This window comes from Trifolium pratense, linkage group LG5, assembly GCF_020283565.1.
Source record: "Trifolium pratense cultivar HEN17-A07 linkage group LG5, ARS_RC_1.1, whole genome shotgun sequence".
Taxonomy (NCBI): domain Eukaryota; kingdom Viridiplantae; phylum Streptophyta; class Magnoliopsida; order Fabales; family Fabaceae; genus Trifolium; species Trifolium pratense.
In genome coordinates, this window is record NC_060063.1 from 44,811,525 (window position 1) to 44,870,589 (window position 59,065).

Consider the following 59,065-nt stretch of genomic DNA (forward strand, 5'->3'; position numbering starts at 1 on the left):
GACATCAAACATCTCAAAGTAAGACGAGAGGTTTGAACATTAGAAGAAGATTTTGAGATGTATAATATGCACGTCCCTGCATGTGTGGATGATTTGATATTGAAGGTTGATCAACTACTGATGGTTGATTCTCTTATGTCCCCTTGCAAGAGTTATGGACTACTATGGTATCTTCAGACCATAGTTCAGGATGAAACCGATGGGATTTAGATTGATGTCAGAATTAATGTTGAAACATCTTCTCCAACATATGCTCCTTCAGCCAAGGAAGCTGGTTCTACTCAGGGTGGAGTACAAGGTCAAACAACTGACCTAATCTGGAATGACTTTTTTGTAAGAATAACTGTCATGAGTGGATGTTATCTGTTGGTGCCATATATGTGCAGAAGAATGATGTCAGATCTAATGTCCTACCTTGTGTGAGAAGGTAATCCTATCTGGCAAATGATAAATACTTTAATGGGTGCTAAGTATCTGTATATCCTTTGTTGAAGTTATGCATAAAACTGATATATTTGTCTGAAGAGCTGTGCAATTATGTAGTCTGAACTTTATTGTTCGGAGAGTATATTTCTCTTCATGGTATTCAGGTGTTTTGAAAAACCTGGATGATCTGCATTGATGGTACTCTATTGGGAGCTTCTTGAAGAATGTTTATGCACAATGAGTCATTTTGAATGATGATTTATGAACCAATGTAATTGGGTTCCAAAATCAGAAGCTGATGTCCCAAATGATGTTGTAACATCATATTTACTAATGGTGTTCTGTGGAAGGTGCTTGAGACTTTGCATGGGAGTGCTCAAGTTGTGTGGTCAGAAGACGTGTTTCTGACTATGTGAATCAGAATGTGGAGGTTCTGATCTTATTTTAATAGTATGCTCTAACAATGCATGACTATTTATTCCACTAGTATCAACAACTACTAGTGAATGTAAGGGCAGAAGAATATTGTCAAATACTGAGGTTTGATAATTGTCTTTGATTTTCTTCTGTTGCAAGTCACTCTAGAAAATGGTTGATAATCAGGATCTTAGTCAAGCTTTTAAGCAAACTAAGATGTTTTGGATTTTGTGAGTGACTTTACACCTTGTATGCATGACATCCTGCCTATTCAAAAGGTCATGATACATAGTGTGGTTCTGCTAGGACATTGATCAGATGTGTCCTTGTTAAGTGAAGAGGTCAGAATGCTTGGATGTATTCTCAAGAAGTGAGAATATCTGACTCAGAATCAACTCTACTGAGGGAGTTAGTGTTGCCTTTCAACATGAAAGCATGAAGTCTTTCACATGTTTTCATTTAGTGCTCAAGTTTTCATCTTCAGTTGGAGCCCTGATTATCTATGACACGTAGGGTCTTGTGTTTATCTGTGGATTGCCTTGGTACATATATATTGTCTTGAGTGTTGTACAAGCTTGTGGAGATCTTATGCCTCATATGAGAATATGATGTCAGACAACATGTTGTGACATTATGAAATTATTAACAAGGCATGGTTGATTCTAGTCATGTAAAGCTGAATAACTATATCAGTTATTCACATATCTATCGAGTGGTTAAATGGTTGAGTCTGGGAGAATTTAGTTTTCTCTACAGATTATTTTTTTGGAAGGACTTTCCAAGAGTCTTCATTATTGAGAGATGTCACAAATGTGATATTCAGATGTCTTGGTATGTGTCACTAAGTCTAAGTGAAAGGAGAACACTTTGAATCAAGTGGAAGACAGTATGTTTGAAGATGTGTTGATCAATGCAAGTAAAAGAAGACAATGTCTGACTGAATGTTAGAACATTATTCGAGACATGTTTCCTGTAAGATCAACAAGGAATTGAAATGGACAGTTTGATCAACCACGTGTCAGAAGGGAATGCATAAAAGTTCTGTGAATACTTTGAATCCATCTGAATCTACTTCTATTTTGCTTGGTCAACAAAATGTGCATCATCTAGGAAACCTATTTCTAAATCCATTATTCAGGTTAATCTTATCTCTCAAAAGGTCCTAGAAAAGTCTATCTATGTTTGTTGATGATGTTAATAAACCTACCAAACTTGTTTTGATAATCTCATTGATTCAGTTGTCACCCCTAATGTTGAATTAAATGTTGTTACCTCTGTTAAAGGTTTTTGTCAGTTCAAATGTTGTGGGTAGTGTTGAAACATCTGTGAGATCTGTCTCTGAAATTGTAATTCTAGATAAACCAAGATCCCTTAAAACCATAGGTCAGTCTAGTATGAATGTTGTGGTTGTTGATGACATTTTTTTTGAAATTTTTTCATGTGTCATCTTTCAAAGTTGTTGATTCTGTCACTTTGTTATTCCCCACTAAAGTTGTGGTTGTGTCCCCCAAAGAAACCTAACCTGAGTTTGATGTCACATCAGATGTTGAAACATCTTGGACCAACCTGTTCGTGGTGTTGAAACTTGTTCTACAATTCCCCAAACTGATGCTAATATGGTTCTGAGAGTCTTAAACTTGATGGTGGTTTGGAGCATTGAAGTTTAGACTGTGGTGAAAGAAACTGATCTTGATGATCTTCCACGTGACCAAGTTATTGCTCAAAGTATGACTGAAAAAAGAACTAGTCATGCTATGATTGTTTGTGTGGATGTGCATTCTGTTGAGAAGTACTATACGTGTTCAGATGTGTTGTGATCAGATGCGATAATGCTCGGATATGTGATACTTAAATGTGATTATGTGACAGTTTCAGATCTGCTTCTGAAACCTCTAGCTTTATGCTCTCATGAGATATGTTATGCTATGATGTCACCCATGTTGTCTACACATCCTGATCTGATTTTTGAGAATTTATTTTTCTCTGATGTGTGAGAATTTATTTTCTTCAGTATATGGGAGTTTATTTCTCCCTTTGTACTTTAAAGGAAAAAGAAGCTATGAGAAGTATTACTAGTTCCTGACATTATTATCTCTGCTGGTGTGAATGTTGTTGATTCCACAAACACAATTATAGATGTTCTTGTTGCTGATGTATCTCAGACAAAAGATGCTATTGGTTCTGTTGTTGATAAATCAAAACAGACTGTTCCTGAAAAGGATGTTGTGACAGACGTTGACACATCTGTGGACCAACCTAAGGCTGATGTTACTATTAACCTGTTCAAGAAACTGCTGTGGTGAAAGATGTTGGGACATCTGTTGACCCATCTGACTCATCTGATGAATAAACAGGGTCTGATGAAGAGAATTCTACTGAGGTTGAAGAAGGGTCTCTCAGTCTAAAGAAAGGCATCAAACTGTGCCACTTAATGAAGAAGTGGTTGAAGAACATGTATGAGGTTATTGTGCTTGCTAGTAAGGAGAGATAAAGTCTGAACAGAAAGGAAGCACCTTCAAGTAACTCTGAGTATAATGTTGAGGAGGATGTACCAGACATCACACCCTCTGCCTCAAAGAAAAAGTCTGGTGGGAAAAAGATCCCTCAGAATGTGCTTGTTGCTCTCTGTGGCAATGTTTCCTTTCATCGTGCTTCCTTTGCACAAAGATGGGATCATGTGTACAAGGGGAGTTTCTGTTAGATGGATGCTGCATGCCCTGATTGGAAGACCACGTGCTTTGATACCATGCTGAAAGAACCTGTGCTAGAAGCTGTGTTACCATATGTTGCAACATCTTTGCTAACATGTGACGTATTTTGTGATTGCTCCTATTCGCTCTGATACCACGCTGGATAAACATGTTAAAACATCTTTGCTAACATGCGCTATGTGTTGTGCTATCATATGTTGAAACATCTTTGTTGTCAATGCTCTGATACCATACCGGAGGAACCTGTGCTATCTGATGTGCTACTAGATGGTGAAATATCTTGGTCATCATGTTGAAAATTTTGTGCTGATGAAGTGTGATCTGTTTTAGGCTATTTGATGATGACTCCACTGCTGATTTATATCTGATGAGGTATGTATCCCATGGTGTTGTCTTCGTTTGTAGTAGCTCTGTGCACTATGTTCCTGGATATCTCTACTATTGTACTCTTTGATTAATGCATGAAGACCCTATTTTGTCTAAACTTCTGACTAAAAAGGGAAGTAGTTTAGTATTTGGTAGGCATGATATGTTTTGCTGCTAATGTCTATTGTGCTACCTGATGTTGAAACATATGCATGCTCTCTTAGTAGTTGGATGTGTTCTACTATATGATGTGGTGTCTGATGCTTAGACATCTGCTAATCTGAGTGGTGTAGTATTGAATCTGTGTTGCTGTATGCTTATGTGCTGATATGGATGATAAAATTGAGGGGAGTAAGAATTGTTTTCTGATGATCATTCTGATAAGCATGTGTCAATGTATTTGGAGGGAGTAAAATTAATTTTTGCTCTGATTCTGATTTTGAGGGGAAGTAGCATAATGCAGTAAGTGGTTACTATTCTGTTGTGCAAAGCTCTATTTGTTTGCTCTTGATGATGTCCTGCCATATGTTGGAACATCCTGGATGCATGAGAACTTATTTTTCTCAGTTATGTGAGAATTTACTCTTCTCAACTGCTACTTTGTGGTTTGCTTAAGGAGTTGTGATCTGTGATGTGTTTTGTGTGCGGTAGCAGTATGTGATGTACGGTATCTGATGATTATATGATGTGGAGCATAATGTTGAGGACATTTGCCTTTTCTGTTGGTACGTGATGTAATGCTTCTGCTATTTCAAGACTATGGATTGCTAGATACTAATATATGGATCTGTTATGCTCTGATATTCTGCACTATGGATTTTTGTGATGTTCATTACTATTGCTCTTAATGCACGAAGTTTTTGTTTGGCATATTTTGTGGCTAAAAAGGGGGAGTAGTATGTTTGTGTTTTTCTGCTACTTTATAATGTTGTAGCCTGTCCATGAAGAAGTAGTAGTGTGTGCAGTGACATGCATGAATTCAGGGGGAGTAAGAACCAGTTTTTCTGATGGCCTGATGAGATGCATAAGCTGGTGTATTCAGGGGGAGCAAAAATATGTTTTTCTCTGATCTGATATTAAGGGGGAGTAATGCAATATCAAGTTCTTTGCCTATGTGTGCTTAATGTATGGATGTTATGATGCGCTACAAATTGTTGAAACATCTTGATGCTGATGTGGGAATTTATTTTTCCCAAGTGTGCTTGTGAGAGTTTATTTCTCTCTACTGAAGGATGAAGCTAAGTTGGTTATGATTCCGCTGCTGTGTATGCCTCTGATGGTTTATGGTAAAGTTTATTTCTTTACCCTGTGCGTTATTTTCATTTGAGGAAATCTTTTGGAAGTAACATAGAAGATGTTCTACCTTCCTTCATATTTGTGTGCTCACGTTGACTTGAAGGATTGTATGGTTTTTAAATCTCTCTGTGCTTATTAATGGGCTGAAGTTGTTTTAGCCAAAAATTGCCAAAGGGGGAGATTGTTGGATATTTGTGTGTTGGCCTCATTTTGCTAAAACAAATATACAAGCAAGATGTTGGACCAAATGTTTCAACATGTTAGGTACAAAAGATGTTGGACCAAATGTTGTAACATGTTTGGGTACGACAGTCAGATTGCCCAAATCTCGCGCATTTATTACACGTATCTGCTATATATGGAAATCCACTCTACAAACGTGTATATCAAGATTTGATCTGATCAAGACGTTATTAGTGCAGATATGTTCTTATCAAGACTTAATGGAATGATTCAACACATTGTTTATTTCCTAAAGAGGATCAACTATTTTAGGAAAGTTTTTATTAAGGTCTGATTTGCTTAGCTGGACGTGACTCAAAGACCAGCTGTGTTCTGAAGCTTATCTTGGAAGATCAGGAGCGTGCTAGCTCTGTCTATATAAAGAAGACTCAAGGCCAAGATTTTAAAAAACCGAAACCATTGTTTATCAAAGATGTAGTCTTTAGGGTTTCGTGTCTTTAAGCCACTCTCTAGGAGAGTTGGTGTAAGTGAACCACTCGGGTTGTGAGATGGTCACTATGTCCTCACTCAGAAACCTTTAGGTAATGAGTAGAGTATTGTAATATCTCCGAAGCTTTTAAGCAAGGAGATAGTGTTTGTGAGCCTCTCACGTATTGATTTGATACTTGAGTAGGACTGTGTTTTATTGAGTTGTAATGTTTTAAGGTTACTCCTAAGCTTTGAAGTACGGAGTTAACTGTGTGTGATTTACTCAAAGCTTTTAAGCAAGAGTAAAATATGTCACGGTGATTGTCGCCACATTTTATTCAACATTTTATAAACAACACAGGTTGTGTTGAGTGAGTGGAAGTGAGATGGGATCTCATGTCTAGGAGTTCCTAGGCAGAAGTTACATGAGTAGTGTCGAGGTCATAAGGCGTAAACCTAGGATTTGCTGGAGGTCTTAGTGTAAGACGTAAACCGAGGGTTTGCTGGAGGTCTTAGTGTAAGACGTAAATTCAAAGGGTTTGCTGGAGGTCTTAGTGACTAGATCTATTAGTGGATTTCCTTCCTGGATTGGTATCCCCCAGAGTAGGCAGGTTGGCTGAACTGGGTTAACAATTTCATGTGCAGTTTATTTACTTGTTGATTTTATTATGTTTCGTAAGATGTTACAACATTAAGTATGACATTCTCTTTAAATTGAATGTTGGAACATCTGATAAAACATTATTTCTCAGTATCCGTTTTAATGTTACATGCCTTGCCGTGTTATTCATGTCAGACCAGATGTCTCGACATTCTATAAAACATCTGGTTCTGCTATACCAGAATTTCAAAAAGTTTGTGTGATTATTGATACAAAAAATATGATAGTGACATAGAAGGTAGTAATAGGTTTTAGTAGGTTAAGTGTAATGATGAAAGTAGAGTTTTTGTGTTGGGAAAAACAGTTTTTGTGTTGGTTTAGAGTGTACTTGGATAAAGGCTAAGATGGATAGGACATGAATCAATCAATTGTCATAAAAAAACTTTTTAAAAACCATTGATAGTTTAACAAAACCAAGAACTTGGATAAGTGGTATTAATAGTTAATACATTGTATAAAAGTCAGAAAGAAAGTGAAGGTCTATGGTACAAAAAATAGAAGGTTAACTTGCATCCATTTATTCATTCATATTCATTAATTCATAGTATGTTAAGGTGTATTAGGGTAAAGTTGGACATAAATTTCGATGAGATGTATTGGTGTTGAAGATTGAAGAAAAGATGAGATTTAAAAAGTTGTTAACAAAGAAATGATTAATAGATGAAAGTTATTTAAAAAAAATTTATTAGATTGTAGTCTGGGAATAACAAAGTTAGATTTTTAAAAAAGTGATTCAAAGACAAATCTTTTGTTAGATAGGAAACAGGTGGTTATAATGTTAGTGTATTTGTAAATTGACATGTCAATTGATAAGGATGTTAATATTGTCACAAAATATTATCTACTGAATTTTGAGAGTAATGTTTTACTCAATACACTAACATTATAACCTGAGAATATGCCATGAACAAAATAATTGTAATAACAATAGATGAATCATTTTATAATATGTCATGAACAGAAGCATTGTAATAACAACAGAACTATAGAAGTTATCCAAGTTAGATGATTCAACACATAGATAATATTACATAATTAATAATTTCAAGGGAGTTTCATAGTAAAGGTTCTTCAACATAAAATAGCAGATGCAGAAGTTGAAATGAAGTCAGCAAAATATTGTCTGATAATTCAAAATGAGATCCATATTAAACTTGGACAGCAAGGATTCGAGGACATTAATTTGTCATTCAATTGTATCAAAAAAGTGAATGACATATGGAATTGGAATTGTGTCCATCATAAGTAGTTCATTCAAGTTTGATATGCTTGGCGTTCTTTGTGGATGAACGCTTCGTTGTTGTCAAAGGCGGAGATGCAATGTCGTCAACTTGAATTGCTGCAGAAAGACGCTTAGCAGGTGTAGAGTTTGAAGTAATGTCAAATTCATTGTCTCCGCAAGCCGAAAGAGATTGCTGTTAAGATGGATTCGCGAAACAGAAATTACAATGGATTAATCAATGTAATAAGTAATTAGAAATGAATAAATAGATAGCAGGGATAAGTGAAAAGCGTACCGAAACAAATGCCAAAGAATCAGAGCATTCAGTGTTCTCCTTTTGAGAATTAGTTCCATCTTTGAGTTCAATTTCAACAGATTGTGAAGGCTAACACAAAAGGAAAAACAATAAATATCAATTGTAAAACTTAAAAGTATATTGAGAAGAAGAAAAATATAAGCGGGAACGAACATGTTTTAAATTCATGTGAAGCTTGATGTTAGCAATAAGTGTTGGATCATTGGTCATTTGATTAATGGAAGCTTGACGATAATAAGTTTGGTACTTGACTTTATATGCAAACTCTAAGTTGAGTAGCTTGTCAAGGTCAATAGGATAGATTTTGGGATCGTCCTCACCAACCTGCTCACAATAGTTAAAAAAATCATGAATAGAAGTGATCTTCCGATATTAAGAAAGTAGATAGGTAAATTTGAGCGCTATCAATGAAAGATACCTTCTTCATTTTCTCCCTTAGTTCCTCAGCAGTTGTACCAATAATACCATGACATTCACTATCCCAAAAAACAAAATCAGCCTTATGTCCTTCGGATTCAACTTGAATAACAACTTTGTACCTAACACGGTAAAAATATAACAAAGCGTGATTAATGCGCATATACTATAAGAGGCACAAACGTTGAGATGAATAAAATAACCATACCTAGCAATTGGAAGTTTGACATTTTCACCACATGAGCATGTATAATTCTCACCCATAGACCTTGAGGACTTTGTGCATTTGGAACAACTCTCATAGTACCAACCAAATTGATTAGGATTGAATTTTTTGGTTGTTCCAACAGTAATGCAATATGAGTCCTGAAAAAAACAAAATAAAATTTTTTGCTGACGAAATGTGATTATATATGTTAAAAGATAATATTAAATTTAAAATAAGGTGTAACTAAATAACAACCTTTTGAGAGAGTTTCATTTGAGCAATAGTTTTGACCTGAGACATATTTGAGAAGTGGTCATCTTTGCCTAATTGAGATGAAGACGAAACCTGAGTAAAGTCTTGAGTAGCAGCTTGAGAGTTTTCAATGTCTTTAAATCTAATACAAAAGTAATAAGCATGATCATAGTAAACAATGGGAACATGTTGTTAAATATTTAAGCACCGCAAAGTTGTAACTTACAAAGACTTAAAGTTGGCAACATCTGGGTGGTTATGATTGATTAAAAGCTGTGATCCTGACCAATTGTTACAAAAGGTTGGCCTCCCATTATCTAAAATGAAGTTAAATTATTGGAAAAAAGTTTAATTAGTAAGTGTATTTCTATTAATGTTAAGTAGACAAATTGATAATGGAGATTGAGGAATATTATAAACCTCCTAGTTTACACTGAGCATGTGTTAGGATTAAAAAGATTGGACCCTTTTCTTTGCGACCAGAAATGAAGTTTTGTAATTGAGTAGAAAAAGCTTCCCACAAAGTAACATCAACCATGTCTCCACTAAAAAACATGATATTACAAATAAGATATGTTAGTTTCTCAGCATACAATAACTAAAATGTTTGTTGTTATAATAAACAAACTTTATTTGCCTTTACCTTTCATTAGCCAAGATTAAATTTGTGCAAGGTTTTTTTCCAGAAGCTGCGGTCTGAGTTTTGACAACTTCATGAAGAACGCCAATGATCTCTGAAAAGGACATGAAAAAACATGACTTCAACACCACAACAGTGCAATCCAAAAAAATATTATACTAAAGGTTGAAGAACCTACCATACAAAATATTGATTTTAAACTTTCCATCCTGAACTTCCTTAAAACTTTTGAAGCGAAAATGATGAGGAGGAATGTTAGTGATAGAGTCATCTTTCATGAACTTGGTACCGGATCCAAACACAACTTTGTATGGACTATCACAGGTTTTAAAACCTGCATCATTATCATAAACATGACAGTTATGCAAAACATAGACATTATTGTAGACAACAAATTCCTTCCAATGTTCAAATTCCTTATGGCGAGTTATAGCTTGAACACGATCACCCTAAAAACACATAAAACCAAAGGATAATATGTTAGTATCTGGAACTGATATATATGCAACTTAGACAAAAGTTTAAGCAATGTTAACCTTTGAATCAGCAATAACCATTTCAACATGTGGAAAACCATTGGTGCCTATAACAGTCCAAGTGTCAACCACTCTTACAGCTATTTTCCAAATCTCCCTATCTTTGGTGAGATCCTTGATGAAATCAAACTCTCTTGACATGATGTGACCTACAAAATGAAAAGTAACTCATTTTAAGCTCAACCATGTTAGATGCAGTTTTTAACAATGAATGAAAAAGAGATCCATGTTTAAGATATATTTTAAAAGGTCATGGTAACAACAACAACAACATGAAAATCAAACATAGTTGACTATACAACTTCAAAAAAGACAACAACATGAAAACAGAAATGAACACAAAGAGTTGTTGTTAACATAGAATGAACACATAGAACACGAAAATCTAAATGGAGTTGTTGTTGTTGACAATTTTTTGTTTGATAACATGCAAAGCTAAATGGAAAAAAAAAATGTGAGAACTCACTCGCAATAACAAATGCAAATCGGAGTTTTTTTATGAAGATGAAAACTCAAAATGTGAGAAGAGGATATGGAGATGGTGAACTTACCTCAACACACTCTTGCTAGCTTGCTAATGTGAAGGGAAAAGGTGATATGATTGGTCAGAAAGAAGTACAAAGAGAAGAGGGAAAAGAAGGTAGCATTAAATGCAAATGCCACGTGTATTATTTTGCCAATGTTGGAAGGTCAGGGGCATGTAAGTAATTTCGATGGTATTTTCTTTGTTGGATAGAAGTAGATTCATTTAAAATATGTGTTTTTTAATTAGCAAATATATTAATTATATCACTCAACCATAAGTATGAGAAATACAAATGGAGAGAAATAGTACAAAACTAGTGCAATAATGCAGTAGTAACACCAATTACAAACACCAATACCTATTGAGATTCTAAAATCTGAAACCCCTATAATACCATGGCACCGAACACTAATCCTTACAACAATAACACATCATCCAACACCGAAACAAAATCTAGCAACCTAGTTAAACAAAACCTAGAACCAAACCCCGAGACCACACGGTGTCATAAAAGGTGACTTATTATCATATGTTGAGATTTTTAGCTCCTTTATTTTCATATGTTGAGATTTTGGTTCCAATTCATATTTTTACTCTAAAATTGTTATTTTTAATGTCATAAAAGGTGATTTATTATCTGCAACATTAAATCTAAGATGAAATATAATATTTGAGACCAAGATTCATATTTTTTTTCGGAATTAAAAGTCGCTACTTTTACGCAAAAAAATGACTTTGGACTAAAATTGCAACAAATGTGAATTGGTTATTATTATGAGTTTTTGCTATTTTGAATTGTCATGTTTTGATTTTCTTATTGATATTATTTTTGCGTAAGTTTTTTTATGGAATCAGGCTGACGATGTATCAAGCACTCATCCTGTAGAATCTGAATATTTTGTGAAAGAAAAGAACGTATCCCCATTCTGATATTTATAATGCCTTATATATGACAATGTTATTGAAGTGGTTGAGAGTGTCAAAGAGAAAGTAGGGAGAGTGTGAGCGAAGGTTGGAGAGAAAGTAGGGAGTAGTGGGCGAAAGAGCGATTTAGCTCCGGCTTAGACTTGTTAGGCGTCCCACGTGCTCCTCATGGGCCCATCGTAATCATAGTGGATCAGACCCTTTCCAAATTTTGGGTTTCATCAGGTTTATGAGTTTCTCAAACTCACTTATAAAGTGTTCAATCTCCATTTTTTTAAGTAATGTCACTACTATAAATCACCTTTTTAGAGTTGGAATTTAGCGTCAGATCCCGACACTGACGCTAGTAGAGTCGGATTAGAGTCGGCCAAGCCCACACTAGTTGATTTATTTTATTTTTTAGAAAATTTTACATTCTCTTGATTGAAAAACACACATTGCTTCGGTCTATCCGACTCTATATATTTTTAAAATAACAAAATATGAATTTATGTAACTCAACCCTAATTCCTCATTTGACCAAAAATAAACTCTTATCCATCACATATTCACATCTCTCTCGTTTGTCGATATGCCTCCACTCTTCATCACAAAAGCTCTAGAGCCGGAGAACCAACACACACCATCATGTCTACAAGAATCTCAACCCCGCCTCTACAGCCTCGTACCTCAACACCCCATATGTTTCGCTCATCTCCGACCTCGCCTAGCCACCACCATCAACCAAATCGCTACATCAGTCTATCAATTCGTCTTATTCTTCTGATTCCGATTCAAATATCCCATTATTGGTTAGTAAACTCTATTGCTAGTGTTTTAGTGAAAAATGTGAATTTGGGTTTTTGATAATGTGTTGATAATTTACTATGGTTGCTAGTGTGAACTCTGTTTATTGTTCCAACTTCTATAAATATTTTGCTAAATTTTGGCCCTCTTAAATTTTATATTATGAGTTAAGCTTCGTTGGCTCGTTTAGTTTGCTTTAAAATGGAAAAAAAAAAATAACGGTTGGACAACAAATATTTTACTCTATTATTTGGCAAACAATAATTGTTCTTTTTTTTCTATGGTTTCAATTGTGTCAATTTTGCAAGTATAATACTATTATGCTAAAAAGTGATTCATGCCACTCAACATGTTTGTTATGTTAATGCATATGATTTCTTACTTTTTAGAGCATGGCCGTGTAATCGTTTAAACTATGCTATTTTGTAGTATCATAGTGACTATTACCTAAAATATGTTTATGTTGATATATTATGCCTTTTTGGGGCCAAATTTGATGTGTACTTCTTGTTTGTTAGTATTAGGCGCAACATTGGGGTTGTTGGATATGCCTTGAAATCTCAGTTACAAGAAGTCAGAAAAATCTTTGTTGAATCTTTTTGCATCTTTGATGTTTTGAAGATTTTTTGGGAAAAAAAAATATATTTTCTTGGAAGATACTTTGACTTGGATTTGTTTTATTTTAAAACAGATTTGTTACTAATTTTTTGGCATATTATTTTTCTATAAATAGGGAGTGCTTTATTCATAGAAAAATTGAGAGAGAGAGAGAGAGAAAGGGAGCAACAATGTAGAGGCAAGGATTAGGGTTTGCCACCACACAAGGGCTAGGGTTTTAGAGAGGAAATAAAGTTTTCTCTTGGTATAACTCTAGGGTGGGAGAACTATCTTTGTGGTACACCTTGGGAAACACTTATCAAATTGAGTCTCTTGGCCACGGGAAGAAATTCGGGATTTGGGTAGAATTAGGATTAATTCTTGTAACCCAATTGAGAATTTCTTTGTAAAGTTACTCTTTGATATAGTGGAACGGAGGGGCTGCTCTCTCCCCCAGACTAGGTCATTATTGGACCGAACTGGGTAAACAAATTATCGTGTTCTTTCTTCTCCTTTATCTTGTTTATCGGTTATTATTATTGCTTATTCCGCTTGTTATTTGGTTGCCGTTCTATTGCTCCACACATCAAGTTATTCATTGGTATGATTGTAAGACGAATTCACAACAGGGGTAAAAATATTTGTAGGTTAGCGTCGACTACACCGACGCTACCCTAATTTGTTGACTTTTTGAAGTTGACTTTAGAGTCGGCCCATCCGAGGCTATATCAATTTGTTGACTTTTTTGGTGATCACATAATTAGCGTTGGATAGCAATAGAGTCGGACTTAGACTCGGTTAAAACCGACTCTAATATAGAGTCGGATGCCTCCGGCCGACGCTATGGATTAGCTTCAAGGGTTTTAGCCGCAACCCCGACTCCGACGCTAATCCGACTCTAAATGGCTGTTAGCGTCGGTGTTTGGCCTGTTATAGTGGACTTTCATCCGACACTAAATGCTGCTTTTCTAGTAGTGTGTAAGACTCAACCCACTCACATTTACCGCAACAAAAGATGAAATTAAATTCCAGCATCGAATTTTGCCACTTGTTGGACAAAGTATATTATTCTTATCAAATTCAAACTAACTAAAAATGAGCAGTTTGGATATAATTTTAGCTTTAAACAAAATCTTAAAACTAGTATGAGTGTATGAGCACTAAATGTTCTCTCGAATCTAAGATAGGACAAGAGTTAATTAGAACTTTGCATGTGACAGTCAATTGGACAAATTATTATATTATAGAACTAAAAGGTTTTTTATTTTATTTTATCAAATGTTAGGAATATCACAATCTGTATTTTCAACCTTCAACGCCCCTTGAAGTCAAGTGGTACGGTTGCGTCTTTATTTTCAAATAGAGGTTGGTTCCTAGCATACTAAATGCCAAAAACTATGGCTGCTATATAGGATAGAACTATGATTAAATTTTCATTATTATTATTATTTTGTCAAATAGCTTAATAACTAAAAATTTAAGACTTGAAGTGAATAAGTCGAACATCCTTACAATGTAAAAAATTAACATAACATTAGAAAAGGTCATATTCTCTTTGTGCATGTCAGCCTCAATTGCTTAGCAAATCACCGCTTAGACCCTTCAACCATCCATTTTTTTTACTAATGTAGGCTTCAAAATTTAGTGTGTGTTTAGTTCAGCGGTGGCTAGAATTGAGTTTGGTAGAATTGAGTTTGACAGAATTGATTTTAGTTAAAAGTGAGTTGGTCAGAATTGATTTATGTTTGGATACATTATTTAAAAGTGATTCTCAATCTTTAATATTGTTTGGTTTTTTTTTTTTTTTTTTTTTTTTTTTTTTTTGATAAGCCTTTAATATTGTTTGGTAATTTGAAATTAAAATTACTTTTAGACGTGGAAATTACCATAAGGGTATAATATGCAATACCAAGATACTCCTATACCTGTTTAATATTTTGAGTTTATCTAATTAATTAAAATAAATTTAAAAAACAAACAAGAATTCTCTAGAACCATTAATCAAAAATATAAAAAGAATTCTCTAGATCCCAATGTAAAGATGAAGAAGACTATTCCGATGCTAAGATGAAGAAAATTGTTCTCAGTCTCAAAAATTCTATTGCAAAATTTCATCTCCTTCATTCTCAATAAAATATGTCACCAACTACCCAAATCTCTTTTTACTCAAAAAAATAAAATAAATACTTGCACAAAAAAAAAACACAAATCTCTCATCGCACAAACCACCGTCAAACAGATCAAGATTCGCCGTCATGCAAGCAACGATTTTTCACCCAAACTCTACGCTCCTTGTTCTCTTGTTTGACTTCTTCCTCTTTGAAACAACAACCATGGACACTCATCTTGAACAACAAACATGGCGGACACTAAAAAAGGGTAATATGGGAATATGAGCCTTGGGAAACAAAAACTAAAGTTCAGAATCGATTCTAGGAAACGCAGAAGCTCCGAATCTTAGCTTCAGCTCAACGTGAGTTTGAGAGAGAATCAATTTTGATTGAATCCAAGCCAAACATGAAATTTCATAGTCAAACCACGTTTGACCGTGTGAAACGCGCGTCTGGGTCGTTGTAACGCCAAACCAAACAGATACTTAGAAATTAGGATCTTTCACAATTTTTAAAAAGATAAAAGGTGGAGGAGCATTTGAGATTATTTATTTTTGTTTAAATCACTATTGAGAAAGCATTTCGCTAAGCAAATTACAAAGTACTTTTAACTTAACTAATGTAACAAATCTTGAAAACATTATAAAAATTATTCTAAAAATAGATAAACAAATTAAAAAAAAGCTATGTCTCGCGAAAATTATTATCCCGACAGCATCACGACTAGAGACATGGTATTGCATTCAACTCTCTAATATATCAAACCACACATGTATTAGAAATGGCCGGGTGGCCCGTAATTGACTCTCCAACGTGTTTGTTTGACACTAGCTTAATAGTTATCTTTGACATAATCCTTTTTTATTTGTCGTATGAGAAAAGGTCAAAAAACAGCAAACACCAAGGTGGAACTTCTCTCGGTCAAAGAAAAACTAGGGTGGCTACGTGAATTTACATAGTGTTTAAGCGTTTGTTTGAATTTAGAGATGAATTAGAAATGGCTCAATCAAATTTTAAGATAGAATGAATACCAAAAAAAAAAGAAATTAAGATAGAATTAGAAGTGATTATAATTAATCTCAATTTGTCCTTTGTTGATCACCGCTACTTGTGATCCCACCAACTAATAATATCATTTTTTTTTTGGTACATAACTAATATAATTAATAATAATAATAATAATTAACAATAATAATAATAATAATAATAATAATAATAATAATAATAATAATAATAATAATAATAATAATAATAATAATAATAATAGTGCAAACAGCGCATTCATTATTATTGACCATATTACAATTTTTTTTATAAGAGCATATTACCAAATTATTGACATTGAGCATAGTACCAAATACTAATAATTATGCAACGAATATATTTTATATACTACGAAGTACGAAATAATCAACATAAAAAAGTTAATATAAGATGCACTCCATTTGTATTAGAATATGTAGTTAATTAGTGAATCAAGAGAATATATTATTTTCTATGACCAACTTGTTTTTTTTTTTCTATGACCAAGTTGTTAGTCTGCTGTTATTAAAAATAAAACAAAGTTCTTATCTATCCAATTTATATCAACGTACTATAAATAATAATCATCCCCCATTGTTAAAAGACACGAGCTTTTCTTTCATTTGTCAAATATATACATTTAAGAATCAAAGATGACTTCATTGGAGACAGATATTATCAACACGGGCAAAAAGCTGATCAAAGGAACTGTGGTTTTGAGACCAAAGAACTCTAATGTTGTTGGTGATACGGTTACTCCTTCCATTTTAGACATTTCTTCTGTAGCTCTCAAGTTGATTAGTGCTTCCAAAGCTGATGGTAATATAACTTCTCCATCTAACCATGTCCGTCTTTGTTTGGAAAAATACATAAGCTAACTTATACTTATAAGCTCTTTTGGCTAAAAAAGATCTATTTGATAACAGTTTTTCAAAAAAAGTTATAGCTTATTTTATTAGTTTATACCTTATTTTTTAAACGCTATTTCAAGTAGTTTATAAGGTTATAGCTTATAGCTTATTAGTTTTTCTTTCAATTTTATCCATGCAATCTTACTTCGAAAAATAAAATATTAATTAAACATATCATTTTTATATCATTTCATACTTATAATCAAGTTCAACCGCAAATTTTTCCAAATACTACATATATATTCAATAAGTTACTTTTTTCGCTATAAGTTGAAAGTTAGCTTATACTGTAGTTTATTCGCTATATCCACTTATTCATTAATTAAAAGGTGAAATTTTAATCAATGGGCTACTAAAAAAAAAAGTGTAATAGTAACTTTGATGTAGAATATTTGTTATGAATGATCGGTTATCATTTCACTTTGATATAACTCGTGCCACAATATGAGAAAGGATCCTTTCAATTTTTTTTTTCAATTTTCCTCAATTTTTACATCTCAATCATCGATCAATTTTAGTCCATTTCTTTTAAATTTAAATATTGTTTTATATTTACAATTCAATGGTCCAAATACCAACATTATTTCCTCAATTTTTTTCCAACTTGAGACCATCCTTTCTTCCACAATATAGATGACAAATATTATGTAGGTAAAAAGAAAATTTTAGTTTGAACTTTTTTAAAATTAAACCAAGATATTAGACTCAAATAATTAGCTTCCTTTAGACAAAATCTTTTGGAAGAATTCGAGTTCAATTGCTGGTGAGAACAATTTTTAGCGAGACATTACTTATCTCGCAGTCGAACTTGAATTACCGACCTCGAAAATTAGAGGGTTAATATAAAAAAGAATTAATTAGAAAACTAATTAATGGGCCGGTAACTATTTGTGGATCATCATTAGTAAAATTGATAATCTAATTTTTAACATTTTTACAGGAAGTGGTAAAGGAAAAGTTGGAAAGCAAACATTTTTGGAAGGCCAAAAATCTCCTTTCAATATTGAATTTGAATGGAACCGTCATTCCATGGGAAATCCAGGAGCTTTTTATATCGAAAATTTCATGCAACATGAATTCTTTCTTGTAAGCTTGACCCTTGAAGATGATCTTCACCAAGAAACCATCAACTTTGTTTGCAATTCATGGATTTATAATACTGAAAAGTACCAAACTGACCGCATCTTCTTTGCCAACCAGGTAAGAATATAAACTCTATGCAACCTTTAGTTTGATATTTGAACAATAAATGTTAATAATTTGTTATTAAAAATGTTAGTTGAACTAAGAAATTTTGTTGGAACCACATGATGTCAGAACCACTTGATGCCAGAACTGACCTCCGAATCACATTAAACTGGTGGTGAAAGCAAAAAATAAATAAAAATATGAAACTTTGAGTAGTCAACCAAATGATGAAACATATATCATTCCTATGTAGATTTTCAAATATTTCAACTATATATATGAGTACCCTTTTCCAAAAACTTGACACCATCTCAATTTAACGTGGAAACAATTATTGGTCAGATTTTACTTATTTTGTGGTCGAACTCTGGATTACCGGAATGGATCCCACTTCTTCTAGGAATCAGAGGATTAATACCAAAAAAAACTTGACACCATCAATGCTTAAAATTATGTAGGCATACCTTCCAAGTGAAACACCGGCTCCATTAGTGTATTACAGACAAGAAGAATTGAACAGTTTAAGAGGAGATGGAACTGGAGAGCGCAAGGAATGGGAAAGAATATATGATTATGATGTCTACAATGATTTGGGTGCGCCAGATACAAATGCTGCCTTGGCTCGTCCAACTCTTGGAGGGTCAAGCACATTGCCTTACCCTCGAAGGGGAAGAACCGGCAGAAAGCCAACTCTAAAAGGTGAGGATACTATTGTTTGCTCTGTTTGTGATTTTAAAGATTTTAGTGTTGTTGCTAAAACATATTTTGTTATTATATATATGAACAGATCCAGCGTCTGAAAGTCGAAGTAAATTTGTTTACATTCCAAGAGATGAATCACTTAATCCACTGAAAGCGTCGCACTCTGTTATTAAAACACTCAATTTAGTATCTCAAAATGACACACCTCGATTAAGAGCTCTAGTTACATTCGAAGAAAATGAACAACCAGAGTTTAACACCTTTGACGACGTGCTCTTGCTTTACAATGGTGAAGCACCAAATGATTTTCCAATACCAAAAGTGATTCAAGGTATATTACTCACAATTTCTTTTATCTTTTTTTGACCAGGGATCAAACCCTAAACCCCGGCCCCCTGTATATATAATGTAATGTCTGTGCCAACTGAGTTAATATACAAAATAAGATAAAGAGAGAGTTCACTAATCTTTTGAAAATTTCTTATTATACGCAGCAAGTCATACTGCATGGATGAGTGATGAGGAATTTACAAGGGAGATGATTGCTGGTGTGAATCCAAACGTCATTAAAAAACTTTCGGTAATTAAACTTAATTGTTCAATACTTTTAAGCATGCACAAATGAAATGTAAAAAAAAATAAAAATAAAGAATTCTATATATAAAATTTTATAATTAACCTCATTTGCTTACTATATTTAATGTAGGAATTTCCACCAAAGTGCAAAGTAGATAGCCAACTCTATGGTGATAATACCACCACAATAACCAAGGAACACTTGGAACCATACATGGATGGGGTCAATATAGAACAGGTAAACTCGAGTTCAATGTTTTATCGGAACAGTTCCTGACTAGACTTTACTTACATGTTCCCCTGAGAACCAGAGGGTTAACACAAAAAAAATATGAATTTAACCACGAATGGCTAAATTGTATTTTGTCTAACAGGCTATCCAAAGCAATAGACTCTACATACTTGATCACCATGATGCAATCTTTCCATATTTGAGGAAAATAAATGAAACTGGTGCAAAGGCCTATGCTTCAAGGACCATTATCTTTTTGCAAGATGATGGAACTTTGAAGCCATTGGCCATTGAGCTAAGTAAGCCACATCCTCAAGGTGATAGTTTTGGTCCTGTTAGTACTGTTTACTCTCCTGCAAGTGAAGGTGTTGAAGCTTCTATTTGGCTCCTTGCCAAGGCTTATGTTCTTGTAAATGATGCCAATTATCACCAACTTGTTAGTCATTGGTATGAATTTCATTGATCATTTTTATATAGTCAAATACTATATTTGTTCAATCTATGAGTAATTATCTACATGTGTGACAGGTTGAACACTCATGCTACTGTTGAACCATTCATCATAGCAACTAATAGACATCTTAGTGTGGTTCACCCTATTCATAAACTATTACTTCCACATTATCGTAACACGATGAACATAAATGCCAATGCACGAAATATCTTGATCAACGCAGACGGTATTGTAGAATCAACATTCTTATTGGGAGGTTATTCAATGCAATTGTCTGCTGATGCTTACAAGGATTGGGTTTTCACTGAGCAAGGACTGCCTAATGATCTAATCAAAAGGTAACCATATGAAATATTACATCTTGGTCTTAATTTAAATTTGTAACCTTAGAACTACTAGAAACTCTACCTAACTTCTATAATATTTTTTGTATGTTATATAGAGGAGTGGCTGTTGAGGATCCAGCTTCACCACACGGCATTCGTCTTTTGATAGAGGATTATCCTTATGCTTCTGATGGACTAGAGATATGGGCTGCTATTAAGTCATGGATTGGCGAATATGTGAATTTCTACTACAACTCGGATGCAGCAATTGCACAAGATTCTGAACTCCAAGCATTCTGGAAAGAAGTTGTAGAGGTGGGCCATGGTGACTTGAAGAATGCTACATGGTGGTTTAAGATGCAAACTCGTACGGAGTTGATTGAAGCTTGTACCATCCTCATATGGATGGCTTCAGCACTTCACGCAGCTGTTAATTTTGGACAATATCCATATGGAGGGTACATCGTGAGCCGACCAACTAAAACCAGAAGATTCATACCCGAGAAAGGATCCTATGAGTATGACGAGCTTGCTAAGGACTACCAAAAGACGTATTTGAGAACAATCACTCCAAAGAATGATACCCTTCAGAACATGGCCACTATGGAGGCATTGTCAACTCATGTTTCTGATGAGCAATACCTCGGGCATAGAATCGAAGGTGATCTTTGGACTTCTGATTCAGAGCCGGCAGAGGCCTACAAGAAGTTTGGAAGGAAGTTGATTGAAATTGAGGAAAAACTCGTACAAAGAAACAATGACGAGTCATTGAGAAACCGTTATGGACCTGTGAAGATGCCATACACATTGCTCCATCCATCTAGTGAACAAGGAATGACTTTTAGAGGCATTCCCAATAGTATCTCCATCTAGAAAGTGTTACAGTTGATGTGTTTTTTGTTGCTTTGAATAATAGATGAGAAGAAATTCCCTCACCTCCTATGTATGATCATGTTTTTATGTATGTTTGTTTAATTGGTTTAATGTAAAACTACTATGTTTTTACTTTATAGTGTCTGATGGACATATCAAATGCAAATTTTATATTTTGAGAAATTAAATTGTGAACATTGAGGCTTGTACAAAACCAATGCAAATATGCAATACGTTATATTATGAAGCACACAGACACGACACAGACACCAGACACCGATATATTGACATAAATAAATTGATGTATCTGATTTATAAATCAGACACATCAATTATTCAATTAATCTAAAAAGTGAAATTTGTTTATAATATGTAACTGAGGGAACTAATAGGCATTCATCATAGCAACCAATAGGCATCTTATCTTAGTGTGGTTCACTCTACTCATGCTACTGTTGAGCCATTCATCAATATTTACATCTATGTGACAGGTTGAATACTCATGCTGTTGTTGAGCCATTCATCATAGCAACAAATAGGCATCTTAGTGTGGTTCACCCTATTTATAATATGTAACACGATGAACATAAATGCCAATGCACGAAATAACTTGATCAACGCAGAGGGTATCAAATAGAGCCTAAGAAAATGTACAATGCGAAGGACCTCTTATTAGACTAGCCAAAATATGAATCATTTAGATTTTAGACATTGGCTCCAAACTCTCATAGAGCCCGAATGAATTTTCACTAAATTAGACTTAAAAGATGCAAAAAAAAAAAAAAAAAAAAATCAACTCGCACACCTAAAAGAAAAGTCGCGCTATATATGAGAGTTGAATGTCCAATCAATAAATAATATTATCACCTACTACCAAAAAAATAAAAAAAATTAAAAAAATTATCACCTTATGTAAATTTGGATGAAAATTGGAAGAGAGACTACCAAATCACAATTAAAGAAAAAACACAACGGGTTAAAATTGCTCAACTAGGAAATGAGGGCCAATATTGCATAATGGCTCTATAAGAGCAATCAACTTAATATATGCTCTATAATATATGACTTCCTATATTCTAATAATTTAACCAATAATGTAATTTGTGCAATAACTTAACCTATGGTTTTCTATATTTTTCATTATATTAATAATACTCCGAGCCAAAGGAGTAATATCAGTACAACTTTAGAAAATAGTTCAAATTGTTGCTTGGACTAGTTTTAGAAGTTCAATGGGTGACAATAAGGATACAACAGACGATCCTTTGGCAAATGAAAGAAAAGCCATGGTGGAGGGGGGTGCTTAGTATTTCAATTTTTTGTAGGCTCGGGTCAATTAGGGCTTTGTGGCCCCTTTAATTTTCTCAGCCCATAAAATATTTGAGCTCTCCGTTTATAAAAAATGTCATAATTTTCAATTACAATAATATTTTTTAGAAAATTACATTTTTAGGAAAGAAAAAAAACTATCTGTTATTTCCAAAAATATATTGGAAAAACAAATGTTTGGTAAGCCAGCTTTAAATCACAGTCTTTTTGAGGCATATTCATGCTCATTTTTTATATTTTGGTACTCCTGGCGAATCTACAATTTGGATTTTAACTAATAAGTATTATAAAATAATTTCTAAAATTTAATAATAATTTTCTGTATGTAATAAATAATATAATAAAAACATCAGATTTCATACAAAAATCATTAAATTTTTTATTTAATATTCAAGTGTTCATATAAAACAATTCATACGAGTCGTTATCAGGGGCGGACCCAGCCATGAATTATTAGTGTGGCTAAATTTTTTTAGCATTACTAAAAAAAATTCATCATCATCCCAATAATCAGTTAAACAACAAACAATATATAATATTACTACTAATCCAATATGTATATCCAAAAAAAGAACGCCAATAATCCATTAAATTGCTATTAAAAAAAAAAAGAAATCAATAAACTAACAAACTATATCCATAAAATCACAAAATTTCTATTCGAAAAAAAAAGCTATAACTTATTGAATATATGTTAAATCATACATATTACTATTGTTTGATACTTCACAAAATTCTACCTTGGACGAGAATATATGGAACCCAAAATTATACTAGCCTATAGTTTATTTTGATAAACTAATTCAATTAGCTTATACCTTATTAATTTTTATTCTAATTTTACCTATATCATCTACCAATTGAAAAACTTAAACATATTGTTTTATGTTAGTTCAATCGTTAATTTTACTCGGTACTGCAACTTCAATCAGTTATCCACAATTTTTTAACAAACAAAGTCAAAGTTGATTATTATAAACATAAAAATATATAACTTAAAATAATATACCATGTATAACCGACGACTTGAAATCAACAATAATAAACTATAAACTAATATTTACACTAATAGATGTAAATTCACAAATAACTTTTTTTTTGGGGCATAATGGATCTCGAATTTTTTTGGACCTTGAATAGTCACCTTCACTCTGCCTCATATACGACTTTTGGACTATTTGAGAGTGACTTTTTAGACTTGAGAGGGACTATTTGCATAAATTGACAACTTTTTTTGGTTACAAAAAGATACACAGATTATAAAAACTGACATATATGTAGTAAAATATTTAAAGGATATCCATTAGTATAAATTATTTTTTTGGTTAATTATAGATATCCTCTGCACGTAACTGAAGAGACTAATTTCATCAATTTTTATGACCACGTCTTAAAAACAATGTTATGACATGACAAAAAGAAGAACTCGTATTGGATGTTAAATGTAAATACGTGAGAGGAATGCTTACTCTTAAATACAGAAATTAAAGAGAAATATTTTGGTTGACTTTTTCAATGGGCCGGTATGAGATTTTATAGGAGCCCTAGACAGTTGAAAAAATCCCCTCATAATTATTTGAATTATTTTCTCCTTGCAAATTTTATTTTTTTGCAAAATCATTGATAACTGGTACATAATCAATGATTTTTGAAAAATTAATTTGAAATATAATCAAACCAATGACTACCTAATTGATCTTTCACACAATAAAATGCCCTTGGTAAGACAATGACAATTACATAATGTGTAATGTGTGTTGAATGTGTTGTTGTGTTGTTGGAGATTGTTTGAAGTCTCACATTCCTTAGATTTTCCGGATGTGAAGTGTATAAATATGTGAGGGAAACCTCACCTTATGAGCTAGCTTTCTGGGTTGAGATTCAAACATATTTAACAATGTGATATGTATTATTATCTTTGTTCATCTTGCATGCTATCTACAGATCATGTATATTTGAGTCATTATCATCATTGTGATCTCACATTTTTAAGACTTCAGAGTTTTTAAAATATTTTATAATTCTTCAAATGTTATATCATTTTAATTTTTAAACAGATATCATGTAAAACTTATATTTTTCCTATAAATTATATATTTTTTTGCTATAAAATTTATGTTTTTTTAATTATATATTTTTCATGTAAAATTTCTTAATTATACAATTTTTGTAAAATTTATCTTTGTCCACTATATGAATTACTAAACTATTAATTAATCTCTAGAATCTGAATACTCCACTGCAATTTCTTCATCTAACTTATACTAATGCTCTGTTTGGTAAAAAAATAGCGGGTAGTTGATAAGTTAGTTTTATAGCGGATGAAGTTATAGAGAATAGCTTAAGCTAGCTTTTAGCTTATAAAGAATTAAATAGCAGATTGAATTTAGTAGTGTTTAATAAAATTAATGGATATAGTTGATAAGTTAGTTTTATAGAAATGAAGTTATAGCAAATAGCTTAAGCTAGTTTTTAGTATAATGAATTAGCTAGCAAATTGAATTTGTAGTGTTTGGTAAAATTAGCGGTTGAACAAACTATTTTTTAATGACAAATATATATATATATATATATATATATATATATATATATATATATATATATATATATATATATATATATATATATATATATATATATGGGGGCTGCTAACTTAGACTCAGTTGGGTCTAAGTTAGCAAGGTGCACCTTTTCAGTTGGACCAAAATACCCATTCTTTTTAATTAATTAACCAAATTACCATCAATGGACGCGGATCCAGTGTCGCGCGCGTACCGCAGTACCATGGTTACAGGCTGTTGATTTCCATCAGACAGCCAAGATCTGATCTCATCAAGACTGTCTGATCAATCAGACAGCCCAGATCATCCGAATCCATCAGATTCCAACGCGTGCACCACACTGGATTACACCCTGGAGAGAGAAGAATCTACTTTTTAAAAGCAGGACACATGTCGCTGTCTGATTGGCTGGGCGTGATTTTTTTCCATTTAATATTTTGAACTCAATTATTTCGTTGTAAATTAATTTTTTATTTATTTTTTTTATACCAAAATTCATAATTTTTTTTTCTTATACCAAAATTCATAATTTTTTTTTCTCTACAAATAGAGACTTGGTTAGTTTGATTTGGACACAGAAAAAAAAACCCAATTTTTCACTACCTTAATCTCATTTTTCACTACCTTACATCAACTCACTGAAACCATTCTACCAGCAAAATGGTTTCAGATTACAACTCTCTGAAACCATTGTACCAGATAAATGGTTTCAGAAGCAAACACAATTAATAAATTACTCACTGAAACCATTCTACCAGTAAAATGGTTTCAGAATACAACTATGTGCAACCATTCTACAAGCTAAATGGTTTCAGAAGCAAATAACTAATAATCAACTTACTGAAACCATTCTACCAGCAAAATGGTTTCAGATTACAACTCTCTGAAACCATTGTACCAGATAAATGGTTTCAGAAGCAAACACAATTAATAAATTACTCATTGAAACCATTCTACCAGTAAAATGGTTTCAGAATATAACTATGTGCAACCATTCTACCAGTAAAATGGTTTCAGAAGCAAACATTAGTTTTTAATTACCGTTTTATCTCATTTAATTAACTAAAAATAGTTTCAGGTCTCCAAAAATTTCATAAAATATACCAAAAGTTCCAGAATATTATCTACTATTTTCCTGGTATAATGGTTTCAGTGAGTTGGTTGAGTGGTGCGTGTTAAATTACAACACACAAGTAACGTATTTAGTAGACAAAAAATGAGATTAAGGTAGTGAAAAATTGCGTTTTTTTTTCGGTGTCCAAATCAAACGAACCAAGTCTCTATTTGTAGACAAAAAAAAATTATGAATTTTGGTATAAAAATAAAAAAATAAAAAATTAATTTACAACGAAATAATTGAGTTCAAAGTATTAAATGAACAAAAATCACGCCCAGCCAACCATTGTGTGACACGTGTCCTACTTTTAAAAAGCAAATTTTTCTCTCTCCAGGTTGTAATCCAGTGTGGCGCAGGCGCTGGAATCTGATGGATCAGGATGATCTGGGCTGTCTTATTGATCAGACAGTCTTGATGAGATCAGATCTTGGCTGTCTGATGGAAATCAACGGTCTGTAACCATGGTCCTTCGGTACGCGCGCGACACTGGATCTGCGTCTACTAATGGGTATTTTGGTTAATTAATTAAAAAGAATGGGTATTTTGATCCAATTGAAAAGGTGCACCTTGCTAACTTAGACCTAACTAGGGTCTAAGTTAGAAAACCCCTATATATATATATATATATAAAACAGAAGTCACAATTACAAGGGGAGATGACAAACAAAAAGAACTCACAAAAGAAGAAAAACATAAAGAGGAAACAAATACAAAAACCAAATAAACAAACAGTACGCTTAAATATGGTTGAACTAACTTATAAGTATAAAATGATATAATAAATATACGTGTAATTAATATTTAATTTTTTCAAATAAGATGACAATAGTAAAATTAAAAGAAAAAAATGATAAGGTATAAACTTTTAAATTACTTAAAATAATGTTTGAAAAAATATATAAGCTCTATTTTAAAAACGATTTACCAAACAGACATTTTTTAAGCAAATGAACATATAAGGGACTTATGTGTCCTAATGAGAGCTAAATCTCATCCATTGCTCTCTTCAAGACAATTATTTAAAAAAAAAATTTTGATCAGTATTCTTAAAACACTAGTTAAAAAACTAAATATAATAATAACATTTTAAACTTGTGAACTTTTTAAAAACGTTTAAAATGGTCTTTGTTTTTTCTTTCTTTTAATATCACTCCGTTTGTTCGATTAAGGAGATGATAGATGGCAACATACAGTATATCATCCAACTTTTTTTCGTAAAAGAGCCCGGTGGCTAGAAGAACCAACTTAAAAGTGAATAAGTGAATTGTCTCGGGTTCGAACTCGGATTGCTTCACATATATTGTGATGTACTCTCTCCGTCCCAAAATATAAGGGAAAATTAGTCAACTAAAGTTGATGTATCTAGTCCAAATTTTTAACCAAATACATCAATTTTCTTTGACCAATTTTCCCTTATATTTTGGGACAGAGTAGTATTTATCAACTGAGCTAAATTCACGGGACTATATCATCCAATTTCTAATTTCAACCATGATCGACATTACCGAGCATATAGTGTAACTTGTGTTAGATACTAGGAATTATAATGGCTTTGTCTAACATGATATTAATATAACGAATACGAATTTCGTAAAAGTCACTGTTGGATTAAAATTTTATATCATATAGATCATCCATAAATTTTTAAATTTTTTTGGAAAATAATTTGATTTGTTATTGAGACCCAACAAGATTAACGATATTCAATAAAAATCCATAAACCGTTAATCATGATGGGTCTCAATACATATCATACGATTTTTAAAAAATTTTAAAAATTTATGGATGATCTATATTATATAAACTTTCAAAACCAACCGTGAATTTTATGAAATTTGTATTCGTTATAGTAGTATTTCCTAACTTGTGCACAATGAAAGACTTGATGAAGTCTTTCATCGTAAACTTGGCCGTAAATAAACTATTTCTGTGAACTTAGTTCAATTAATAAAGACATTACATTGTATATGTAGAAGTCAATATTCAAATTTCGGACACTCTATTTAATTTAAAAGTGAAATTCTAACTACTAAACTAATTGGAAAAATTCATAAAAAAAAAAAAAAAAAAACTTATTGGGAAAAAAAAATAGTAATAAACAATCATACAAACTTAGTCATTATTGAACATATCGCCAAAGCTGTCACATTAACAACCAAAATAATCATACAATACAATGGATATATTAATATTTTAAATGCCACGAGATAATCACCCATAATAAAAAATTAGCACAATAAGATGTGTACCCAACATGTATTTTCACATATTTTTTTAATTAGTAAATCAAAAAATATATATTTATTTTGTCTTTCTTGAACTAACCTTCTTATCCCATAAACTACTATAAATATATGCACCCCTATGGTTATAAGACACAAGTTTTTCTTTCATTTGTTAAAGAAAGTGTATCAAATTAATTAAGAATATGGCTTCATTAGTGAAAGGTATCTTTGATAAAACCCCAAAAGTGAAGGGAACTGTGGTGTTGATGCAAAAGAATGTGTTGGATATCAATGAACTCACTGCAGCTCAAAGCCCTGGTGGCATAATTGGTGGTGCCATAGGTGCTATTGGTGGTATTGCTGGCTCTATACTTGATACAGCCACTTCTTTCTTGGGTCGTTCTGTGGCTCTCAAGTTGATTAGTGCTACAAGTGCTGATGGTATAATAACTTCTTTCTTTCACTTTATACACCAAAAATATTTGACATTTTCATTACTTACTATAAGTTTAATTCTCCGTGGTGTATAAGTCTCGTGACCATAGCTCATTTGGTAGGATATTGCATGCAATATTCAGAGACCGAAACTTAAATTGTGCTAGATTCATTTATTTATCTTAAAAATTAAAATTCTCTCCTAGTAAATTTCCGTGAGTTTGACTCAGTTGGTAGGAACATCGCATTTTATATGTAGGGGCTGTGATTCGAACCCCGGAGACCCCACTTATCCACCTTATGTGTGAAATTTCTAGTCTCCTAACTACCTGATTTTTAAAAATAAAATTCTAATCACTAATTTATTTGACAAAAAACAAATAAGAGTTGAGTCAGTTTGGATCGGTTTTGAGGCAAAAACTCGTCCGATCCAAAGATAAAATTACTTGCGGTTCGGTTCGATTTTGGACAACTAATTAAAAAAAATCTGATCCGATTCAATTTTGTGGAGTTTAATTTAGATCGATTTTTGGATATCTAAATTATATTAAGAGTGTCACAGTTTAATTTAGATCGATTTTGAGACAAAAACTCATTCGATCTAAAAATAAAATTTATATATAATAAGAGTCGAATTTAGTAGAATGGACTATACTTTTATAACATGAGGAATTTAATGTTTCAATTTCTGTTGAAATAAGTACTCTCATTTAAACATATTTTAGTCGTTTGATCAAGTAAAAAAATGTGCCAAATTACCAATAAGTGTGGTGTATATATAGTGGAAGTGGTTTGGAATTCTGTTGTCTTACATGTATAAATAAAATAATAAATGGATCTGCGGGTGCATATGCTTCCCTGAATTATTGTTTTTTACATAAGTTTTTTAAATTTCATTATGTCAATTATTATAGTAGTGGAACTCTCCTATCTTTTTAGATTTTAAAAAAAGATTAGTCATTGCGATTTGACAGAGTAAAACTTTTATTTATACATATGATGTCATTTTTATAAGCTTGTTCTTAAAATATATCTTCAAATGTTTATATGTCATGATTTAATTGAATACATTTGTAAAATAATTTTATATTATCGATCGATGTATATAAATTAATGATTAGATCTTCTAATTAAAGTGAATAAAATGTAAAGTGAAAAATCAAACATTGCGATTGGAACAACTCCATGATTTATTATGATATGACTATAATATTTATCTTTAATTTATTAATTAACGGTTGATATTACTCAAATCCATAAATTAAACCATTAAAATAGAAAACTCTATGTCCCCGTGAGCTTAGCTCAATTTGTAGGGACATCGCACTATACGTGCAGGAGCCCGAGTTCGAACCCGGGACACTTCACTTATTCACCTTTAAGATGAATTTTCTAGCCACTAAGCTACTTAACTAAAATAAAATAGAAAACTCTATTTTTCTTCACTATTTAAAAATTGCATCTATTTCTACATCACAATTACCCCTCTAATGAGTTTGAGCTTTTACTTGAAAATTATAATTCTTTAAATATAGTTGATCACCATGGATCTAGAATTATAAATATGTCACTATATATTTACATGAATTTGTCTTGTCTAATCTAAATTTTTAAGATCATGATATCATTAGTGAAATTGAAAATCCAATTTTTGATATTTTTATAGCAAGTGGAAAAGGAATTGTTGGAAAAGAAACGTTCTTGGAAGGTATTCTTACCTCCTTACCAACACTGGGAGACAAACAATCTGCTTTTGCCATTCATTTTGAATGGGACACTAAAAATGGAATTCCAGGAGCTTTTTACATCAGAAATTATATGCAAGGTGAATTCTTCCTTGTGAGCTTGTCCCTTGATGATGTTCCAAACGTAGGAACCATCAACTTTGTTTGCAACTCATGGATTTACAATTTTAAGAATTACAAAACCGACCGCATTTTCTTCGCCAACAAGGTAAGGATAAATTATCTTGAACGTAGCTTGTAATTTTTTTTAAATGACTAATGTTAGTAATTAATTTTTAAAAATGTTAGTAGAACGAGTTGAACTCGCAAACCTTGACATAGGAATGGTTAAATTTATGTAGACATACCTTCCAAGTGCAACACCGGCTCCATTAGTCTACTACAGACAAGAAGAGTTGAAGACTTTAAGAGGAGATGGAACGGGAGAGCGTAAAGAATATGAAAGAATATATGATTATGATGTTTACAATGATTTGGGTGAGCCCGACAAAAAAGCTACTTTGGCTCGTCCAGTTCTTGGGGGATCAAGCACTTTGCCTTACCCTCGAAGGGGAAGAACCGGCAGAAAACCAACTAGCAAAGGTTACGCTTAAAACACTTATGTTTATTTTCAATTTTTTGCTGTAATATTTATTTTAATGTATTTTGTACAAACCTAATGATATGTTATTATTATATGAACAGATCCAAAGAGTGAGAGTCGAAGTGACGTTGTTTATCTTCCAAGAGACGAAGCATTTGGTCACGTGAAGTCATCGGACTTTCTTGTTTACATACTCAAATCAGCATCTCAAAATATCGTACCTCAATTAAGATCTGTAGTTACATTACAACTCAATAACCCTGAATTCAACACCTTTGAAGATGTGCGTTCACTTTATGATGGTGGAATTAAGCTTCCTACCGATATACTAAGCCAGATCAGCCCAATTCCATTGTTCAAGGAACTTTTTCGATCTGATGGTGAATCGGCACTTAAATTTCCACCACCAAAAGTGATTCAAGGTATATACTAGTCACGATTATTAGTCCTCGAAATAAATTTATAAAGAAAATCATGATATAGAAATTATTATGTGCAGTGGATCACTCTGCATGGATGACTGACGCGGAATTTGCAAGGGAGATGATTGCTGGAGTGAATCCACACATCATCAAGAAACTTTTGGTAATCTTAAGAGTTTAATCTTTTTAGCAAAGACTATCATGTCCATTTTTCATGCTATCCTATATTTATATATAATTGGTAATTAACTTGATTGCTTTGTATATTTAATGTAGGAGTTTCCACCAAAAAGCAAATTAGATAGCCAACTCTATGGTGATAATACAAGCACAATAACCAAAGAAAATTTGGAGCCAAACTTGGATGGGGTGACAGTAGAACAAGCTATCCAAAACAATAGATTGTACATACTTGATCATCATGATACACTCTTTCCATATTTGAGGAAAATAAATGCAACTGAGACAAAGGCTTATGCTACTAGAACAATCCTTTTCTTGCAAAATGATGGAACTTTGAAGCCATTAGCCATTGAGCTAAGTAAGCCACATCCTCAAGGTGATAGTTTTGGACCTGTTAGTAATGTTTACTTGCCTGCAAGTGAAGGTGTTGAAGCTTCAATTTGGTTACTTGCCAAGGCTTTTGTTATTGTAAATGATTCATGCTATCACCAACTTGTTAGCCATTGGTATGAATTTCATTAATCATATATGTTTATACAATAAAAAATAATTTACCTATTTATGACTAATTCATGAATATTGTGTGACAGGTTGAATACTCATGCTGTTGTTGAGCCATTCATCATAGCAACAAATAGGCATCTTAGTGTGGTTCATCCTATTCATAAACTTTTACTTCCACATTACCGTGACACGATGAACATAAATGCACTTGCGCGAAATGTCTTGGTCAATGCTGAGGGTATTATAGAATCAACTTTCTTGTGGGGAGGATATGCTTTGGAAATGTCTGCTGTTGTTTACAAGGATTGGGTTTTCACTGAGCAAGGACTACCTAATGATCTAATTAAAAGGTAACTATAATTAGTGACATTTTAATTAATAATAATATTGTTTGTATGTTAATTTTATCTTCTTTGTCTGTTATTTAGAGGAGTGGCGGTTGAGGATGCAGCTTCCCCATATGGTGTTCGCCTTCTGATCGAGGACTATCCTTATGCTGCTGATGGATTAGAGATATGGGCTGCTATTAAGTCATGGGTTGGCGAATATGTGAATTTCTACTACAACTCGGATGCAGCAGTTGCACAAGATTCTGAACTCCAAGCATTCTGGAAAGAACTTGTAGAAGTGGGTCATGGTGATTTGAAGAATGCTACATGGTGGTTTAAGATGCAAACTCGTGCGGAGTTGATTGAAGCTAGCACCATCCTCATATGGATTGCTTCAGCCCTTCACGCAGCTGTTAATTTTGGACAGTATCCTTACGGAGGATACATCCTTAACCGACCAACTAAGAGCAGAAGATTCATGCCTGAGAAAGGATCCCCTGAATATGATGAACTTGCTAAGAACTACGAGAAAGCGTATTTGAGGACAATCACACCGAAGAATGATACACTTACTGACTTGACCATTATAGAGGTCTTGTCAAGACATGCTTCTGATGAGCAATACCTTGGAGAGAGAATTGAAGGTGATATTTGGACTTCTGATTCACAGCCAAAAGAGGCATACAAGAGGTTTGCAAAGAAGTTGGCTGAAATTGAACAAAAACTCACTCAAAGGAACAATGATGAGACGTTGAGGAATCGGACTGGACCTGTGAATATGCCATATACTTTGCTTTATCCTTCAAGTGAGGAAGGATTGACTTTCAGAGGAATTCCCAATAGTATCTCCATCTAAAGAGGGTCAGTGTTGTTGTGTTGATATTATGAATAACTGATGAGAAGGAATTCGATTCCCTTGTCTATTATCTACCTATGGTCATGTCGTTATGTATGTTTGTTTTAATGTTTTAATGTTGTTGTACTTTACATCAATAAGAACTATCGTGTTTGTTCTACCTTGTCTCTTTAATGGCATCTGATATCAAATGCAATCTTAATGATTTTATATCGATAAGAACTATTATGTATGTTTGTGCACGTGTTAAACTTGTAGCTTGCAGCACAAGTTACTTGTGTATCCATTTTACTTTTTGTGTATTGTAACTATGTTGTGCTATATGTAGGTTAGCTTAGCTTCCAAAAGTAAAATGGATACACAAGTTTCTTGTTACACAAGTAATTTGTGCTGCACGCTACAAGTTTAATAGCACACACACAAACTAATACCAAAAGCCTAAACTATGAAGTCTCTATGAAAATTAAACAAAACAGGCACCGGTAAAAACAGAAGCACTTGGCTTCATTCAAACACTTGAAACAAAACAGGAAATGCAGTATCTAGTAGAGTTCATCCTCTAGATGCTAGTATTACACAAATTACGATTATGGTCATGTAGAGATTATGGCAACCACCTCAGAACTTCGATTGCAGATGGGAAAGCTAAACACCAACATGATTGAAGAGACCGGAAAAATGGAAGCAAAAAGGATTGACAACAATAAATTGGATATTTCTGCTATATATGCTGCCAAAAGGTACCCAAAATATCATTCATTGTTCTGCAACTTGAATTCATTTTGACAGGTTGATCTCCATAGTTCTGATTTGAACAATTCCGGTTGCAGGCCTCTCAAATACGAAATTAGAATATCTTCAAGAATTTGTAATGTTAGTCTATGTAAACAGTGATCAGAAGAGTATATAATATGATCAATAATCTTCTTTATTTAGTCCCCATGTATTATTTTTTTACAGCCACACAAAGATAGCAGTGAGGAAAAAACCCTAGGGAGTAAAAATGGTAGCATAAGAAGCAAGTATTGAGCCACCATAGAGTGTTCCATTGTACTCTTGAACCTCAATAGCTGCTTCATACTCTTCAGTAAGGGATACAATTTGTAAAACTAAACCATTCTCAGTCACTCTAACACCTGTAGGCAAAGTAGAACATCTTGGAGATCTTGGTGACCCAAAAAAACTATTCACCGAAATCCAAAATTGGCCTTTTGGAATTCCTCTTGATATTATCTGGTCTTCCAGCAAGTTGCATGAATAATTCTGATGAATTTGCTCTTGGTCCTTTTAGCCACACTCTCTTAATTCTATTTGCTAGATATTCACTGACAAGAACAAATGAGCCATTTATGCTTACTGCCACCCCAGCTGACACTGTAAGATTTCTTAACAAAACTGTTGTTTGGTTGGTGCTGGGATCATATCTCAATAGGCTTCCTGAATTATCTCCACTGCCACTGCTTATCACTGTCTGGAAATCTCTGTAAAAAATCAAGTAAGCATGCATATTTGTTAATTGCATGCACTAATAAAATGTGCTACAGCCTCGACGATTTTGAAGTTAAACAAATATTTAAGGGTCGTGCTAACTAGTGCCCCAAAGACACCGGTTAAGGAAACCAAAAAAGATAAATTTTGTATTGAAAAGAGCATTATTTATATATTTTGAATACATAGACTACACAAACTTGTTAGAGTTTATTCTGGAAAGAGCATTTTCAATAGTCTTTTCTGAATACATGTTATAAGCTAAAATCTTATGAGAAGAACTGGCATTTAGGTGCAAAGACAAAAACTATGCTTACTTAAGCTGGTAATTAGTGTTAGCTATGGTAAAATAAATGATTCCAGTGTCTGGGTCTACATCTAAACCATCAGCAAACCTAGTAGTAGAATTGGCTTGTGTAGGTCCACCTAATTGGGTTACATTCCCACCACCATTCGGACCAATCTTAACAAGTCCAAAATAAGCATCAGCTACATACAAATCACCTGTCTGATCATTGAAACCCAATCCTAAAGGCCTTCCACATATTGCTTGAACTACTGAGAAGTCAGCAAGTCCATAACAGATTGTTCTGTTCCTGAACCAAAAAATAATAAACAATCATTTGACTTTCATTTTTTGGTTTAGGTGCTTTCTATAGTTAACATCTTGAAGGGAACACGCAACTTAAACAACACTTCCCCTATCATAAGCAAGGTCATAGCTTGTTAGAGGCTGCTTAGAGCACCCTTAATGGTGCAATCCAACTTTTATTTTTTGCTTTAAAAATAAAAGAAAATTGAACTTAAATTTGTTAGAGTGGAAGAGAGTGTAAAAGAGAGAAGGAATAGTTCATCAAAAGGATTGATTTTTATCATGCGAGGGAGTACAATTTATAGAGTTACAAATTGTATGTTACTTGTCTAACAAGTAATCCAACTAACTACTAACTAACACGAAGTAGTTATCAACTAACTAACAAACTAGTTACAAACTTATTGGATTGTTTCACATGTCATTGGATTGTTTCTCAACAAAATTTCACATGTTATGGCAAACAAACAATGCACGCCAAATCCATAAGATTTGTGAGGTTACCATGATCACCTCGACAAAACTAGCATTTCTATGCCGCCAGACAATTGTTTGTTACAAGATTTGATTTGTTTCATAATTACGTGCCTGGTTATGAATAAAGCATAACATGTGAAGACTACAATTAACATGTGAATTTGTGACTCATGAAAACTCATCTTCAAATATGAAATCAAAGTTCCCCCAATTAAATAATATTTTACAGAATAAAGTTCCCTCAATTATTGTCGTGCACTAGAGAAAATAATAAATGACTTGCATCTATTTTCGACAAGTTGAGGCTTGTGAAAAAACCACATTGTGATTTTCCACCTCTATAGTGTCCATATTTATTTATAGAGAAACTCATGAGAATAGTAGGGCTGGCAACAAATTAGGCCAACTTAAACAAAGTTCGAAACTCGACTCAATAATTAATTCGTTGAACTTAGTTCACGAATTAAATGAGTTGAATTTGAAGTGAAAATTATGTTCGTTAACTATATGAATTGAACTTGAACTAAATGACCTCTGTTATCAAATACGATCTTAATGATTTTACTTCAATAAGAACTATTATGTATGTTTGTGCACGTGTTAAACTTGTAGCTTGCAGCACAAGTTACTTGTGTATCGATTTTACTTTTTGTGTATTGTAACTATGGTGTGCTATATCTAGGTTAGCTTAGCTTCCAAAAGTAAAATGGATACACAAGTTTCCTGTTACACATGTAACTTGTGCCGCAAGCTACAAGTTTAACAGCACGGTACACACACTAATACCAAAAGCCTACACTAGAAAATCTCTATGAAAATTAGAAGCACTTGGCTTCATTCAAAACACTTGAAACAAAACAGGAAATGCAGTATCTAGTAGAGTTCATACTCTGCATGCTAGCTAGTATTACACCTATTTGAGAAAATTATCATCTACAAAATCAAATCAAATCCAGAAAATTAACACAATCCATAAAAGAAAAAAAAATCAACACAATCCAGAAAATTATCATCTACAAAATCCAGAAAAAAAAAAAAACAATATGAATTACAGGCAAAAGTTTAAGCAATATGATCTACTACTACTCCATCTTTAATTATAAACAAAAGTTTGCTTTCCAGATTCATTGAATAATTAATGTATTATAGACCAGATTCATCCGTTATTGAATGAATCTGAAAAGTTTACTTTTGCTTATAATTAAGGATGGAGAGAGTATTTACAATTCTGACGATTTAGTTCGATCGATTTAGTTTTGCTGAAAAGAAACAACAAAAACGCGCTCTGGTTTGAACTACTAAAAGTTTCATTTTCGGGGATTGATTTGAGATTTTTTTTTTTTAAAGAAGTTTATGAAGATGATGGAAAAGGAGAATGAACCTAAAATAAATTAGGTGTTGATGGTTCACCGTAAGATACAATAGACGTGCAAGATCCAATGGGTTTCTTTCTAACAAAAAAAAATCAATGGTTAAAATTTAAAAAATTAATAAGGTCTTTGGTGGACCACTTACACTGTATGACATCTACAATTCATCCAATGGACCACTAACGGTTTTTGAATTTTTTTTATGGAAATGACATTTTTGGCTAATGGAGATGTCTTTAAGGGACTAAAACGGATATTTTTTTCTTTAAGGGACTATTATGAAACTTAAAATATCTTTAAAGGACCGATTAACTAATTAAGCGATTTAATATCTTGTTTTCTATGGGTTAGGAAAATGAGTGATATTCTTATTAATATTCTTTGATGATTAAAGAACAGTTGAAATTATTATGAATGTGATTTATTTTGCTGAGTTGGTTATTACATGTGATGATGTAATTTTGGTTTTGATTGGGGGATCACGACCGCCAGTAGTTTGAGTTTATGCAGTTTTACACATTAGTTTTACACATTAGTTAATTTTAATTGTTGATTTTGAGATTAGACAATTTTAGCGGGTTTTGGGTAAGAAATTTTAGTGTATATTTTGTTTCACTTTTAAAGGCGTAAAAATTAATTCCGTAGAATTGATATTGGCGTATTTAGTTTTTCTATGGTGGAATTAATTTTACATCCATAATTGATTAAACTTGAATTTAGAAATTGTAACTTATAATTCTAGAATAAATGGCGTATTTAATTTTTCTATGGTGGAATTAATTTTACATCCATAATTTTTTTTTTTTGGTTACAAAGCTAAATGAGAAAGAAAAAAGAAAAAGAAAAAACTATTCTCTCATGAAGAGAGTCCCTGTAGCGTCTGCATTGAGGTAGTTCAAGAGACCAACCGGAGGAGAGGTATGGATTAATAAATCATCATTTGAAGACGCACCCAGTTTTGCTAGGAAGTCAGCACATTGGTTGCCCTCTCGGAGAGTGTGACACAAAGAGATGGTACCTTGTAACAAAATATCTTTAATATTCTGAATAAGAACAGCATAGACATGGTAAGAAGAGGAGGTGCCTTGGATGAGATTTATGCAGGTAAGTGAGTCGGTGTAACAAGATAACTGATTGAAACCCAAGTCTTTAGCCAGTTTCAATCCATGGAATATAGCGCTGAGCTCTGCGAGAAGAATGTCAGCGGAGCCTGAAATGAAACCTGAAGCCCCAGCCAAGTACAAACCATCGTTGTTCCGGATGACGCATCCAAAACCAGCTCTAGTTGGTGTTCCCGGACAGCTGCCGTCAGCGTTGAGGATAATTCCCGAGAAATTATTATTATTCCATTTAACAAATCGGTCTGTTGCAGCAATGTTGTCAGTGGAAGGGAAGCTAGCCTTTAGAGTTTCAACCATATTGTGGATGTTAAAAGAAAGGCGAACAGGAGACCAAGTTTCATTGCTCAAACACATTAAATTTCTATGTCTCCAAATCCACCATATGCCAGCTGAAAAACTGTGACTTCGAGGGCTTAAGCATCCCTCTTTGAGCCAATCATGAGTGGAGGTAGATGTGAAGAAATTGCCGGTGGTAAAACCCATGCTGAGCCAAATAGATCGAGAGAAATTGCAGTCTCTAACACAATGGAGAAAGGATTCTTCATGGTGCCCGCAACGAGGACAAGTAGAGGAGAGAGCCATGTTTCGATGATGAAGCAACATAAGGGTAGGGACACTGTCATGACAGGCGAGCCAAATGAGAAACTTGATTTTCTCCGGAACTTTTAACTTCCAAATCCAAGACCAAGTGTGAGGGGATGGCTGAACCTGTTCCGTGCGGGTCAAGATCCAATCATAGCCACTTTTAGCGGTGTAGACACCGTTCTTATTGTTAGACCAAATAAAAGTATCTTCAATTTGGTCATTAAAGTTGGTGTGAGTGTTGTTGATGATGTCGAGAGCCATATGTGGGAGATTAGTATACAATATTTGAGAGTGAGGGTTGTTGCTACTAATTACATCTTTGACGGTTAACTGAAAGTCATGAATATCTATGTATGGAACCAGTTTAGAGAAACAGCCAAGAACAGTCCAGGGACAGAACCAAAAGGATGACGAGCCCGAACCAGCACGCCATGTAAATCCTTCACGGAGGACAGTTTTTGCACGGATGATGGCAGACCAAGTGGAAGAGCTTCCTTGATGGTCAATAGCGTGAAGAATTTTGATACCTGCATCATAACGGTGAGAGAAAATATTTACCCAAAGTTTGTCTTTGGATTGGAGAATGTCCCAAACAAGCTTTCCAAGGAGGCAAGTATTTGCATCTCTAGCCGATCTCAAACCCAACCCGCCAAGCTTTTTGGGACAAGCGATTTTCTTCCAACTCACAAGGTGTATGCCTTTGTTATTAGCATCACGCCAAATAAAGTTGCGAGTAACTTGATCAATACTGTCACAAATGCTTTGGGGAAGCCACGCAATCTGCATATAGTAAGTAGGAATAGAGGATAAAACAGATGAGGCAAGAGCTATTCTACCTGGTTTGTTGAGGAGTCTATTCTTCTAGGATGCAAGACGAGATTGCATTTTATCAATGATAAAAAGGAAATCACTCTTTTTTGGGCGCCCTTTTAGAATTGGGAAACCCAAATATTTGTCGAGAGAGGTTGTGCTTCTGATGCCTGAGAGAGAAGTAAGCCTGTTGACCTTGTCTTGGGGGGTACCAGTGGAGTAAAAGGCTCTGGATTTGGTGAGGTTAATCTTTAGACCTGAGGCACGGCTGAAGCGGTCAAAAAGTTCAGTGATGAATCTAATTTGAGAGTTTTTAGCCTTTGTAAAAAGGAGGACGTCATCCGCAAAAAGGAGGTGAGATAGGTGGGGTCCGTCATTAGAGATGTGGACAGGGTCCCAGGTTTTGTTTAGCACAGCATTGTGGATGGCAATAGAAAGTTTCTCCATACAAATAATGAAAAGGTAAGGGGAAAGTGGGTCTCCCTGCCTGAGGCCATGTGTAGGTTTGAAAGAAGGCATCTGGTTCCCATTCCATAGGACTGAGAGGTTGGATGAAGTAACACAGTGCATGATTAGTCTGATGGTGATATCTGGGAAACCAAAATCCTGGAGACTGTTTTTGAGAAAATCCCAGTTGACATTATCAAAAGCTTTCTCTAAGTCGAGCTTGAAAGCAACATAACCTTTCTTCTTTTTTGACCGTCTCATGAAGTGGATGATTTCTTGAAGAACGATGGCGTTGTCAGAGGTCCTCCTACCAGGGAGGAAGCTGCTCTGGTACGGCCCGATAATATTAGCTAGGATAGGACGAAGACGGTTGACCAAGACTTTGGTGATGATTTTGTACACTGTATTGCAGAGGCTGATAGGTCTGAAGTCTTTGTATGTTTTGGGCTGATCAACTTTGGGGATGAGGGCGATCAATGTATTTGATATAGTCGGGTCGAAATATCCAGTGATGAAGGCTGATTTAACCAGGTTGAAAATGTCATCTCCCACAATATGCCAATACTGTTTAAAGAAGATGCATTGGAAGCCATCAGGGCCAGGAGCTTTATAGGGCTTCATAGAATTTAGAGCAGCAGTAACCTCCGCCTTTGTAATTGGGCTAGTAAGAGAATCTTGACCTATGACATCAATGGTAGGGTGGGAACCTTCAAAAAAGTTGCGGCTCTGGTTGGGTTGAAAGCCACTGAAGAAGTTTTTGAAATACTTTTGCGCTTCTTCTTGAAGAATGTCATTGTCAGTAGTCCATATCCCATTAGGTAATTGGAGTCGATGGATTCTATTTTTCTTTCTTCTAATAATAGTTTGAGCATGAAAGAAAGAACTGTTCTTGTCTCCAAATTTGACCCAGTTTTCTCTAGATTTTTGGTACCAAAGCATTTCTTCTTGAAAGAGAATATGGTTATACTGGTGTTGCAATTCTTTTTCAAGGAGGACATGGTGGGCAGAATCAACTCTCTCAAGATAGTTTTGGATGCCTTTGAGTCTGCTCTCAATGTGTTTCTTTCTTTTGAAGATGTTGCCAAAAACTTCCTGGTTGAACGTAATGGATTTATCACGAACATTTCTGAGAGATTGTACCGGGTTCTGGTTTGCTGACTTCCAAGCGCGATCTACCACCCCTGCATAATCCTCGTGGTCTATCCAGACTGCTTCAAAGCGGAAAGGACGCAGGCCTCTGGCCAGAGGAAGCCCACCGAATCGAAGTAGTAGAGGGTTGTGATCAGAGTGCAGTCTGCAAAGCACCTCTACAAACGCCTCAGGGAAAGCAAGCCGCCATGTGACATTCGCAAGGCCTCTGTCCAGCTTCTTGGAGAGGATACGAAAGCCGTTGTGATTGCGATGCCAAGTAAATCTGCCTCCAGTTGTTGTCAAGTCAAGAAGATTACACTTATCCATAAAATCAGCAAAGATAGTAGCTCTAGAATGATTGAAGATGCCACCTCTCTGTTCACTTGGTAGAAGGGTCTCATTAAAATCTCCAATGAGCATCCAAGGACCAGGAATGCTGTGATGAAGGTTAATGAGGTAACTCCAGAAATTTGGTCGAAGGGTTTGGTTAGGGCTTGCGTACACACAAGTGGAGGTTATATTAGCGGTGTCATATGTCATGGTTAAAGTGATGGAATATTGGTTAGTGTCAATAACAGTCGTTGTGATGGGGGATGTCGAGTGTTTGAGAAGCCAAATTCCACCAGAATGACCAGAAGCTTCGATAATATGTACAGGGGTGTAGTTATTGTGCATCCAGAAGGAAGATAATCTAGCAAAGGAGACGTGGGTTTCGAGAATTGCAAGGAAAGTGGGTCTGTACTTTCTAATCATGTCTTTCAATTGTCTTCTAGCGTTGTTATTTTGGGCTCCTCTGATGTTCCACGAGAGGATTGATGTATCATATAGAGCTTCCATAACAAAGAAAGAAAAAATGAAAGAAAAAAGGAGCCGCCAAGGGCTAAGTGGCCATTGAATCATCTGTTGTCTCTGGAACTGTTTCACAATTTTCAAAAATGTCATCTTGAATATCCTCATGGATGCCTTCCTGTCTCAAAGTGTGATGGTGAAAAGATGTGGTGTTGTGAGGGGGATAATTTTTGAGCAGGGGGTTGGTTGCAATATTTTCATGGGTGTGGTTTTGATCATGTGGGTGATTGTTTGATGTAGGCATTGCTACTGTGTGGGGACAAGAGTTGGAGTTAGGGGTAAGATGGTCATTATCATGCATCACATGTATGTGGTCTTTGGTTGTCACGTAGGAGGGAGTACTTTGGTTTTTTAATTCTACTGGTTTTGTAGAACCTGAAACAGTGGGAGGTGGGGTTGATTGGATTATTGTGTCATCAATTCCATCATTAGGGCGGCGGCGCTTGGGTTCCGCGTTTCCTTTGTTGGAACGTGTGATTTCATGAGGCTTAGGTCTAGGTGGGAAGTTTTGATTTTGATTAGAATTTTTGTTGGCGTGGGACAGGGGAGACAAAGCCATAAATCTGTTGTTATTATTTGCATTTTTTTGGGTAGGTGGGGTAGAGTTATTAGCTGGTTTCTTTTTTCTCCTAGTGACTAGGAGCCAGTCACCATGAAGCTCATTAAGGTGTTCATTACTGCTTATTATTGGTGCAGATTTTGTAACGGCTGGGGCAGGGATTGGGTCATTTCTTTCCGGGTCAAAATTGTTGGATTTTGGGTCTGTGTTTGAGGGTTGCTGTTTGCCGGAATTTGGCTGTTTGACAGGCATGTTTATTGGTTCAGTAGCGGCCGGGTTAAGGAGACAGTTGCGGCCAAGGTGGCCATAGCATCCACAGTTGGTACAAATGAGATGGAGACCTTCGTATTGAACTTTATACCAATGTCCATTCACCCAGATTTTGCCGACTACTGGGACGGTAAGGTCCACTTCGACACAGACTCTGGCAAATCTTCCTCGTTCTACCTTCAGGGTGTTGGTGTCAACCTTAATTGGTCGGCCAATAGCCGAGGCCATTGCCATGAGAAAACTTTCATCATAATAGACTAAGTTGAGACCGGGGAAGCGTACCCAAACCACAGTACGCTCGATCTTTGCATTTGGCGAAGCGAATTCGGGAGACCAGTGAGAAACCGCTAGACAATGGTCATGAATTAACCAAGGTCCTCCTGTAATAATTTTTTCCTTGTCTGCTGCTTGGTCTAATTTCACCATGTAGAAACCGTTGTCATTATCCATTATCTCGAATCCTCCCTGTAGTTTCCACACTCTCTGAAGCCTCTCCTTCATTGTGTAGTAGCCCAGCTTCTTTCCTAGCAGTTTGACCACAAGAGCGTCCTTCCATGGGGTACATAGTTCTTGAAACACATTTGGTTCCAAATAAACCTTGGGGAGGAGACGGTTGCCGTCCTCTAATTCTATGCGAACCAGTTTCTTTTCTATCATGTCCTCCTTTTCACGAACCGGGATTTCGTCGGTAGAACCCATGAGTTTGTCACGAAACGATGGTTTGGGGGTCGATGGTTTGAGCGGATCTGGTGGTTTTTTTGTCTGGTGTGGTGGTGAGTTGTGTGTTGTGGCGGCGGAGAAAACAAAAGTCATGCTCTCTTCTCTCTCTTCTCTCAGTCGCAGCAACAATAAACGATGGTTTGTGTTAAACTTGAATTTAAAAATTGTAACCTATAATTCTAGAATAAATGTTTACACTTAAATTTAATATTCAATTCCCTTTTATATGAATGTATGCAAACATAAATCACTTTACAGTTTTAGCCAAAACAATATTTTCACCCTAAAAACAAACATAAGTGAATTTGAGGGTAGGTCTCACCTTTTTTACCTAAAAAAAAGCATAAACTAAATCACGGATTCAGATTGAGTGCAGTCAGGAACCGTGACTACATGCAGTCAGCAGGATCTGCACTGTCCGATCTTCAATCGGACGGTTTAGATTTTAAAGTTAGAATTTTGACTGTTTTGGCAAATTAAAACTGCATAAGATCTGTGCCGTCCAATTTTAATCGTACGGCTTGAAGCTGCTGACTGCAGACCGATTGCTCCGTTATTGACTGCATTAGATCCAATTCCCTAAATCACACATCCGGTTTCACTACATAGTAAAACAATCTTAGTGTCAATCTACTCCCTCCGTCCCAATTTGATTGATACAGTTGACTGTTGTGCACTATTCACATACGTTGCTTTGACCTTATATTTCTACTAATAAACAAAAAATAAATATTAGCATATAATATGTTGTTTGATTCGTCTCGATGAGTATTTTTAACATATCAAATTTTTATAATTTTTACTATTATACAATTAAAAATATTAATCATCAAAGTTATGCATCGGCATGCATAAAATAGTCAACTGTGTCGATCAAATTGAGACGGAGAGAGTACATTGGACAGATGTGATCAATCTAGCTAGGTGTACAGCTGGCATGGATTGGTTGATTGGAAAGGAGTAGTTGAATGAAAATTTATATGTGAATAATGTTAGTTGGGGATGATCTAAAGTCTCCCATTCACACCTACGTATAGCGGAAGATGTTAAAATGTATTTTCATAAGTTTAATTGTATATTTGATCCCTTATATTTATTTTAGATTTTAATTTGATCTCTTATGTTTAAAAAGTTTTAAGTTGATTCTTTTCGTCAAATTTTTGTTTATTTCGGAGATTTGTCTAATGAATTTGCGTATGTGAATCACTTAGGAGAGTACTATGTGAAAGTTTTAGAAGAAATTAACTCAAAATTTAACAAAAAGTTAGAAAAAATTAACTCAAAATTTAACGAAAAGGACTAAGTTATGTTGATATCAATAACATAAGGGACCAACTTTAAACTTTTCAAATATAAAAGACCAAATTAAAACCTAAAATAAATATAAGAGACTAAATATGCGATTAAACCATTTTCATTCAAGGACATGTACCGATGGAAACACATTTAATTAGTACAGTATAGCTTTTCTAATTCTAAGTTAGCATTCAGTGTACAAAAAATCATTGCATTGATCAACAAACCTTATCCTAAGTTTTAAATTGTAATAATAATAGTACTATAATACTAGCACTTTCTTCATTTCTTCATCCTACAATATTATTGCATTTGTAAAAAAAAATGTCTAAAAAATCGTCAGTTTTAGTTTTCGATGCAATATTTTGTAGGATTTGTAGACTAAGTGAAAAATACTACTGAAAATTCACACACAATTGCGAGGTTTTAGGAACGAATTTTGGTGAAGAGGTCAAACTTACCAATATATTGGTTTTTTGCAGTTGAGCTAAGACTTATAGGCGTTTTCAATGCAACTTTAATTGATTGTTTTTCAATTGTTCTATATAAATAATACTATTATGTGCATCGATCATCTTCAAGGTTTTTTGTTTGTTATGAGATAAATTTATGATGAGAGAATGATGCCCTAGTATAAGAAAGTGAAAATTTTCTTACTCATAAAACCTTTACAAATATTTACATTTACTTTCCTCTAGAAGTACAAGCGACTTCAAGTTTTTATGTTTTATTTTGAATTTAATTATGATAATAAAAGTACATCAATAATCAATATGAACAAATGGATAAATTTATCTTTCTACTCTTTTTAATTTATTTATCATATTTTTATAATATTTGCGAAAAGTTAAATATTATGAAATGATAGGACGTGATATTAAAAATATCTTTATGTACATTAAAAACATATGTTAAGAAAACTCAACATACGTGCTATAGTTTTCAAAGGTGGAAGAGTGCGATCGGGAAGACGTTGAAATCACTTGATACTAGAATTGACTCCCGACCTAGATTAGGTGATTCAGTCACAAGTAAAAATATGACATATTATTTAAGAAGTTTACATCTGTGGAACATATGTCAGATGTAATAAGCTATATGGAGTAGGGTTTTCATCTAGTGGACGAGATAATAGTGGTGAAAACCAAAAAGGTGGGGGAGTACAAAAGACTTTGTATATATAGAGGTCTTCCCTAAAATTATTGTATTTATCAGTATTAAACCTAATGATAAGGGACCAACATGAAACTTTTAAAAGGTAAAGGATCAACTTGAAACTTAAAATAAAGATAAGGGACCAAAAGTATAATTAAGCAAAAAATAAAAAACATTTAAGTACAACAAGTAAAAGGCCTCACAAGTATAAAAAGATACACCAATTGACATGCTTTAATTTAAATATTTTGTATCTCAAAAAATAATAAAGGTAAAATCTAAATAAAATTACATTAAAATATTATTATTATTATTATTATTATTATTATTATTATTATTATTATTATTATTATTATTATTATTATTAAAATGGCCTAAAATTTTTTTGTTAATAGCTTTCTTTAAAGTTCGCTTGAGGCCTCAATAAATGTTGGGCCGACCCTGAGTGTGTGTGCCCTCAACTGGTAACAAAACTAACGAATTTTAATACGTCCTCTATTTAGGTGGCATACAGTATTTCGTTACTTAAGTAGTAGATAGGGGTATGTTGGTAAATTTGTAGGGCACGCCTGGAAACGTGGCAAAAGTAATTCTCAAAATATTAAAGGTCGGTTTGTATTGATTTATTTTTGAGCTTATGCGAAACAACTTATGCAACTAACAACTTATAAAGATACAATTTTTTTAGTGAAAACTTATGAATTAATATAAAAATTTATTTATTTGCATAAGCTCAAAATTAAACCAAATACAAACGGACCCTAAATTTATGAGTCAATATTTCACTTTATATTTTATTCAATTTTCACTCTTTCGTAAAATGTTAACTTAGTGATCCCATCGAATCAAACTACTATAAATACTCACCACTCCCATGGCTTAAAGACACGAGCTTTTCTTTCATTTGCCAAAGATAGTGTAATATATTCAACCATAGAAAATGACTACATTGAATGGAACTGTGGTTTTGGTGCACAATAGTGCATTGAACTTCAATGTTGTTGGTAATGCCGTTCCTCCTTCCTTCTTGGACACTTCGGTGGCTTTCAAGTTGATTAGTGATTCCAACGCTGATGGTAATAACTTCTTCATCTATATATATATATATATACACTTAACACTATATATCATGCAGATGGACACAATTTTTTGATAAAAATAGTGATAGTTATAGAAAATTTATGTGACTATTTTAAAAGATTTAGTTATTTGATTTAATAAATAATTTTTATCTTATAGTAATTGTTTACCACCCGGACTCCTAAGTCACTAGATTTGATTTATGTGTTCGATCCTCGACTTTATTGTAAACCAAAAAATTGTTGACCCCTAATTATTGAAAATTTTACATTAGTTATCCTTTTGTCTTATCATTGTGGTAACTATGTAATAGTGACTTTGATGTAGAATATTAGTTATAATGTAATAATCAGTTATAAAAAGAACATTTTAAAAGTATCAGAAAATGGAACATCTACTGATACCGTAAAATAATTGTACATTATCTTTCAACCGTAAAAAATAATTGAATGATAATGTACAATTATTTTACGGTGTCATAAAAATAATTGGTGGGTATCAGAAAATGAAACATGTACTGATACCGTTAAATCAGACCGTTCTACACCCCACTTTAATTGTATGAGATGGAGGAATAACTAATTCGTATTGAACGTTCGTGTAAAAATATTTTACATTAAGCTAGCATATCCATTAAACTCTAAAATTATTTCACTTTCATATAACTCATGCCACATGGCATGAATTTTTTTGACTAACTTTTTTTTCCTAAAAAAAAGTTGTAAAAAAAATTAAAATTTGAAAACTAATGAGTAACTTTAATTTGTAAATCATTAGTTAAATTGAGAATCAAAGCTTTGACATTTTTTTTATAGGAACTGGAAAAGGAAAAGTGGGAAAGAAAGCATTTTTGGATGGTCTTCTTACCTCCATACCCACATTGGGAGACAAAAAATCTACTTTTAGAATTCATTTTGAATGGCACAATGATGACATGGGAATTCCAGGAGCATTTTATGTTGAGAATTTCATGGAACATGAATTCTTCCTTGTGAGCTTGTCCCTTGAAGATGTTCCCAATCATGGACCCTTACACTTTATTTGCAACTCATGGGTTTACAATACTGAAAAGTACAAAACTCACCGCATCTTCTTTGCCAACAAGGTAAGGATATAAACTCTGAGTGGTCTCTCAAATCATGAAACCTAATATATCATTCTCATATGTAGGGATGGATTATTTCCATCGGAGATTTCACTGGATTCTCTCCGGTTGTTGTAATACCCACCACTCACTTTCCAATTTTTTATTATAAAAATTCTCTCTTTTATTTTTTTAAGGGTCAAGATTTCACTGGAGGCATTTTTCACTAGAGACAATCCACAATATAGCTTTTTAAATATACATTTTCTTTTACAAAAACTTGACACCATTAATGGTTAAAATTATGTAGACATACATTCCAATTAAAACACCAGATCCATTAGTGTATTATAGACAAGAAGAATTGAAGACTTTAAGAGGAGATGGAACTGGAGAACGCCAGGTATGGGAAAGAATATATGATTACGATGTCTACAATGATTTGGGTGAGCCAGATAAAAATCCTGCCTTGGCTCGTCCGGTTCTTGGAGGATCAAGCACATTGCCTTACCCTCGAAGGTGCAGAACAGGCAGAAAACCAACTCAGACAGGTTAGGCTCCAAAATTTATACGTCTAGACCTTAGAAGCTTCATCAATATAATAATATAAAATTTTAATGCAATAATGTCCCTACCAACTGAGCTAAGCTCACGGGGACGATTCCAAAATATTATTATTGTTGCTAAAACATATTTTGTTATTATATAAACAGATCCAAATAGTGAGAGTCGTCGGGACGACGGCTATGTTTATATTCCAAGAGATGAATTACTTGGCTTTCAGAAATTGCCAGAAGAAAATCGTAAATTACTTGGCCCTGGGAAATTGTCACCAAATGATGAATTACTTGTCCCCCAGAAATCACCAGCAAGAGTTGAATTACTTAACCTCAATATATCGTTAGTAAGAGATGAATTATTTAACCTCAAGATATCGTCAGATGTTCTTATTAACACACACAATTTAGCATGTCAATATGACACACCTCAATGTCTTTCGGAAAAAAAAATAAAAAATGCCACAACTCAATTAGAAGACAATCCACCCGAATTTAACACCTTTCAAGATGTGCTCTCACTTTTCCATGGAAAACAACCAAATGTTTATCCATTACCAAAAGTGATTCAAGGTATATTAGTCACAACTATACTAATCCTAGCTAGCAATACATTTAATTATATACAAAATCATATAAAGAGAGCTCATGGATCTTTTTAAAATTTCATATTATGAATAGAGGATACTTCTGCATGGATGACTGATGAGGAATTTACGAGAGAGATGATTGCTGGTGTGAATCCAAACGTCATTAGAAAACTTGAGGTAATTAAACTTAATTGTTCAATATTTTTAAGCATGCTCAAAAATTTTAAGCATGCCCACTTTATAGCTAACCTCATTTGCTTGCTATATTTAATTTAATGTAGGAATTTCCACCAAAGAGCAAGGTAGATATCCAACTCTATGGTGATAATACCACCACAATAACCGAAGAAGACTTGAAGTTGAAGCCATACATGGGCGGGAAAACTGTAGAACAGGTAAACATTGTTGTATTTCAACATTATTACGTACTCGAAAGAATTAAATGTATTTTAATATCATTTTTTTTATTAAATTGTTAAGCGTCCAACTTCGAATGAAATAGTCTGGAAAAGAATTTATAAGTATATACAATCTTCACTTGACTAAATTTTATGGTCTAACAGGCTATCCAAGACAATAAATTGTACATACTTGATCACCACGATGCAATCTTTCCATATTTGAGGAAATTAAACGATACTGGTGCAAAAGCTTATGCTACAAGGACCATTCTCTATTTGCAAGATGATGGAACTTTAAAGCCATTGGCCATTGAGCTAAGTAAGCCACATCCTCAAGGTGATAGTTTTGGTCCTGTTAGTAATGTTTACTTGCCTGCAACTGAAGGTGTTGAAGCTTCAATTTGGCTTCTTGCCAAGGCTTACGTTGTTGTAAATGACTCGTGTTATCACCAACTTATTAGCCATTGGTATGAATTTCATTAATCATTTTTATACAATCAAACAAATACTATATTTGATCAATCTATGAGTAATGTCATGAATATATATATTTCTACATGTACGACAGGTTGAACACTCATGCTACTGTTGAACCATTCATCATAGCAACAAATAGGCATCTTAGTGTGGTTCATCCTATTCACAAACTCTTACTTCCACACTATCGTAACACAATGAATATCAATGCGAATGCACGAATTAGATTGATCAACGCAGAGGGTACTATAGAGTCGGTATATATGTTTGGAGATTATTCAATGCAATTTTCTTCTGATGTTTACAAGCATTGGGTTTTCCAAGAGGAAGGACTGCCTAATGATCTAATTAAAAGGTAATTAACCTTGTAAAATACTTCATCTTGGTCTAGTCCAATTTTATAAAGACATTGATCTCAAAATTTAAATTAAAATTTATATGCCTATATGAGGTGTTAGCTAGTATAGTACTATAGTAGTAAGTTTTACTTTGTCACCATAAATATAGTAGATAATGAACAAAGTAACTACCAAATACCAATTAACAAACTAACTACTAAGAAACTGTCAACATTTATATTTCTATTAGGCGGAGTTCCAACCCTCCTGAGAACAGTTGTAAAAATGGTCATTAATATCAGTTTAATTAATAATAATAATTCCATTCCCTAATAATTATTTAGTTATTTTGGTTTTATAGTTTTTGTTTGTTAATTTATCTTCCTTGTTTATGATTTATCTAGGGGAGTGGCTGTTGAGGATGAAACTAAACCACACGGCATTCGTCTTTTGATAGAGGATTATCCTTATGCTTCTGATGGACTAGAGATATGGGCTGCTATCAAGTCATGGGTTAAAGAATATGTGAATTTCTACTACGAGTCAGATGCAGATATTGAACAAGATTCTGAACTCCAAGCATTCTGGAAAGAGCTTGTAGAGGTGGGTCACGGTGACTTGAAGGATTCTACATGGTGGCATAAGATGGAAAAGCTTACGGATTTGATTGAAACTTGTACTATCCTCATATGGATTGCTTCAGCACTTCACGCAGCTATTAATTTTGGACAATATCCCTACGGAGGTTACATCCTTAACCGACCAACTAAGAGCAGAAGATTCATGCCTGAGGATGATGAACTTGCTAAGGACTACGAGAAGGCATATTTGAGGACAATCACACCAATGACTGAAACCATTAGGAACATGCAAGTTATGGGGGTATTGTCAGCACATGTGTCAAATGAGCAATACCTCGGACAAAGAATCGAAGGTGATCTTTGGACATCAGAAGCCGCACCAGTAGAGGCCTACAACAAGTTTGGAAGGAAATTGGCTGAAATTGAGGAAGAGCTCATTAAAAGGAACAAAGACGAGTCATTAAGAAACCGGAATGGACCTGTGAAGATGCCATACACTGTCCTTCATCCTTCTAGCGAGGGAGGAGTGACTTTCAGAGGCATTCCCAACAGTATCTCCATCTAAAATGTTGTTGTGTTGTTTGCTGCTTTGAATAAGAGATGAGAAGAAATTCCATTTACCTCACCTCCTATGTATGGTCATGTTTTTATGTGTGTGTTTGTTTGATTGCAATCAGGATATAAGTATAACACCATTTCTAGAGTATCCTTTGGCAAATGTGAGAAAAGCTTGTGTTTTGTAGCAATCAGGATATAACACCATTTCAAGCCGGTTTTTTATGGACTCTGACTAATATGTATTATAAAATAATTTCTAAAATTTCAAAATAATTTTCTTGAAGAAATAAAGAAATAATATAATAAAAGCGCCATATAAAACAAATGATCGTAAAAAACAATTCCTATGAGTCGTTATAGATGTAAATTCACTAATAATTTATTTTTTCGAGTTTAATGGATCCCTAAATTTTTTGGACCTTGAATGGTCATCCTCTAAACTCTGCCTCATATACGATCTTGGGATTATTTGAGAGTGACCTTTCGGCGCCAAATATGCGTGTGCTAGGGCCAAATTTTGTAGGTTTGCACAAATTGACAACTCATTTTGGTTACAAAGACACAAAGATTATAAAAAGGGACATACATGTAGTAAAATATTTAAAGAATATGCATTGTTAGAATATCGTGTAAAAATTTATTATATTTTTCCTATCAATTTTATATATTTTTGCTATAAAATTTATTTACTTTAATTATATATTTTTAATATAAAATTTATAATACTATTTTTGTAAATGGCTTAAATATCACATTCGTCCTTGTATGTACGCGCTTTTTTGGTTTTAGTCCCTGTATCATTTTTTTTAAAACGTCTCTTCATGTGCAAATTTTGTTGATTTTTGCCCCTCCGATTTGCGTTTGTTGCTAGTTGGTAGTTAATTGGTAGCTAATCCGCTAACAATTAGCTACCAACTAGCTAAAAACACGCTACCAACTATAGTTACAAACGCAAACGGGAGGGACGAAAATCAACAAGATTTGCACATTAGGGAAATTTTTTTTTTAAATAAAAAACGATACAGAGACTAAAACCAATAAAGCGCGTACATATAAGGACCAATATGATATTTAAGGCTTTGTAAATTCGATCCCCCACTATATGAATTACTAAACTATTAATCTCTTGAATCTGGATACTGCAATTTCTCTCATCTAACTTTTTTTTTTTTACTCACTCTCATCTAACTTGTTATGCTTAATTTTTCTATATTAAATAGTATTTATTACAAATAGTATTTATTAATTTTTCTATATTAAATATTATTTGTGGACCAATCATAATCATCAACCTAAGCCGTATACCGGTACATATCCTATCCACATCGATGTGTATCGGAGTGTTCATCTTATAGTTAAATTGTATCTCCATCTAAAGAGGTTGATGGTTTGTTTTGTTGTTGCCGCCCCTCCCTCCCCCCCCCCCCCCCCCCCCCCCCCCTTCATCACAAAGCGAGATATTAGTTTTGCTACACAATAGTTAAGCCAGTTCCTGCACAAACCTACTATGACACATTACAAGGCAGCATGTAGGGTTGTAAGATACTTAAAACATAATCCAGGAAGAGGGTTATATTGTTTCCTGCAAGCTCTGAGCTTCAAATATTGGGGTTTTATGATGCAAGGGAATACCGGACGATATCTACTTTTCGCGATTTTAAGGCGTTTTTCCGAGAAAATGTATTCTTCCTCCGATTCTGGACATGGTGATCCAATTTCTGATTCACCTGTTCTGTTCTTCGAACAGATATAATCTAGGTGGGGATGACGTCAAGTCCGCATGGCCCCCTAATACATTCCCTCATCTTTTTGCAGCCGCTGCTTAGATAATAGAAGGTCAACAATTGGATATTGTGTCTTCCTTGGTTTATCTTTAGGGTCATGGAATGTTAAGAAATAGTTAACTATTTCAAGATCATCATCTGAAGCAGAGTACATAGCTTTATCAACTGCTACATGTAAACTGATTTGGTTGCTTTTCCTTTTGAAAGATCTTCTCATATTGAATGTCACCAAGCGAGAGAAAAGGTACATCAAGTCTTCTCAAATTGTTACCAATCTCCACTCAAGAGTAACTTCCTAATTTTTTGACCAAAGCATTATTCACCAAAGTTCAATACATTTATTTCTCAACTAGGAATGATAGACATATATCAGTCCTCAACTTGAGAGAGGGTGATACGATGCTGCACTGAAAGCTCGGAAATTTTAGCTTGTTCAGCAAGTTACAATGCTAGTTCATTTTTATGTTATTTCCCGCCAATGTAACAACTAGTATCTGCCTTAGATAAAGTTAGTGTGTGTGGGCTTGTGTAGCTAGCTTATGATGCAGACTACTTCTTACAAATGAATATTGAGCCTAACTCAACCTTACAAAACCGGCTTGTAAGGTGAGGATTGCCTCTTGTTTATAAACACTTAGTCAGGTCATCTCTCAACCGACGTGGGACTTCTTAACACTACTTCCTCTATAATTAGCTTGATGTAACAGAATTAGTTTCTTAAGTGAACAATAATATATTCATTCTTCGTTTCTCTCTCTGTTAGCTTTACTTTAACAAGTGTATTTAGAAACAAATATTGATAGATTGTTTATGTTATCACTATTGTGAGTGATAATCTAATTAATTAATATGCTTTGATAATTAAAGAACGGTGAAATTACTCATTTTGGTTATGTACAATGTTGCTGTTATGAATGTGATTTGTTTTGCTGAGTTGGTGTCTATTAGTAGTAAATGTGATGAAATGATGGTTTCGATTGGGGGGTCGTGGTTACCAGCCAAAGTCTGAGTTCGCGTAGTAATCAATATCAATTGTTGATTTGAAATCAGACTTTATGTTTATATTTGGTTCCACTTTTAGATGTGTAGAATTGATTTTTTACGTCTCTGATTCCTCTAAGTATATCTGATTTTATCTCTAAGTATAGTTTCCTCCTTTTTTCATATTATATATATATATATATATATATATATATATATATATATATATATATATATATATATATATATATATATGAGCAAAGGAGGTATATGATTAGTGCTACTAGATGTCTCTCTGATGTCTACTAGTCACTATAATGCCTTGCTCTAAAATGGATTATACTTTAAATTAGAAATTGTAAGTTGTAACTTTTCATTTTAAAATTGATTTTTTACACTTAAATTTAATGTTGAACGCATTTTATATGAATATATGGAATCATAAATCACTTTACTCATGTTTTTGGTACAAAAAATAACTTTACTTATAACTCAATTTTGCGCAATCAATTCACATAAATATAATTTTTCTCATCATAAATTCGAATATTTACTAAATTACACGACCAGTTTCACATATAGCTAACAATCTCAATCGTCAATCTTGATCAGACAAAACGTACGTGAGAGTTGTAATTGCGTAAGAAAGTTACTACAATGAATCCAATTCTGTTGATTATTGAATATTATAACTAGCTAGGTGTACAACTGGCATGGATTGGTTCATTGGATCTTATCTAAGTGTGTAACTGCTATTGATGGTTGGTGACATGGAAGAGGAGTTAGTTGGCAAGGTACAAGTAGTTGAGTGAGAATTTATAATGTAAATAATGCATGGCATATACAGTTAGCTTATGTACCGATTGAATAATGTGAATAATAATGACAGTTAGCTTAATATCACCAAAAAAATGACAGTAAGCTTACGTACTAGTAATTTATAATAGTGGCATATTTACAATACCATAATTCATACCTTAACTATTGTACGGTACTAATCTTATATTAATCACCAATATTTAGTTGGTTTAGTGATGATTGACGCTAATTTTGATAGGGATGATCCTAGTTCGATTTCCGCAATTGCGATTGGGAGGGGGAAGGAACTAATTGATGCCACAACGTACTGACTCCCGAACCAGATTTGAGGTTCCAATAGGCCAGATATTGGTGGTAAAAACCCAAAAAATAACTTATATTTAGTCATATATATGATATAATTAAACTTAGCAAATAATAACTCAGTAACGTACAACTCTCCAAACTCTGCGAGATATGAATAAGGATCTTGATTGTTGAAGAAAACGTGTGCAAGCCGTGTGTATGAGTCAATGCTTGAGGATAATCTAAAGTCTCCCCATTCACACCTACGTATAGGGGAAGATGTTAAAATGTATTTTCATACAAGGACATGTAGTGGTGGAAACACATTTAATTACTACAGTATAGCTTTTATAAGTTAGCATTCAGTGTAAAACAATTATTGCGTTTAACAAACCTTATCCTAAGTTTTTAATTTTAATAATAGTATTTTTGCCATTCAAAAAAAGATGCATTTGTAAAACAAAATTCTAAAAAATTTGTCAGCTTTGGTTTCCAAGGCAATGTAAGGTTTGTAGACTAGTTAAGTGAAAAATACCACCGAAATTCACACAACTGCGAGGTTTTAGGAGCAAATTTCGGTGAAGGTATCCAACTTATCAATATGTTGTCAATGCAACTTTAATTGATTAATTTTCTAAGATAATGGTGGAAAAATAAATCAGTTTTTTCCAATTGAGCTTAGACTTATAGGTGTTTTCGATGCAACTTTAATTGATTATTTTTCAATTGTTCTATCTAAATTAAATAAGCATGTATTAACATTTTTCATGTAGCAAAGTAGTAATGAAATAAACATATCACAAGACATTATAGTTTTCGAGGTGAAGATTGTTGCTTGAAAAACTACTAACTAGGTATATTTGGCATACGGGCAGGGACGGATCCAGAAACTTATTGCACGGGAGGCCCGGAAATAAGAACAATTATTTTGAGCCTTAACATATTTTTTGTTGGTCATTTTGATTTTCAAATTTATCTTTCATTTGTTAGTTTGGTCCTCAAATATGTTTTATGTTAGTCAGTTTGTCCAAAAATTACTAATAATAGACATATTTGAGAATATTTTGTAATTTCAATACACTTAATTTGACAATTAATATTTCATATATTTAAGGACCGATATATTATGTTAATCATTTATTTTTATTTTTACGATAGTATAATTCATAATACTAAACTAAAGTGTTATAGATAGATAATTGAGACATAATAATATATATACATATATGAGGGGGGGGGGGGGGGGGGGGGTCTTGGCCACTGCCTGCCCCCCTTTGAATCCGTCCCTGCATATGCGTAATAACATATTATTCAGAGGAGTGTGTGTTAATGTTTCTTATTTAGTGGATCAAATTATTTATATATAATAGTTTTGGTTCATAGGCCAATTAGGGAGTAATGTAAATATATCCTTTTCGGATTGGTATAACAACAATCTCTTAGTTTGTTTTCAAATGCATCTAAGGAGATTGACTTTGAATTGTAAGGATTGAGTTTGTACTCCTTATAATTCAACATTTGCTTATAAAAAAAATAAAATGGAGAGTACAAAGACTTTCTATATATAGAGGTCTTCCCTAAATTTATTGTATTTAACCTACCATGTCATAAGTTTTAAATAGTAATAAATACTCCCTAGTCTTATCTATGCTAAAAATACTCCATCTGAAAAACAAACAACTCTTGTACATCATGGTTGTCAAACTCGCAAGTAGACTCTTAAACTTGTACGAGTTTACGTATCTAGGAAGCAAAAACGAATTGAATCGCTCATAGAATCGATTTTTTATAAACTCGATTAGATTCAAATAGACTCATATAAACTTGCGAATTTAAACTCGCGAGTTTATGGCGAATTTACGAGTCTATAAATCTTTCTAAAAAAAATATATTTTTTTTTTTATTAAAAAATCCCCATCCAAAACACAAAATAAAAAATAAAATTGAAAACCCTTAATGAAAAAAATAATGAGCAAACTGAAGTTAATGTTGAGCAAGTTGATGTTACTGCTAACAATGTTATTACCAATGTTGTGCAATGGTGGCGGCAATGTTGAATTAAGTGGAAGTTCAAGCAATCCAACTTTGGTTAATGACGAAGAAGGTGTTTTATCTAGGGCAGAGTTTGATGATGATGGTGAAGATAATGGTGATGATTATATTGGTGGTGATGATGTCACCAGAGCTTTTGATCTTTGAAGTCATTATCATATTTATTTCACCGAAGCTTTGCTATTTTGTTTGTTTTATTATGGAGTTTTTTTGTTGACAAGTTTGTTTGGAGTTTGATTTTTATTTAAAAATTGAATTTTATGTTAATTGGTGTTCCATTATATATATATATATATATGTGTGTGTGTGTGTGTGTGTGTGTGTGTGTGTGTGTGTGTGTGTGTGTGTGTGTGTGTGTGTGTGTGATTTATGAGTAACTTATAGGCTTTTTAAACTCATTTTTAAGTTTTCATAAACTCGTACGAGTCTATGAATCGAGTCTACGACCTTTTCGAGTCTGAATAGACTCTCGAATCTGACAACCTTGCTTGTGATAGTTAGTGACAATAATCTAATACACACATGAGTTTTGAGAAAAATGAGTGAGTGAGAGAGAGAAGGATAATGTGTTGTCCTACTTACGGGGAGGGGACACGACAAATAGGGTTGAAACTTGATTAATGTTTGGATGAGTTGGATAATAAGACATTCTCACGTTCCAAGCGTGTTCCAAAGCAATAGGAGTATCAACATGCAACAATTTTTGTACATTATCATCACAAATTTGAAACTATTTCCTTAAATAAAAGTATATATTATTTACAGTAAAAAAAAATTATTTTAAAAGAATTATTAAAATATTTTCTTTTCAACTTTCTCTTTAATACTTTTTTGGTTATTATCATAAGTACAAATTTATTTTTTAATTCTTTTAATATATCAATTATTCTTGACAAAAAATATCAATTTTTCAAAAAATAAATAGAAAGATTTGCACTACACTGCATCCTTAAAAAAAAAAGTGAACACCT

The 59,065-nt window shown here is 33.6% G+C and overlaps 5 protein-coding genes and 1 pseudogene across 5 annotated transcripts; 3 read left to right on the forward strand and 3 right to left on the reverse strand.

The window, feature by feature from the left end:
• Positions 1-7,514: 7,514 nt before the first annotated feature.
• LOC123885385 lies at positions 7,515-10,784 on the reverse strand. The gene is made up of 12 exons (XM_045934662.1): positions 10,671-10,784; positions 10,120-10,268; positions 9,762-10,032; positions 9,587-9,677; positions 9,364-9,488; positions 9,170-9,260; positions 8,947-9,085; positions 8,692-8,849; positions 8,485-8,605; positions 8,220-8,390; positions 8,046-8,135; positions 7,515-7,943 (listed from the first exon to the last, which is right to left on the reverse strand). The coding sequence occupies exons 2-12, from the start codon at positions 10,258-10,260 to the stop codon at positions 7,779-7,781; spliced, it is 1,563 nt and encodes a 520-aa protein (XP_045790618.1). The 5' UTR covers positions 10,261-10,268; positions 10,671-10,784; the 3' UTR covers positions 7,515-7,778.
• A 5,861-nt stretch (positions 10,785-16,645) lies between these two features.
• Positions 16,646-21,410, forward strand: LOC123885383 (linoleate 9S-lipoxygenase-like). Its single transcript, XM_045934659.1, has 9 exons — positions 16,646-16,905; positions 17,938-18,197; positions 18,644-18,884; positions 18,973-19,218; positions 19,382-19,467; positions 19,594-19,701; positions 19,838-20,142; positions 20,224-20,487; positions 20,592-21,410. Exons 1-9 carry the CDS (start codon positions 16,740-16,742, stop codon positions 21,346-21,348), a joined length of 2,433 nt encoding a protein of 810 aa, XP_045790615.1. The 5' UTR covers positions 16,646-16,739; the 3' UTR covers positions 21,349-21,410.
• A 7,192-nt stretch (positions 21,411-28,602) lies between these two features.
• LOC123885386 (linoleate 9S-lipoxygenase) lies at positions 28,603-33,847 on the forward strand. The gene is made up of 8 exons (XM_045934663.1): positions 28,603-29,021; positions 30,682-30,968; positions 31,102-31,342; positions 31,445-31,765; positions 31,843-31,928; positions 32,042-32,454; positions 32,539-32,802; positions 32,881-33,847. The coding sequence occupies exons 1-8, from the start codon at positions 28,784-28,786 to the stop codon at positions 33,635-33,637; spliced, it is 2,607 nt and encodes an 868-aa protein (XP_045790619.1). The 5' UTR covers positions 28,603-28,783; the 3' UTR covers positions 33,638-33,847.
• Positions 33,848-34,627: 780 nt separating this feature from the next.
• On the reverse strand, positions 34,628-36,295 carry LOC123886755 (annotated as a pseudogene).
• Positions 36,296-42,538: 6,243 nt separating this feature from the next.
• On the reverse strand, positions 42,539-44,035 carry LOC123886756. The gene has a single exon (XM_045936048.1). The coding sequence runs from the start codon at positions 44,033-44,035 to the stop codon at positions 42,539-42,541; it is 1,497 nt and encodes a 498-aa protein (XP_045792004.1).
• A 3,356-nt stretch (positions 44,036-47,391) lies between these two features.
• Positions 47,392-52,613, forward strand: LOC123885388 (linoleate 9S-lipoxygenase-like). Its single transcript, XM_045934665.1, has 9 exons — positions 47,392-47,583; positions 48,403-48,692; positions 48,982-49,222; positions 49,385-49,801; positions 49,910-49,995; positions 50,100-50,213; positions 50,382-50,686; positions 50,788-51,051; positions 51,439-52,613. Exons 1-9 carry the CDS (start codon positions 47,448-47,450, stop codon positions 52,178-52,180), a joined length of 2,595 nt encoding a protein of 864 aa, XP_045790621.1. The 5' UTR covers positions 47,392-47,447; the 3' UTR covers positions 52,181-52,613.
• Positions 52,614-59,065: the final 6,452 nt, after the last annotated feature.

What these genes read in the sequence shown, in the direction of transcription:
- LOC123885385 (XM_045934662.1), bottom strand. Translation starts at nt 10,260, where the DNA reads ATGTCAAGAGAGTTTGATTTCATCAAGGATCTCACCAAAGATAGGGAG. An exon ending in TTAATCTTGGCTAATGAAAG is followed by an intron (nt 9,489 to 9,586) that starts GTAAAGGCAAAT and finishes CATGTTTTTTAG; the next exon opens with TGGAGACATGGTTGATGTTA. An exon ending in TTCACATGAATTTAAAACAT is followed by an intron (nt 8,136 to 8,219) that starts GTTCGTTCCCGC and finishes CTTTTGTGTTAG; the next exon opens with CCTTCACAATCTGTTGAAAT.
- LOC123885383 (XM_045934659.1), top strand. Translation starts at nt 16,740, where the DNA reads ATGACTTCATTGGAGACAGATATTATCAACACGGGCAAAAAGCTGATC. An exon ending in TAGTGCTTCCAAAGCTGATG is followed by an intron (nt 16,906 to 17,937) that starts GTAATATAACTT and finishes ACATTTTTACAG; the next exon opens with GAAGTGGTAAAGGAAAAGTT. An exon ending in CACCAACTTGTTAGTCATTG is followed by an intron (nt 20,143 to 20,223) that starts GTATGAATTTCA and finishes CATGTGTGACAG; the next exon opens with GTTGAACACTCATGCTACTG.
- LOC123885386 (XM_045934663.1), top strand. Translation starts at nt 28,784, where the DNA reads ATGGCTTCATTAGTGAAAGGTATCTTTGATAAAACCCCAAAAGTGAAG. An exon ending in GCATTTTCTTCGCCAACAAG is followed by an intron (nt 30,969 to 31,101) that starts GTAAGGATAAAT and finishes AAATTTATGTAG; the next exon opens with ACATACCTTCCAAGTGCAAC. An exon ending in CAGAAAACCAACTAGCAAAG is followed by an intron (nt 31,343 to 31,444) that starts GTTACGCTTAAA and finishes TTATATGAACAG; the next exon opens with ATCCAAAGAGTGAGAGTCGA.
- LOC123886756 (XM_045936048.1), bottom strand. Translation starts at nt 44,035, where the DNA reads ATGGGTTCTACCGACGAAATCCCGGTTCGTGAAAAGGAGGACATGATA.
- LOC123885388 (XM_045934665.1), top strand. Translation starts at nt 47,448, where the DNA reads ATGACTACATTGAATGGAACTGTGGTTTTGGTGCACAATAGTGCATTG. An exon ending in GCATCTTCTTTGCCAACAAG is followed by an intron (nt 48,693 to 48,981) that starts GTAAGGATATAA and finishes AAAATTATGTAG; the next exon opens with ACATACATTCCAATTAAAAC. An exon ending in CACCAACTTATTAGCCATTG is followed by an intron (nt 50,687 to 50,787) that starts GTATGAATTTCA and finishes CATGTACGACAG; the next exon opens with GTTGAACACTCATGCTACTG.